Source organism: Grus americana, chromosome 1 (assembly GCF_028858705.1).
Source record: "Grus americana isolate bGruAme1 chromosome 1, bGruAme1.mat, whole genome shotgun sequence".
NCBI lineage: Eukaryota > Metazoa > Chordata > Aves > Gruiformes > Gruidae > Grus > Grus americana.
Window position 1 is genome coordinate 21,936,337 of NC_072852.1, and position 60,948 is coordinate 21,997,284.

At 38.6% G+C, this 60,948-nt stretch overlaps 1 long non-coding RNA gene across 1 annotated transcript; it reads right to left on the bottom strand.

Annotated features, from left to right (window-relative positions):
* Positions 1 to 46,242: 46,242 nt before the first annotated feature.
* On the bottom strand, positions 46,243 to 57,682 carry LOC129197411 (uncharacterized). Its single transcript, XR_008574314.1, has 3 exons — positions 57,446 to 57,682; positions 47,820 to 47,995; positions 46,243 to 47,243 (listed from the first exon to the last, which is right to left on the bottom strand). It is a non-coding gene; the product is annotated as an uncharacterized LOC129197411 (long non-coding RNA).
* Between the last annotated feature and the right edge of the window lie 3,266 nt (positions 57,683 to 60,948).

Consider the following 60,948-nt stretch of genomic DNA (forward strand, 5'->3'; position numbering starts at 1 on the left):
AGTCCTGAGGAGAAGGACTTGGGGATACTGATAAATGAACAATTGGACATGAGCCATAAATGTGTGCTCCTAGCCCAGAAGGCCAACCATATTTTGGGCTGCATAAGAAGCAGCATGACCAGCAGGTCAAGGGAGGTTATTCTCCCTTTCTGCTTCATTCTCATGAGACTCCACCTGGAGCACTGCATCCAGTTCTGGAGTCTCCAGTACAAGAAAAGCATGGACCTGTTAGAGAGGCTCCACAGGAGGGCCAGGAAAATCATCAGGTGTCTGGAACACCTCTTCTGTGAAGAAAGGTCGAGAGAGTTGGGGTTGTTCAGCCTGGAGAAGAGAAGGTGGCTCTAGGTAGACCTTATTGTGGCCTTTCAATGTATAAAGGAGGCTTATAAGAAAGATGGAGAGAGAATTTTTACCAAGGACTGTAGTGACAGGACAAGGGACAATGGTTTTAAACTGAAAGAGGATAGATTTAGATTGCATATTAGAAAGAAATACTTCACTAGGAAGGTGGTGAGACACTGGAACAGGTTGCCCAGAGAAGTTGTGGACGCCCCATCGCTGGAAGTGTTCAAGGCTAGGTTGGGCAGGGCTTTGAGCAACCTGATCAAGTGAAAGATGCCCGTGCCCATGGCAGGGGTGTTGGACTAGATGATTTTTAAAGGTCCCTTTCAATCCAAACAATTCTATGATTCTGTTTCTATGACTAAGAGCAGCATTGTCTGTGTAGAACAAAAAGGCTGTAGTGGCATTCTTTTAGTGTCCTTGACTCCAGGGATTTCAGAGACTCAACCAGTAGGAATAGTAATGACCCTACAAATCAGATATCATAATCCTCATATAGCCAAAATCCACATAGCTTGACCAGTAAAGGTCAGAAGGAGCAATAAGAGTAATTCAGAGGTAGATGATGACAAGGCTGACCTGAGCATGCAGGTGGTCCTAGGAAGGGGTGGTGACCTGGCCTTGGCTGGTCCAGCTCTTCCTTCACAGCCAAGGTCAGTGACTGCCCAGCAGTAACACATGCCAGCATAGCACCAAAATAAAATGTGATGCCACTCCATGAAATTTTCACTCCCTGGGACAATCCTTCCAAGCATGAGCTTTAGTTGGCTGGGACGGGTTCTCTGGTCCACAATGGTTCCCTAAGGAGAGGTGGCCAAAGACATCTTATGACAAAGGAGTGGTTGCTAAACTACTTCTGTATTAGTCTTCCTTAAAAGCAACAATGAAAATAGATACTGGAAAGCTTCTAAAGAATAGGAAGATAAACATAGCCAATATCATTCCCAGTAGATATATCTGAAGATTGCCTAAAACAGAGACATTGTTTTCAGATTTTCTACTTGGTTAGAAAGGAGGTATTAATACTCAGCCATGATGCAAGATCATGCTCAGCATTGTTAAGCAAGTTAACAAACTTCAGCTGTTTTCTATTTTTTGAAAATTGTGTTTTTGTTTTTAAACTCAAATCCATCTCCCAACTAGAACTTGTGTTAGCTATTCTGTTCTTCCTGGGTCAGTTGTCGTAAAAAATATAATTCCTGAGAACTTGCTTTTTGCTTTGGCATTAATTTGTGCTGACTCACCTCAGCAGAGAAAGACAGCCTGGCAGCAATGGTAGAAGGACCTGGAAATTACTTGGCAGCTTAAATGAAAGTCCTCTACAAGTCACACTTGGCTATCAACTGTCTGTCTGAAACTGGTGATACAGGTCTAGACAAAGTTATTATGTGCTGACATTCCAAATCTGAGGTCATAACATCTGTCCTCCTTATACTGGACATATTGCCCAATAAGATTAGTCTAAAACTGATTCTTAAACAAACCTCTGTGTTTATGCCAGGAAATCATACTTTGGGACTCAGTAAAACATATCTTTGAGGATGACTATGGAAAATAATGGAAAATACACCTTCACAATGTTATTTGTATTTTTATAAAGTGAGACAGGCTAATCACTTTATTGCTTTTAAAACTGTGGGCCATTGTGCAGATTTCCAAGGAAAACCACAATGCACTCAGTGAGCCACACTGAAAGTGAATTAGTGTTCACTTTGGAGAAGAATGAGCTGAATCCCTTCTACTGGGGAAAAAAAAAATATTTGGGAAAGTTGTATGTAATACCCTTTATGTGACTTATGTTGCAACAGAATAAATTTAGAGTAACTCCCTTAACATCACTGAAGATCTACCTAAAAGCTAGACTGTGAGTGATCAAGATATCTATGGTGCAGTAGTGACCGGAAAAAACTTTGAGTATGATCACATTGAATGTTTCCACAGGACCTGAACCATTTTTATCTCCCATGGTAGTGTCCAAGACATTACACTGTCTGGTTTTATATCACAGTGGGATTTCACTATGAGTTAGATTCCTAACCCAATGCACAGCTATCTCTGATTGTACAGGCCATTCTTTTCCCCTTCAGCACAAAGCAAACTAAGTTAAATTGCCTGTTAGAAGTTGCCAAATTTCCTTTCCAGCTCACAGACAAACTACATACACCCTAGAGACTGGGTTACACCCTCACAGGAGTCCAGATCAGAGGGATTCATTAGTTAATATTTTTTTAGTTAGCATCATTAATTCCATTTGAACTCAGATTAGCTAAAATTTAAACTAATATGCTTGTATGGTTTTCTGACTTTATCTTTACATATTACTTTTCCCTTAATAGCATGTATATATTTTGATTTGCTCGTGTTCAAAAATGCTTAACAGAGGGTTATTTCTGTCTCCAGATAGCCTTTGCAAACATCAAGTTAATCAAAACCAAAAACATACTTTCAGTAATTTTCTGTTCTTATAATTCTCCCTTTTAAGGCATTGAAACAATCAAACTACCATTCCATTTGAGCAAAACCAGTTACGTTTTCAAATAGGTATGTGAAGATTTAAATACTTTACTCCTACTGACTTAAACAGAGCTAAAGTAGCTAGAACTGAATGTTGTGTTTTAAATATGTATCCCTTTTAGCTTGAGGAAACTTCTACACTGATTTAATAATGAAGGGTACTAGGTGTACTAAGAAACATCATTAAAACCTCCTAGAACTTTCCAATGAACATATGAGTACTCTTTATATTATTTTTTTGTAGTTGGGGGGGGGGAGAAAACGTGAAACAGCTGTAAGAAAACCAAATTACTTCTTTTCAATGGAAAGTAGGAAGAAATTTATTGGTGGTTGTTTGAACTGCAATCGATGTTTCGAGTCAGCTGAAACGAGGGCTACCACAACTGTTTGTCTATATAAAGAAATGCCTCAACACACTTCATACCAACTTAAGGTAGCAAAAGAGGGGTTTATGACACCTAAACTATCCATTTCCCCAGTGTGTCTGCACTCCCTTTGTTTTTTAACTGTCAAACTGTGCTTTTGGTGGGTTTTTGAGTCTTTAAAACATACTAGAAGTATTTCTGCACAGAGAAAAATATTCTGGCAATGGCAGTTGCCATCACATAGCAAAGCCTGGTAGGTTGCAATGCAGGTACTGACACAAATCTGTGAAGAACACTTCTGTAAACTCATATCCATGATGCAAAAGCATTCTGGAAAAAAAAAAAAAAACAAAACAAAACAAAACAAAACAACAAAGGTTTACAGAGCTGGATATTACTGCTGAAAGTTACGAAAAGGGAGGGGAAAGTGGGGAGAGTTTCTGAACATCTGAAAATGACCTTTCTCCAGCTACAAAGAGCTCCAGAACAGGGAGTCTATCTGAAGAACACAAACACATGAAGCTCTGTTTAGCATTTCATCTGGCTACATTTATTCATTTCATATGGGCTGGTGTGCTCAGTCAGATGAGTGTATCTTGCATTAAACTCAAGTCCCTGAAGAACAGAACTGTAAGGTTTTGGGAAAAGGTACGTTTAAGGTAGCAGGAAAATGGAACAGACAGCCTTAATTATGAAGTCCAGAGCAGCTGGACTGTGATGTCCTATTTCTGGGAAGAAATCATAAACGGACAACCTGAGGCCAGGAAATGTATTGGATGGGCACAGAACAGGGAGGGAGGGACGTCTCAGAGTACCTGGCTCAGTAGACTTGGAAGCAGCACAGCAATCTAGCAGATGGTGTGCAGAGGGAGAGTAAACGGGCTCACAAAGCTTCTCTTTCATTTTCCTTCTGGCTTGGCCAGGTTTTATCCCTAGCTCTATGTTACCAAAAAAAGATTGGCCTAGTTAGGCATTTTTAAAACTCAGCTGAGTATCAGTTAGATGACTTTGGAAGCTTCAGAGCTCATTATTTCTGAATACTTGGTGGCCTTTCAACATTAATGCATTCCATGTTATTAAGAGAAGGAGAGCTAAATTAGGCTTTTGAGGAAGCTTGAGAAGTCCTTAATATTTCTGTGAACGTAATGCAAACACAATGATTTTTCTGCTATTTGGTTTGTGGTACTGAACAATGAAGAGTAAATTTATTTTAGCAACCAGAATTATGCCCTCCCCTCATCTTCACTTTCTCACCCATTCAGCAACAAAAGCATTTACTCTTCTTTAGCGTAGCAAAACTTTTCTGACAGATACTGTTGGCAAATATTTCCCTTGTTGTCTGGATGATTGACAATATATTAAAAAACATATTAATTATATAATTAATTATATAATATTAATCCTTGGAAGTGTTTAAGGCCAGGTTGGATGAGGCTTTGGGCAGCGTGGTCTAGTGGAGGGTGTCCCTGCCCATGGCAGGGGGGTTGGAACTAGATGATCTCTAAGGTCCCTTCCAACCCAAACCATTCTATGATTCTATGATTCTATGATATATGACATAAAACATATAATATATGATAAAATAATATATATGTAATATTTCTGAAAATAGAAACTTTCAAAATTTGACATGAAAAGTAAACAAGTTTCGATCACAATAAACAATGTTTACATTTTGTCTATTGTGGTGCATAGTTGATTCTTTTTGTGGTTTTGATATTCTGCTAACTTTTCTCAGAGTATTATTTTGTCACTTCACTGGAGTAAATGGCTTGTCAATGATTCCAGTATAAACATATATTTTCAATGTTTTCTAGCTCTGTCATTAAAGTTGGCTATGGGATGAAACTTGGTATCCTAGGTCTGTCTACAGTAGAAACAAATTTATTTTCATTAAGTTTCCTTTAAATTTTATATTTTCAAGTTATGGAAAAGATATAACAAGAGATGTTTGTGGTTTAAGATTTTTACTTTATAGGAAACAAAAAAGTTCCATGTTTAAGAAAGAGATAAATAATTTCATAAAAGAAAATAATTATTTCTCCTGGAACCCTAACAGTTGTTGCTAATAGTTGACTTGTTTTTTAAAAGCTCCCCGAAATATTTCATTGTTAATAGTTCTGACTTTCTGGATCATTCTCTTTTCCATACAAATGTCTTTCTGCTTGCTTATTTCTTCCCAAAGTGCAAGCATTAAGAACAATGAATCCTACAGTCTAAGTAGACAAAGTATGTGATAGAAAAGGTTTCTTTTTCCTAGTTTTGTTTTGTGCCTTCCTGTCTATGAAATAGTTCCTCCTAGTGAAGACAGTATTAAGTCTTTTCCAAGTGTTATTTCCTGAATGGCACTCCTTCCTCACCAACTTTGCTTGTTCATGAACAATTAAAAAAAAAAAAAAAAAAGAATACTGTCTTCTTGGGAATAAAACACTGAAGGGACATACATAATTTATGCTTTTCTTGACAACAGTCACAGAAGAATTAAAATCACTTACATTGGCATAGCTAGAAAAGCTACAGTGAAAATTCAGTTTTAAACTGGACATTGAAACTTAATTCTTAGTGACTTTACCATTAGGACACCATGCCAGCTTCCTGGAGTTTCTATAGCTTTCTGTTATGAGACCTGTAAATATATAGTATCACTGGAGAACTGAGGCAAAATGTAGATCTTTTTTGCAAACACTCCATCATCCTAAGGGACATTTGGTAACAGGACATGTACTTCAAAGATTGAGGTCAGACTCACAAACTGGTTCATGTATACATGGATGTACACACACCTACTCAAGTGAAAGAATGATCTTTGTGTCCAGAAAAAAAATAAAATACTTCTTTATCTGTCAATTATATTTTTGCTGTTTAATTAACACAGTTTTACTCTTTACTGCAGGCTACGCAAGCATGTCCTTAATAGTCTTTCCTCCAGACACAGTGATTTTGTCTTTTCTCTGTTTCATGACAGTACTGCAAACTCCAAGATCGTCACAAGACATAAATTACTGGTGGGAAATAGACTTTGTAGCATTAAAGCTCTTAAGTACTTTGAAAAAGAGTTCTTCCACCGTAGGCTTATTGAACTGTTTCTTTGACAGTGTGGCTGTTAGCAGCTGGAGAACAGAAAGTGTGGAGCACTGCTGGCAAGCCCACAACCAGGCGTGCCTGACTGTGGTACCAATACATGACAGAAGAGAAATGGCCGTAGACACGGCTGCAGATTAGCAGAGAGTAGCGATGGTGCATCAGGAGGGAGGCAGGAAAGCTCTGGAGCTGCCAAGAGTGATTCATTCATGGAGCCTGAATTACTGTGAATCACACTTCAGCTTTGCTCCTGCCACGAGTGCAAGCCAAACGCACCCATCAGGAGACCAGCAGCATCCAGGCCTTGTTTTTGGAAACCTGTAACAGGAAGCACCAGCCTAGTACTTTTTTTGTGGGCCTTTTGAAGCTATTGTTTTAGCAGGCCTGTTGCTCTGATGAAGAAATCTATTGAAGGCTCAATTATTTTGATTTTCTTGACTCATCTAGTACTTTTATAGATTTTTTTTCCCAATCATGCTATTCAGAATAGACTGTATGATAGGATTTAGTTCACAAAATCATTCAGCTATTACAAATTGTTTGCTTTTGCTCACTTGCAAATGCTATTGTGCCGTTTTTTTCACAGAAAACCAGTTATACATTGAAAGCATCAAAAGGTCTGGCACAGTCCATCAAGGTTGCACAAGCAAACTGGGTTTTTCCGTCAGTTCACTCTAAGGCTGTTAGGTCTCCTTCACCAAGTCTCAGCTTTGAATTGGATTTTGCTCACCATCTCTAACTGCTTTTTTCCTACAAAGCCTTGAACTTGGGCTGTATAAAAAAGTTGTCTAATACACTGGTTTTAATCAAAAAACCTTCATCATTACTTGATATCACCTGTCGTAAATAAAAATGAGAATCATGAATTTTATTGAATTGCTAGGTTACCAAGACACTTACAGACAATGAAGCTTTGCATTTCAAGAAGATTTTTATTTTGTCTAACTCATATCCCTATATCACTGACTGATATGCATTTATACAAATCAAGGATATGCTACAAAGATATTCCTTACATTACAAGAGGCTGTCAGGCATTCATATTGCAGCTAATGTTGTTATTTCTATACAAAATTACAGCTGTACTTCATAAAAATTTCCTTCCTCTCGATCATTAAATCTTCTCAATTATAAATCACAATTATCTGAAATATTAAAAAGAAATAAATTCTCCACTGTTTCAATCTCCATTTTTTCTTTGTATAAACCCCAATTTGTTTTCTAATTCACAGCAATTAGGTAAAATTACTTATTCAGTTCAAAATTATAGCAACATCAAGTTTTTAACAACCAATTTAGAGCACATTAAAAATAATATGGTGGAACTTGTTTTGATGAGTAATCACTGCAATATCTAATGAACTAGGATGTCAAATGAGACTTCAGATTTGAAGAGTCATTTCCTACTTACCTTTAGAAAAAAAAAAGAAAAAAGAAAAAAGAAAAAAAAGAAAAAAAAAAGAAAAAAAAGTCCTCGACATTTTTCTTTACGTTACAGATTGCATAACTTGCCTGCACAGTTCTCCTGCACAAGCCGTCATAGAGATCAAGACGTTAATACAACTCAAAACAAGTTTGACAGTTTTACTGAGTCCCAAGAATATCTAAATAAGATAAAAAAAAATATGGGACATTCTTTCTTCTGATTCAGAGCATCTCTCTTATGTCTTCCTAAGTACTGGAAATAAAAGAAAAAGTGTTTTTTACTGGAGCAAATTATCTTTCAAATGTGTATTTGGTAGTTTCTTATGTCTTCCTCTGGGGCCTATAGCAAAAGCCACTGGAAAAGATCAGGTAGTATACCAAGATGAATCACTGGTCCAGCATCCTGTAGAAACTCCTATTCTCCAAGCAACTGCTGAAGTTATAGATTGAATGTCCAGATACCAAATGATACAAAAATCTTAAAGACTATTTAGAGATTATCAGCTGCCATCATTCTATTTTATGGCATTTCTAAAACGAATATTCTTTAGGAAGTGTTACTGAGAACTCAGTATAATATAAGAGTTATTATGGAACTGGTTACATTAAAATGCATAGGCAGTGGGGGGGAAAAAACCCATCTTTCAATTTAAGAACAAAACATTAATGCACCATTTTATTGTGAATTACTTTGATGATTTGCAATGCCTTTGCATCTCCAATACACTAAAATAGTGCTTTTCTAGTTTATGGGGAAATTTGCCCTTCTTTCTTGCTTTTTGTTTGTGTTTCTTTGCATCTTTTATATAAAAGAGAAACAGAATATAACCAACCTCTTAAAATGCAATTCTACTGTACTTCAGCTTCCCTTAACTACAAATCCCCCAGATTCAGCACAAGTGCTTACAGAAGATGTACGTTTTTTCCACCACACGGATGTCAGCGGTACAGAGGAATCTGAGAGTTACATCTGGATCCATCTTGCTGGATAATGGATTTTTTCCTTGAGGAATAATCTGAGTACGATAGAAGTGCAAAGGTTTGCTGTACCCTGCAGAATGTCTATTATCAGGAAAGTAGCATTAGGGAAGAAGAGTAATTGGCAAACTAAGCACATCCAATGGAGGATTCATTCAGAATATGGATCTCACTTGCTATTTTACTATCTCTGTTCAGGGTAAATAACATAGCATTAGCAAATGCTGAATCTTCTTACATTTGGTGCATGGTACAAACCAAGATATTGGAAATACCCCATTCTTTTTTGTTGAGCCTACTATCTTTAACAATGTTTCCTGAGAGCTTTGAGTCTACAGTTCTCCAATACGTCTGTCACTGAGGCATATGTGCAACACATCTGCCCTTATATGTCATGCACGTCTTAGTAGAGAATTTGCTTATGTTTTTGATAGGCAAAATCTAGGAAAATGTAAATAACCAAACCAAACATATTCTTTCTCCTAACTATTTCAGAAGTGTTATATTTTAAACAGTAGATTATTCCATAATGTAAGTGGGGTGCCTTGTAGAAGGTCTTTCGTTTACACTCGTGTTCTAAATCCAAGTGTACCCTTCTCACTCCCCCAAAAGCACTGCAGAATCCAAAATTAAACTGTCCTCCTCACCTGTAGCTGAGCAAGTCCCAATCTGTGGGGATTTTACACTAGAAGGATGATCTTGGAAAGGTTATTTAAGCCTGTATATTGCTAGAAGCTCTCAGATATTGAATCTTCTCCTGGACATAGGTTTCTGTGTTTGTCACAGAGGAGAACTAACTGGTATTAGAGGTTGACTGACATGTTTAGATGACCACTTGCAGACTCTGAGGAGTCTACGTGTGAGTGACAGCAAAGAGGGGCCTCTCTTGAAATTTAACATATGCAGCATTTTAGGGTTTGATATTGCTGGGTTCGTTAATCACTCATTTGTGTTTGACTTCTTTGTCTGTTCCTTCTTTCCCACTTTTAGAACTGGGCTATGTAATGCAGGAGTAAGGAAGTTTTCATAATTACTTGTTCTGTTCTTGATTTTCCTTTTAGTATATTAGAGGCCACAAAACAGGTTACTAGTATATGCATCCCAGCCCCTGGCAGAGGCATTGTGCCTAAGCACCATCCATGTTCAGGAGAAACTTTTGGCTCATCACGAAAAAAATAATAGAGGTCTTTTAGCATTCCTAGGGTTCGAGACAAACAGTAGCCAAGCTTTTAGTTTAGAAGGATTTCCTCCTTGGTTGCTTTATTTCATATTGGTGATTCTAATGACCAATTAGTAGCCCAATTCTAAAAACTGTAATGAATACAAGTGAAAATTTCCATAATACTTTGGCTGAACATGTAGCTATTTAATATAAAAGTTTCTAAGTCATATTATTTTTGGAGAACAGAAAAATCTTTCTTTCCATATTCTATTCATTTCTTGAAAAATTGGACAGATAATCTGATCACGTACTAACTCTCCCCAAAAATAAAAAAATAAAAAAAAAACCCAAACAAAAAATCTTACTGCTCTATTCCACATCATTAATAAAAATTCATCTTTCCAAAGCATCTGGTAAACATAATTTTGCTCTTTCAAGATATTGTTTGTAGAAGGATTCCAAAGAAATGTGAGGCTGCAAAAGGCTCTCTGGTCTCAAATCAGCCTACTGGAAACAATTATCCATCCATCATATGTAACAGGCAGTAAAAAACCACAAACAATGGACTCTTTAAATTTAAAATAACACATTATTTTAACAAAGAGATTTATTGTTCAGGCTGTAAAAAGAAAACCCTTTAATGTTCTTATTAAACTCTGAGGAGGAGATAAAAATGGCCTATATAAACAAAATAACAATAATCAAGTGATTAAAAATCAAAGACACCACAAAGATCGAAATAATTTTTTTTATTTTAGATATATAGCTAATTTATGGACCTCTATGAAAGAAAATCAGACACTGCTACAAGGAAAAACAGGAACCTGAGGAATGATCATGAAGGTTTTTAGCCTATTCCTTTCGGCTCTGTAACTTCCTATAATAATCTAGAACACAGGGGCAAAGTATTTCCAAATGACATAGCAAATGTGTTTGTAAATAGTCTGGTGTCACTAAGTGGGATGGGTTTTGGTTTCTCGTTTGGTTTTCTGGTTTGGCTTGGATTTTTTGCAAGAATTTCTAAGCCTTCACTACTTCACATTTTGCTACTGGCAATGTAGAAAAGTTAAAGAGAACTAAGGTCCTCTCTTTCCCACCTTTTATCATGTTTTAGGTGATGTTTTACACAGAAGAGGAAACTTTAATATAATAAATATCTGTACTTACTTCCTAGAGGGTCATAAAAAGTTTCACACTTGAAATTTAACACCAGTAAATATGTTTTAGAATCTCTGAAACACATCTGAGAAAAAATGTTTAATTAAAAATGGTAGTTACTGGCCTTTTGACAGACAGAACCATCACTCTAAAAAGAGATTAACAACAGGAATTATGGGGGAGTTGCAGAGCTCTCAGCAATTTTGTTATCTTGGCTCAATCCTCACTGACTTAATTCATAAAGATAAACTTTCAATATATCTATTTAAAAATCATGATTCTGCACAGCTCTGCTCATCCTAAGGTGAATTGTTTGCTGCACCCTGTTACAATTGTGTCTGTTGTGACCACCACAGCTCGGAACTAGGAAATGCAGCCTGTCGTGCTTGCTATGGCAAACTGAACGTGTCTGTTCAACATAAAGTAAAACTCACAAGGTACAAAGGAAGTTTGTGCTTTATGCACGAAACTTTTCTATCAGAGATCTAATATATTACATGTATGCAGATTCTATGTTTCTCCTCAAAGATAAATCGCTGAGGAGGAATAATTATCTGACGAATGAAAACTTCAGCCAAATCTGAATATATTTTTTAAAAAATCCTTTCTTTCATGGAATTATTTCACTGTGTGATGAGAATGAATATTACACATTCTGTTAACAAAACAAAGCAAAGCAAAACAAAACAAAAGCCCTCTACCCTAATACACAAGAACAATAGTGTTTTCCAAATAATTCTAAAGGAATACATTGCTAACTCTTACTGGTTTGAAATAATATGACCTAAGAGTTCAAACCTTTGCTTTAATCTAACGATAAAAGAAAAAGTCATACATTTATGATTTTGTAATGCATGGTGTTCTTCCATGCTGCTTTTATATTTTATGCGTATACTCTGCTAATCCATCTGTCCCTCCATAGCTGTAGTGTGACACCAGCAGAATTATCTCTGAAAAGAATGTAAATTCCATAACGCAGCTGCAAGCACAAAGGCACATGACTACTGTCAGACAAAATGACAAATGTTCGCATTTTATGGCTCTAATTTCTGCGTAAGTAGTTCTTACCTTTCATGTGGCCTGAAGAATGGGAGTGACTGTCTATCATTGCAAGCCTCCATGATTTGGGTATCTGAGGGGGAAGGAAATACTGAAGTTCCATGCCCTTCTTTTAAATGCAGGTGTAGTCATTGACACACTTTTTTTCTTTTTTTCTTTTTTTTTTTTTTTTGCTTTGTAATAGATTTGGCTATGTGAAACTTTCCTTTCCATGAAGACAGATGACAGCAGCGTCATTAAAAACATCTGTAAAGATTGATCTTATTTTAAAGAATAAAAAATGTTAGACAAGGTGAAAGCAAAGTTTTAAAATATTTACTGCTCATCCACGGACAAATCAAAATCTCAGTAATTAGATTTCCTAGTTGGTGGAGGGAGGTATAGGCAATTGCTGTTTCTGATTAAAAGACTTAGTTTTTCCATATGCTGATGGAAAAATTTGCAGACATTACTATGAATGTTTTTACTCTTATGTATGTATCTTTAACCTGAGTACAGCAGACTCTATTGCTTATTTGTTAGGAAACTCTTTCAGAAGAAAGTGAAGTCCAGATCCCTGTCTATATTCTAAATCAGCCAGAGGAAGATGCTGAACTTAGCCTCCAGCACTTAGGTAAGTATCTTTATAACTAAGGTCTGAGATGCAGCATGACTAACACATACAGTTGTGCCCATAACTGTGTCTCCCATGCCTGCAAAACAAGAGGGGAAGGGCAATCAAGCCACCTTAAAGCAAGTGTTTAAGGACGTGATCCAGTTGCCTAAAGACAGATATCTATTGGCATTTGAAATATCATGTGGTATCTGAAACACGCTGGTGGGGCTGGGCAATATGATGCAGGACCTATGGGAGGTCTGTGTCATAATGGACAGGTATTTGGAGAACAGAAAGGATATCCTAGGGCAAATGAAATTGCATTGGATGCCTGTCCGTATGCAACTGAATCACGCCAGGCCAATAGCCTGAAGCCTTTCCAATACAATGGAAGCCACCTATACTGCTTCTTCACAAGTGACTAAGATGTTACATTAGCTAGAATTTTAGTTAGACCCAGCAGTACACGTTTGAAGAAAAATCTCTCAGTCATCCCCACTGACTGTGCATTGGTTGCATGGCACAGCAGACTTCAAGAGTGGATTCCATGTGGATGAAACCAGGACAAATGACACACTCCTGGAGTGAACCTAGTGCAACCCAAACACTAATGAGCATCGAGTCTGGAGCCAGAGTAGAGATAAGCTTAAGTAAAAGATCCTAAAACACAGAGGGATGGAAGTTGGGACCTCAGCATTACCTGTTTCATTCTACAGATACAATTTCTTTGAGTGGTACTATTTCCTAAAGCCGATATAACCTACCTATAGCCTGTTCCCAGTGACTTTATAGAGAAGCAATATAACATCTGCATACTAGTCTAACCAGTCTAACTGTTTCTATCAAAGACATGTAAGGATTTCCAGGAGGGGAGAGATTCTCCATCCCCACTACTGAAGCTGGCCTCACTGCAGCCAGAGCTGTGAGTGGAACAGGTTCTTATGTACCAAGCGTCAAGGATGGGAATCCAGATGTTACCACAGCTCATATACTGGACTGTATATGTATTCATCCATGAAACACTCCAAGAAAGAGAATGTCCATTTCCTCTGCCCAGGGTCCCCAAGGTCTACAAATTATCTAGGCTTCTGCAGATGAGTAATCTGACTGCAGTCTGGGCATGGTTTCTCATTTCCAGTTCTCCAACTGCTCCCATAACCTGTTAGTAGATGCAGAGAGGTCTTTAAATGGCTTCAACAAAAGCATTAAGAAAGATTCAAAAGGAATGAAAACTGCTTTGACCTAGAATATACCACAGGGATAAAGAAACTCTGAAGACTCTATAATCTAGTTCTCTTCCATACTCAGTGCGTGCCCTAATTAAAGAGGTTGTAGAAAAGGTAGGCAGCAGGTACATAATGCTACATTTTTTCAAGGTAATTAAGCAGACTTCAGCCAATATCGTACTTCAAACTGTATCATTGCAAAGGTATATGGAACACAGGAAGCTGTCTTCCTGCAGTAGAGTGATTCTGAGCGTGTGTGGGCACCTAAATTTAAGCATTTAGGAAAATTGTTGAAACGTCTTTGAGAGTTGGGCAAATCTGAAAGCAAGTCGGTCTGTACTGTTGTCTGATATTTTGTGGATTATAAACTTTTGTGGGATTTAGGAGGAGTAGATCCTCCTAGGACACAGCTACCATAAGGTTTTCTGACTTGACCTTGCTAATGTTTGTTAGAAACTGTTATTGTGAAGAAACTTCCACATTTGATAAAATTTTGTGTAATTTTTATCAGTTTTGCTAAAACGCCACAAACAGCAATGCATGTAACACAAACACACAAACAAACTTTGAGAGCTAAGGAAATAGGTGTAGTTCATGGGTATGCTGAGAAATGCTTCCAGTACGTCTTAGTCTTGAACCATATCAGTGTCAATGAGAGCCTGCAGCGCATTTACGCAGGGCACTGGATCTAACCTCAGCCTGTTTTAAGCAGATGTGTACACTATTGCATATAGAAACATATGATAATTATATACAGATTCCACAGAGATTCCGAAGAATGAGGTGATTTTGTCTGTAACCCTTGAACCCAAGTATCCGAAGCACAAAGGATAATTTCATTGGCATGTGTAATTGCTCTCTATATCTGTCCTAATGTATCTTTTATCACAGACTCCAGTGCCAGGCTGTTCTTTTGCTTCTCTGCTGTGGGAGAGGCTCAAATGGCAGGCTGTGACTCATGTTCCATTAAGCTCTGAACGGAGCCGCAGCTACTTGGAAAGGTTTACAGCTGCTGTTTGATCCGACCCCAAAACCTGCATTTGTGCTACACTGCATTTGCTCATCAAATTAAATGCTCTTATGAAAAAAATCATTATTGTGTTATGAATGGCATATGTTTCCAATTATTTTAAAACACAGATGTTACTGTTCTAAATGTATGTGTAGGTCTTAATGATATATTAAAGTCATGAGAAATTGTATATAACTCAGAAACTTTTTTTTTTTGTCATCCAACAGTTCATTACAACATTTTTCAAGGGTCTGGACACAAGACTTACTGAAAACTTGCATAAATGTATTGCAATACTGATACAAAGTTCAATGTTTGGACACCCTCTTGTTTTATGCTCCACAGATCTTGCTTTCCCAATGTATACTATTCATTAATTTTGAATAAACTATTCCATATTTTGACCCTTATAAACTGAATGGATTAGATTTCCCAGATTGCTAATTTCTATCCAAGCACCTCTGAGTGGTTTTATAACTCTTTGACTACTAAGATAAAATAAAATTTAGGAGATAACAGGCTAAGATATGCAAATCAAAGTGAAGTATCAATACTCACTTATGATTAGAGATGAAATTATGTGGGTTCACAGAATCACAGAATGGTAGGGGTTGGAAGGGACCTCTGCAGATCATCTAGTCCAACCCCCCTGCTAAAGCAGGATCACCTACAGCAGGTTGCACAGGATTGCATCCAGGCGGGTTTTAAATATCTCCAGAGAAGGAGACTCCATAACCTCTCTGGGCAGCCTGTTCCAGAGTCACCCTCAGAGTAAAGTTTTTCCTCATGTTCAGACAGAACTTCCTGTGGTCCAGTGTGTGCCCGTTGCCCCTTGTCCTGTCGCTGGGCACCACTGAAAAGAATCTGGCTCCTTCCTCTTGACATCCACCCCTTAGATATTTATAAGCGTTGATCAGATCCCCTCTCAGTCTTCTCTTCTCCAGGCTGAACAGACCCGGCTCTCTCAGCCTTTCCTCATACAAGAGATGCTCCAGTCCCCTCATCATCCTCATAGCCCTCCCCTGGACTCTCTCCAGTAGTTCCCTGTCTTTCTTGAACTGGGGAGCCCAGAACTGGACACAGAACTCCAGATGTGGCCTCACCAGGGCAGAGTCGAGGGGGAGGATAACCTCCGTCAACCTGCTGGCCACACTCTTCTTAATGTACCCCAGGATACCATGGGCCTTCTTGGCCACGAGGGCACATTGCTGGCTCATGGAGAGCTCGTTGTCCACCAGGACTCCCGGGTCCTTCTCCGCAGTGCTGCTTCCCAGCAGGTCAACCCCTAACCTCTACTGGTGCCTGGGGTTATTCCTCCCCAGGTGCAGGACCCTACACTTGCCCTTGCTGAACTTCATTAGGTCCTTCTTCACCCAATTCTCTAGCCTGTCCAGGTCTTGCTGAATGGCAGCACAGCCTTCTGGTGTGTCGGCCACTCCTCCCAGTTTTGTATTGTCAGCAAATTTGGTGAGGGCACATCTGTCCCCTCATCCAGGTCATTGATGAATCTGTTGAATAAGACCGGACCCAGCACTGACCCTTGGGGCACACCACTAGATACTGGCCTCCAACTAGACTCTGCACTGCTTATCACAACCCTCTGGACTCTGCCATTCAGCCAGTTCTCAATTCAACTCAATGTCCACTCTTCCAACCCACACTTCCTAAGCTTGCAAACAAGGGTGTTATGAGACACAGTGTCAAGAGCCTTGCTGAAGTCAAGGTAGATAACATCTACTGCTCTCCCTTCATCCACTCAGCTGGTCATGCCATCAGAGAAGGCTATCAGATTGGTCAGGCATGATTTCCCCCTGGTGAATCCATGTTGAGCACTCCCAATAACCTTCTTCTCCTCCACATGATTATTGATAACCCCCAGAATAAGCTGTTCCATCACCTTTCCAGGGATGGAGGTGAGGCTGACTGGCCTCTAGTTTCCTGGGTCCTCCTTCTTGCCCTTTTTTCTAGTGCTTGGGGTTTTTTTAAGCAAACATTTTAAAACACATATTGAGCATGGCACCCCTGATTTCCTCTCCAGAGGAAATAGAATCCATTCAAGTGTTTATCACCCACTTCTGCTTGCTGTGTTTTGGAAAGAGGTTTCAGAACCTCAGTATGACTATCTGGAAGTATGTAAGCAGCTGAGATAGATAGTGCAAACATCTCTAAAACCTTGCTGAGAACATGTCCAGCCTGGAAAACCACAAAGTAAAGAGCCAAGAGATGCATTCCTTCAAAGGTCTTGCACAGCTGAAAAAAAAAGTTTCCTAGAGCAAATCAGGTTTCATTAATCTTTTGAGGATTGATGTCCATGCCTAGGCACTGGCAGCAGGACCTGCAACACAGCCTCTGTGAGGAGGGCCAGGGCTGTCCCGTGCCAGACACAGCTGGTTCCAGTCAGTTCCAGATGGTTCCACCACAAACCTACTGCAGGAGACAGCTGAGCCCCTCAGCCAAGATGACAGCACCTGAGGGAAAGTGTATTTAAGAAAGGGTTAAAAAAAAAAAATGTTGCATAGGGATTGTGAGAGAGAGGAGTTAGGAAAAAAGTGTGACAAACACCCCTGCAAACATCAAGGTGAGAGAAGAAGGGAGTGGATGAGTGAAGTTGAACCTGGGAAGAAGGATGGGGGGAGGTGTTTTCATTTTTGCCTTTATTTCTCACTATCCAAATCTATTTTAATTGGTGATAAATTAAATTAATTTCCCCAAAATTGAGTCTGTTTTGTTCATGACAGTAACCTGTATGTGATCTCCCTATGTTTATCTCAGCCCATGAGCTTTTTCATCATATTCGTCCTGTCCTGTTGAGGAGGGGGAGTGAGAGAGCAGCTGGCCAAAGTCAACCCACCACAGTGTACATTGAACCGTGAATATTCAGGTTAAAGACATCTTGCAATGTCTTCCCAACATTTCTAACATAATTCAGCGTCTTAATTAGAAGGTAAACATTGTTTAACTTTAGCAATATAATGTTAAAGGTGGATTCCAGCAAATAATATAGGAGCTAAGGACACTGACAATCGTTATGCTCAGTGATGGCCTGCCTAATTCTGACAGGTAAAGAGATGATGAGAATGAGGACAAATCTTAAAAGCTCAGAGGGAAGTCTGTCTGTTAAACCTGCTAGAACTGTCTTCTACTCTTTGACACAACTGGTTGAGACTCACTCTTTGTTTTTAGAAAGAAGGGAAAATGCAAACAAATTTAAAAGGATAACAGGGTGCTAACTATTCTGTCAGGCTAGCAATGTCATATCACAAAAACATGTATCCTAATGCTACTCTACCAGTCAGTAAATCCCTCATTCCATTACATCTGGTTATATATGCTCACAAACTCTCAGCATTTTAAAGATGTAAATTTAAACACTCTAGTTCCTATTTATGTCTAAGCAACCAAAAAAAACTACATAAAAAAAGTGTCACTCCCCTCTCCAATAGGTGAGACAGTTTACTACCTGTCTTTTAACAGCCCATATCTACAATATTTAAGAAGAGTGAGAGTAGCATACTCACAGAATGGTAGCACTATACTATAAAAATGTACATTAGAACTCTTTTATGAGAGGTAAAAGCGTGCATTGCCCTTAGTTGTACCCTGGCAATTATTCAGAAAGTAAAAGATTTGATGGAAATATAAATAAATGTAGAGCAGCGGCAAACATTGATTCATTTGTCTGTCAGTTGACTATAATCTTGTCTATTTTACAACCCTCTTGAAATTTCTTCTTTCATTTTTAAACAATATGTATATATTTCTATATGTGTATAACATATATGCTGGACCATAGTACAATGAGCTAAACTAAACTGCTGGTCCTGAAGAGTGCCTATTCCACTATTGATTAGTGTCTTGAAGCAGCCTCATAAATTGCTGAATACCGACAAGAAAGCAAATTGCACTTTAGCTTGCACAAACACAGCTCAATGATTCTAAATCAGTGTTGAAATAATTTGCCTTTCTCATGATGTATATGTCTCCTAGTCTTACCAGTTTGAAAGAGAATGTATCCAAATAGTGTTATGAATACATCAGTTCATTCTAACAAACAGAAATAACCTCCATTTATTGACTACTGTATCTGGTTTTATGAAAAAAAAAAAAAAAGTCTAGAGAAAAATCCGTGAACAATCCAGGCTGCAGTGCTTGGAACCATAGTTGATAAAACTTTGTGGTGCTGATGCGCATTTTTTGCTGGAGTCCTACATGCCAGCCTACATTGCCTGTGTCTCAACAGCTAGGGCAGGCATCTGCTCAGGGTGTAGGAACTATAGGTGCAATTTGTCTCAGGCCAAGCTCAGATAAGAACTTCACTCTATCCAGCAGAATGGAATAGTTATGGAGGATGGCGAGGGAGCTGTGGGAATGATACAGTCACCATCATCTTAAAAGCTCACAGAAGAGCTTGAGAACTATCAGACAGAGCTTTTCAAACACCTGTGAAACCCAGCTGGTGAAGTGTACATGTCTATAATGCAGATACATGTAAGCTAGTTGTCTAAAGTCTTTTCATAACAACTGTCACTTTTAGGATGCAATTCATTTGTCTCAGGAGATACCTAAAATAGTGAAGTCAGGCCCTGCAAGTCTCTGTTTCTCCTCATTGACTGTGCAAAGAGCTTAAAATCACCAGCTTGGACATTGTCCTCAAGCATGGGAATTAGCTCGTAACTGAAACACCAAAGACATTAAGCTATCCCATGGGGCATTCAGCTTATGCCATAGAGGCATGGATCTGCTGTACACCCTGTGTCAAATCTCCCAGCCTCAGGTAGATGTCTCATATCCTAGGATATCTCAAAAGGCACTAGCAATTTATATGAGCAGCTAAGTAGTCCTTAGCTGCGGTCAGCCAAATAGCTTTCTATGCTTTAGATTTCCTCATTGACTCATAGACATCCTTTGACTGTAACTATTGGCCAATAACACCTATCCAGCTCACAGGCTGACGCTAGCATCAGTGTTGATCTCAGACTGAACATTAACAATACAGTGTCCACATTTTGGGCTTGACCTAGCTACCTGAATAGAAGCAACCAATGCTATCTGAGAGTTGATAGGATGTCTAAGCCTCATTGGCCTCTTTGGCACACGGGAAAAATCCATGTCCTTCTCAAGTGGCAGGTAGAGGCCAGGTAGGACACCCTATGGCACAGTAAATAGCACTACATGCCCATCTTTAGGAAATTAGGGGAGCGTGGGAGTATTCAGTTGTTTAAATATATGGTTCTAGGACCATGTTAGAGAATGTGAGGTCTCCTAGCTGATTTTCATCTGCTGCTTCAGAGAGTGCAAATCACCCATAAGATCTCAACAAGATCTAGTGTCTACACATTATTATACACAAAAGTACGTAGTGTCATTTCGTATGTTGTGCAACATCCTTATTTGTTTCCTTACACTGTTCGAGAAAGGCAGAAGTGTCCCCAAAGTACTGTGTGGATACCTTGAATACCTCAGGACACTTCAAATGACACTAGATATACATGAGCCAGTTATGTGAGGATGAATCCAGTCTATCCTTTCCACCAAGGCTCAGGTATGAACTAGTACTGCAAGATTTAGGTTATTCCATGCCTGTATGAAAATGCAATATTAAGTGCTGAGGAAATTAAAGAAGGAGGATCATCACAGCAAAAGGACAACAGAGCAAGAAATTTTAGAACTATGATTCTGATTGTAGCAACCCATGCACAGTTTCTGCATCACATTAGACCTGTACTGGCCTTTAATGTGCATTGCCATCAGTACTGACTAAACTGTATTTAAGCCCTTAGTTTTCATTTTTATTTAAAATTAAAATAGACTTAAAGTACAGAACTGGGGGGGGGGAGGGGGCGGACAAGGCATACAGACAAATCACTCTATTGTTTAAAAGACATGTTAATATTTATTCCTGAAAAAATTAATAAAGTGACTTCCTAATTTCCCCCTTTTGCATATAAATAAGAATATAGGTAAGTTAATGTTGTAAATTTCAAATTACGTGTCAAAGTAGATGCAAGTTCTTGGGTTTAGTGTCACTTCAGTTTCTTTTTTTGCCTTCTTCAAACCTGCACTCCATTTTATCTTAATAAAATATAAAATTGTGTGAACAATGTAAACTTTACATATACAAAACATATCTGAGTGCTGTAGGATTATAATGATTACAGTCTCCATTTGTATTCTAGGTTGTTGGACATAACTGATACACATTTAGGTATACTGACATGCTTGAATACTGCAAGCTATTATTTTTTCCAGAATGGCTTTCAAATGCCCCAATTTTGAGAATTTTTAAGGCCAACAGAAACACTAAAGGGGATAACCAATAAATTCATTTATGCAATTAACTGAATAAGGCTGTTGCCATTATAGCAAATCAGCATTGCAAATCTCAGTTTTCACCAGGTCAGCAAATTGATCTCAGCTAGGATCTTTTAATTCCTGTTGATGGGATGCTTTAACATTATTCAGCTAAATACCAGGGTCATCCTGATCTCAAATTATGTGGTTATTTCCAAAGTACAAGCTGTTTCAAGGGAAGCCTAGCCTGTTTATTTCCTGATGCATGTCCAGATGTGCTTTTCAGACTTTAAAGAACTGAATCAGAAGCAATTCAGATAAGTTCTACATGAATAATTTATCTTGTTCTTACATATTTTTAAGAGGAGAAGGGACTTTGTATGTTAGCATTTTGCCAATGCAATAAAAAACATTGCTAACTGGGACTTGTGTCATAAGTGTTTTGGTCACTGGGCTTGTCATGCTTGCACAATAGGTGTTTCATTATTCAAAGGTATGCCAGATTGTCAAAACCTACTGAGGAGGTCACGAAATCTGGATACCTGCTGATTTGTGAGTGCCATCAGTGATTTCCTTTCCCAGCCACTGCTGGCTTTGGAGCAGCCTGACATTTTCAGTACAGATGAAAATGCTCCAAATATCGGCTGTTCCTCTGTTGTGAGATGACACATTTAGAAGATGGTTTATTTCTTTTGTGAGCTCATATGCTGAACACATAAATATTGGCACGTCCAAATTCACGATGTGAGACAGGCCCTAAGGCTCCACATATAGTTTCAAGCACTCCCTTGTTAATGCCACACAGAAGGCTGGGGAGCCAAAGTCTGATTAGTTTCACCTAGTATTATGCAATGTCTGTAAGAAACTGTAAGCCACTGTTCAAGCAGGAAGAGATTGGCTGTCTGAGGAGGTAGCATGTGTCATCCCGTACTGCTGAAAGCTTCCCAGGAACACACAGAGCAGCGCCCAGTCCTGGCTACTTGTTCAGGAAGAATGAATGAATGGGGCAGGTACCAAAATAAGCAGCTAGCATAAAGAAGGGAATGAAGAACATTTCTTCTGAGAGGAGTATGTAAGAGCCTGTTTTCTCCAGCCTAACAAAATGAAAGCTGAAAGAAGCATGACTGCTGCCTAAAAATACACCAAGCAGGTAAACACCAGGGAGGGACAAGAGTCACTTAAGTTTAAAAACTACGTTGGCACAAAAACAGAACACAAAAAACATAAATAAATTCAGGCTACAAATTAGAAAGATATTTCTAACTATTAAAGCAGGGATGTTCCAGAATAGCCTTTTAATAGGAGCATTAGCACCTTTTCAGGTAGAACCTGATAAGCTTATGGAGATTGACATATTCATGATGTGCCTGAGTAGGGATTAGCTAACAAAATACTTGACCACCAGCTATAGCTCTTTTTCTTACCATGTATATTCAGAAAAGGATACTGCTTATAGATTTATTCAAGTTATAAAGAACCTCAGGAAGTCCAACCTCCAGTTAGGTCCTGAAGACCCTTAAGGATGGAGGGACATTGCATCATCTCTCTGAGTAACTTCTTCCAATGTTTGACTGTCCTCATGGGAAAAAAGTTTCTCCTTACATCCATCTGCATCTCTCTGTTTTCAATTTATGCCCTTTTTGTGTCATTCTCTACTATACACTGCTGGAAAAACCTGGCTTCACCTTCTTAATAGCCTCCCCATAGGTACTGGGTGCTGCAGTTCAGTTCCCCCAAAGTCATCTGTTCTCTGGGATGGACAACCCTTCTCCCTCAGCCTCTCCTCACAGGGCAAGTGCTTCAGCCCTGAGCCATCTTCATGGCCATCTGCTGAACTAACTCCAAATACTGTTGAATGTCTTGTGCTGAGGGGGGTAAAACTGGATACAGTACTCTAGATGTAGTCTGATGAGAGCCAAGTAAAAAGGATAATCCCTTCCTTCCGTGTACTGGTTTTAATCCTGTTAATGCAGCCCAAGAGGCTTTTGTGCCTCTTTCCTACCAGGGCACTGCTGGCTCATGCCCAGCTTGCTGTCCAGCAGACTCTGACGTCCCTTTCCATAGATCTGCTCCCCAGCCTGTATCATTGCAAGGGGTTCTTTCTCCCCAGGTGCAGGAATTTGCGTGTGTCCTCTATGAATTTCATAAGATTTTTGTTAGTCCTCTCTGGAGGGCAGCCCTGCCCTTGAGCATCTCAACTGGTCCTCCACAGTTTGGTGTCATCTACAGACTTCATAAGAGTGCACTCTGAGGCATCCTCCAGGTCACTGATAAAGACTATAATAAGACAGGTCCCAGGACAGACTGCTACCATACTCCACTCATTACTGACCTCCATGTAGACAATGACCCATTAATCACTGTCCTCAGAGCCCAATCATGGAATCAGGTTTTTACCCATATGGTTGTCCACCCATCCAGACTGTAACATCCTAACTTGATATAACATCCTGACTTGATTTTTGGTTCTACCTTCCTAGTTCTCATTCCAATTCTCTCATTCAACACTGACTATTTGTAATTTCTTGTGACTTGTAGAGAAACATTTTAAGGAATGATGGGTCTAGGAATCAGAGCTGGTTCCAGTTTCAGAGTTGAAAATTAATTTATTTAGTGGGCAAAAATGAAAAGACAACCTTACTGATAAGGTAATTTGAGTAGACGAGAGTCCCAAGGTATGAGTTTCTCTCACCTCGTGCTAGATTTTTAAGAAGCAGCCAGTCATCCTGGACTCCCATTACAATCAATGGAGAGAAATAGGTTTCACTAGAGGGTGATACACTTTATCTGTTTTAGACTTAGGAAGAAATGAATGATTCACCGGATACCTTTATTTCTCTTCATAGACCATAGAGAGTTCTTTAAATGCCTGAATTAGAATGGATTAATCTACTTCCCCATTACCCATATCACCCAGGAGTTCCTGACAGATGATGCCAATATTCTGTCCCTCACTTATGATCTATACATGCGCATAATGTGTATAAAGGGCCCAAGCCATGGTAGAGAGCCATCATTTAACCATGGTGAATAGAATCTAAAAAGTTTGAAATTATATAAACTGGTTGTAGAAGCAAAGATGCATTTTCACCTTTTGAAGAGAAAAGTCTGGACTGAAGGAGTGGGAATATAAATAAAGTGAACCTTACTCATAATTGTTCTTTATTCGGCTGCGTGTTAGAATGATAAGTTGCCACACACAGTCTTTTTTTCCCCCACTGCATGCGGTATAACTTGTTCATGTATGTTCAGCTGAAGTTTTGGCAGAGTAATTCATAAAGCTACTCTGTTTCATTATTACTTTTATAAATATTGCTGTTAGCAATATTTTGATCAAAATTAATGGTTGCCCTTCCTGAGGGTTCCTAGGTGATGCTGGTTTAGATGGATTGTTTATATTGTTAAAGAGGATTTACTAATTAAGAAATGCAGTAGAAAACAAGTTGCTGACTTCGTGAAAATATTCTGCAATATTTATGTAGCAGGGAGAATGTTATCAATATCACTGTCATCTAAAGATCAGTGTAATCTATACATTGATTTCTGAACGCAGAACTTTCTTGGACTATTCCAAAGTGCCAAGTTTTGTATTTACATCTTTGACTTTGCTTAGTCTTATTCAGAGTTCCCTACTGCCTGGTTATCTCAGGAGATTCTTTTCACAGAAGTTCTTCAGCATGTTTCATTTATATCTTGTTTTGATTTGGGTTTCAGCCAGAAATAAAGCTATTGTTACCTTACAGAATTAAGCCCATTACCTTCTCATGAAGAAAAGATAAGATGCATAAATACAACTTCTGTACAGCAGATCAATTATTCCAGTGTACAGAGCACACAGTGTACTAGCAAAACATTAGTAGTCCAGGCATAATGTCTATATGCATACCCTTGTGTTGGATTTTGGTATGTTATATTGTATAGAGCTTTTGAAAGGGAATTTGAGTAGAAGTATGTGGCACAACTGTCTAACGGTGGAAATTGGGAATGAAAGACCTGCCAGCACAAAGAAATTCCCAGACACTGGCAATAACTACAGGGAGCACATCTGAGGCATGTCTTGCAAAGAGAAAGCTGTTAATCTCTCTTTGTCATTGATGCCCCAGAATAACCAACAGAAGAAATGTTCACACTCTGATTATTTCTCTTTAGTGTGAAGCTCAATATATAACAGAAAAAAATACATAACTCTCATTTTTAATATTTTCTGGGTTCTTTCTTGCTACTGAGCTGGCACAGCCTAACCTAGACATTTGTCTTTTTCCTGGCTATGAGCACAAAATGCTTTAGCTGTGACACCAAACGTACAGTGGAATAGAGATTCTATTACCATTACAGATTATACCACATGAAACCTTGAGGGAGCCATATGTACTTCATACCAACACTTTTTAATATCTCACAGTAATGTCATCCGAGTTACCATTCCTTTAATGACAAAATTTGTGCATGCAGTGAAATTATGCTCTAAAAGTAGTTTTGGAAGCCATAACTACCTCATAAAGTGACGTGCTCACTAGCTTGCTGATTGAGTCAGAAGAAAACAGAATAAATCTCCAGCATTTTTATTTCAAAAAATATTATGAAATATAGAAAAAAAGTTTGCTACAGAAAGTATGGCTAAACTTAATTATCGCATTGCTTAATCACTGGCAAGAACTCCATTTTGCAGACTACCACTGAAGATCATAAGCAGAATAAAAATTTACATTTGGATCTTTTTCTAGTCCTTATCTCCTCATTATGGCTAAACATTGGAGGGTCTTTCCTATCCTTTCATAGAACTAAACATGTCAAACTCTGTCCCTTATTTTGTAGCTTGATTACTCTGTCACTGATACATGCAATCTTACCATACACACAGCCATCCATAAAGCAGCTATCAAAAACATTCTTCGAGCCCTCAGTTTAGACTGCAAGTCTATTGCCAATTCTCCAAATCTTCTCTGCTGCATTGATATTTGTTTCTACTCTTACAGTCTTTGCAGTGTCTCCTGTCCTTGCTGCCATTCATTCATTTTGTGGGAGCCTGCAATCATCTCATTTTGCCTGTCTTATTTGTAAACTTTTGAGCTTTATTCCATGGTCCCTGTCAGCCTCCACAAATATTCTTTTTTTTCCCCCCTCTTAAAAGCTTTCTATAACTGTAATACATATAAAATACTTATAGTTGCTGAACTCCCAATATGCCAAGGACAATACTGGATCACTGTTTACTCTGCTTCTCTGTTAACCTGTATTTGTCTTTCTTTTTCTGTTTCAGGCAATAGGCTGTAAAGGTAGGGACCCTGAAAGAGCTGTAGAGACCATCTATTTGTTCTGTGTTTCTGCACTGACAAGCACCAAAGGGTTATAATGTGCCTAGGGTTCTGAACAGTGTTGTGATCATAAAAATTGCAGCCAGCAACAGTGTTAGGAATTAAATGCAAACCAGTCTCAGTTTAAGTAACATTAAACCTAAAGACAAACAAATCATGGTAAGTAATAGGAAAATTAACCCCTAATCTATCCCTTCTGATTTTTCCCTACACATCAAGGGAATTTTACCTATCTAGCAAAATCTTGCCTATGAGGCAAAATACCTGTACAATGTAATATCTCCATATAATAGAAAGGATTGTGAGAGTTGTTTGTTTTTCTTTGCTTACAAACCTGAATTTCTATATGTTCTTGCAAGAATAAAAGGGAAAGCTCCAGAGCTTTATGAAGGTACAAAGCAATAGGAATTAGCAGAGAAATCAATGGAGAATAAGAACAATTTCTGCTACTGAGTGCATTGAGGAGGTGTGTCTAATTGCCCAGACAGCAGGATGAAAGTGTTTCCCTTCTATACATATTAGAGATTAAACATCGTAATATTTATAGCAGCCTTTTTTTACATTCCAGACTGCAGGCTTCCAGAAATAGTCTTTCAACAAGGAATATTATTAAACCTTTAATTTTTTTTCCCTGCAACTATAATATTCTTCCCACAGAGGGAAATCTCTTTCTTCTCTGATACAGTGTGGCTAATCATTAGTTACTTTCCTTTTCAAAGCTGCAGACTCATTATAAAAACGTGAGTAGCTAGCACTTAGACTTCTAACTGAAAGCCACTTAAAGCCATTAGATCTATGAACCCTGAACTCCTCTGTGCATTCTTACCATTGTTAAGGTGTAAAGAAACTGTCTTATGGTGTTGGTAAGTATATCCACAAAGCTTCTTTGTGCCACACAGCACCCATTTTATATATAATTACATGTTATGAGAGACAGAGAACATGAAATACTTGTAGAGAATGGAGCATCCAATATTTGCAAATTCTAAAAATGCAAGTGATAAAATTTTGCCCAGCAAACTGTAATGGCTTAAATGCCAATAATAATAAGTGCTTCTTTCTGTAGTCAATAAAGATTGACAGCAAGAATAAAATAAACCAATACAAAAGTGAAAGAAAGCAAAATTGTCAGTATGAATTATATTGGTGAAGTTGAGAGTGAACATGTCATTATCTAGGTTTGCTTAGGAAAAAAAAAATTAGCCAAGTGAAACTGGGAGGCAAGAATTTTATAGTCCATTATGCCAGGATACTGGTTAATTCTGCTGAATTTACAGAATTTTGGCAGAGTGGAGGATATTAAGTGGGAAGTGTAGGGAACCAGCCTTTAACAACTAAACCCAATTAACATCAAGATAAGATTTTGCATTGAGATTCTTTTTTCATTTAGAGGAAATAAATAAAATCTGTCTTGTATTCAAGTGTAACAGATACAATCACTGCATTTTACAAGCATTTCATTCTGTCAAGTGCTTGGTTTCTATTATGGTTACTTCCCTCTTAGACACTCTGGATAAACCACTTGTAATCACTCCCTAGAATATTTCAGTCCAAATCATCTAGGGATTACATGAAACTAAATGTTAGCCAGTTTAAGTTATCCCATTGCATTTGAATAGAAATATGCCATGGATGATTTGATGCTCAATGCAGAATTTGTTTTAAGCAGTTACAAGTAGGGCAGACAGAAATGCTTTTGCGTTCTGGAAGAACTGAGCAAAAAATGTCATGATGAACAGATTGAAGTAACAAGGCAATGCAATGGTGCTGATCACGCAAAGGATTCTTTTTGGGTAGAACCCCAATCCTCTTTGTTACAAATTTGTTGTCTTCTGTTGAAGGCCAGACACAGCAAGGCTCGTGCAGCTATGTCTCCAGGCATGGCCAGAGAGCATGAACTCCCTCCCACTTTCATCTGCCATTGTGGTGGATGAAGTGCTGTTGCCTTAAGTGTTTCACCATCCCATGGCCTTACTGGACATTATCATCCCTCCTCAGCAGTTTGTATGTGGATTTTAGATGTTACGGTGGTCAAAAGGAAGTCTTTGTGTTAGTGCTGTAACAGGCGTGTCCTTTTTATGGTGAGGTTCTGCTTAGATTTTGAGAGCCGAGGTAACGTTAAGGCTTAAAAACCATTCCCTCATGATAATCCAATGAGTAGGATGATTCCACTGTAAAGTAGGAAGTTAGTGATTGCAAATATGGAAGACCAAATAATGAGTGCTGCATACGATATTCCACACAAAAAGCTCAATGTAGGAAAGAATTGCATCAGATGTTTACATTGCAGAAGTGAGATCTAAGAAGAATAAAAGAAGGTATGTACTTTAATTCCTTCCATTGACCTAAAAAAAATATATTTTTTTCTTCACAAGAAACAAGGCTCAGTGAGAACAAGCACTCTCTAAGAAATGTGATGGATCCCAGCACAAAATGAATTTTATTCACTGGGCATCCAACACAAAATTTCTCATAATTTTCCCCATTTCTGATACATTTATTCTATAATACATGAAACGGATTCTCTATCTGCAGGCTGCTGTCAATGACCCAGCCTTATCTCTCTCTGTCAAGGTCTTGCAAGCAGTGGAAGTAGGAATCAATGCTGTTACCAATGCTGTTCTGTTGAGTTATAAAACTTCATTTTGGACACACCCTAAATGCAGAATTCTATTTCAAAAAGAAAATTCTTCATATCATGCATTGTTTCTCCTCTCCAATGGTATTTCATACTGTAGTTATTTCTATCTCAATGTCCCATTTGTAGCTTATATTTCAAATAATTTCTCTGTTTTTTAAATCCTGCTATTGCTTTGCTGTGCACATTTCCATTTTTATCCTGTCACTGAGTTTATATTTATTTCAATTATAATTCCATGGACTATGAAAAACCTCCATATTTAATTTTCTAAGTGTGTAGTTTCCCAATTTTTTCTCTGTGACCCACATGCAGATATAAGCACCATTTCATGCAACTTAATTTCTATCAAGCAAATGACTATACTTGGAAGACCTTTGATTTACATACAGCTGATCTAAACCTGTCATGTCACCCATTAAGAGATGTTTCTGTTACATAAACTTTGGATATAGAAAGTGGAGTTTTTCAGAAATGTTTAGGTTACTTCCAAAACCACTCCCTATCAGAAGACATAGGGGGTTGTCCTTCTTATCGTCTTGGTGTTTTTGACAACTTTGCTGCTTGGTTGCTTTGTTTTGAGCTTCATATAGTATCACATATTATAAACTATAAACAAAACACAAAGAAATTTTGTCCTGTCCTTTATGAATTCAGTAATGTGACATTCAATAACTAATAGAGCTGCTTCCATACTATTTACTTTCCTCCCTCCCGAAAAAGTCATTATGATCATTCCTGGTTATTCTGACAAACAAATCATTTAAATACTTCGTGGAAATAGGTGAAAGGGTATAATCCTTCTTTGCAAAGAGAAATCTCACTATTGCACCTCCACAAGATGCTTCTGGCCTTTTTCATTGTTAACATTACCTTCAGCTCAATCTTTTCCTGACCGGTGCAATGGTGAGTGCACGTGTAATGGCCAGTGCTGCTGAAGCCTGTCGATTAGAATTTACCTGCGCAGCCCAAAAGAATGCAGAGCAGAGAACATTTTTCTGCTGAGCTACGCAGGAACACTTTGCAGTTCCAGTTAGTTCTTCCTGCTGATTGCTGCGTAAATGCTAACCAGCTGGAGAGCAAACCAGACTCCACAAGGACAGACAGCAGAGACTTGCACCTATGGCGTGTGGATGCCTGCAACAGTCACCCTTCCAAGCACTCTTTTGAACATGCTGATCTGCTGCTTAAGGAAAGGAGTTTGCTTTCTCCTGACTTTTTCTCATTAAAGAAGCAGTTCAGCACAGGATTGCGTTGGTTTTTATTTTGGTCCATAGAGTTCCAGATAATGGTTCTGCATTCACAGTTCATTCATGTACTCTCTTCTGGTTCCCAGACTGGGTCTGGTCAAAATGTGCAGTATCTATCAATAATAAGAAAGACAAACTTTTATTGTTTGCATTTTTCAGAGGAAGGGACATAATTAGGCTCATTAAGATAAACTTGGCTCCTTCCCTACCACCACCTCAAAAGCAGACTTGTGCCTACCTACGTTGTAGAGTAAATGGTTATTACTTCTGCAGATGGTTCTAAAATTAGAAGAGTAGTAAACACAAAAGAAAGTCAAGCCAAACTGATGGTGACCTGAGACATGAGAGCAGTCAGTTAACCAGGGGATAAGCATGGTATGGAGCCAGATAAGTAAATTAGATGGAACAAAAGCTGGGTCAGACAGCACAGAGAGAAATTAAAGAACATAAATTAGCAGCCTTCCCCACTGGACTGAATAATCCAAAAGTCTTGTGACTATATTGGTGAATGGTCATGCAATATTAAGGTTGCTTTGTAATACAGAAGTGCACAGGGATAGAATTTAAGTAGTGACATTCTTCTGTTTCAGGAATTACATTTTTTAATTTTCATGGGGTTTTTAATGTGGCAGGATTTGTTTGGAGATTTTGTGTATAATTTATATGAGTCTCGGTAACTTATCAATTTATAATCTTGGTGCAGAGAGTTCAGAATAATAAACTGCAAATCATTTCCAAACTAGTGCCAAAAGCACTCATCCATTTTTCTTCCAAATCCCTCCTCAGACGTCACTTCTCCCATAGAAATCAGAGATACTAACTTATTTAGCTATTTTTTTCAAAGAATAAATTCTGTACAACTAATACGATGAGTGAGTTATAACTGGTTTTTGTCTTGATACATGCTGATATATATTCAAAAATACATTAAAATTTGGTATACAAATATATCTGCAATTGTTATCCATTCAGGTGAAATTTTTGCAGAGTGTGAATCTGTTGGCTGGATCTTGGAAAGTTGAGTTTAACAGTTCTGTGGTTTTAGATCCATTGATGTAGGCTGAAACTACAAAATAATCTATTATTAGACATCTCGCTAATGTTTAGTGATATTCCTTATCAGCCTGGAAAATTAATCTGGAAATATTACCAAAGAATACAATCTATTATATCCTGATATCTTCCTGGTACATTTTGTTCATGCAGGCCTGAAGATGTCAATCCATTTTACAGCAACAACATTTTCATTCCAAGATATAGGATCAAATAATAAGGTCCCCAAATAATAAGTAATTAAAAACAAAGCAACCCCCAAACTAACTGCTATAAACATAAAATAAATGACTTTAAGGTTGGAAGGTTTGAGCGATTTCTTGATTTGCTTCCATCAGTTTACCTGCTTCTAATTGCAAACTTCACTTAAGAGTGCAAAACATCGGTCACTCATGAATGAGCAATAACTCTTAAAAAGGAAAAAGTAGGCATAAAATCAGTTGCAAGCTGGACTTCAAGATTCAGCAAATTCCCTTTCTCCCATAATACTGCACCCTCACAGTAATCCATAGAGTGTAAAGGGGAAGCTTTGACTCTCAGCAATATTTTTTCCAGAATAAAAGGTATTCAGCATCCAATCAGAACAGTGCCTATTTTAGATTAAGAAAAGAGCAAGAAGAAAAGTTAAGTTTTGTTGCATGTCTCTCTCCTGGTAGGATTTCCTGACAATAAAATAGGCTTTGCAATCCTGCAGACACTATGGAGATCTTAATATTAAATGGATCCTCTAGGGATCTCTGAATTCTGTAGCAACAACGTTTTAAAAAGTAGATCCAGAAGAGAATAGTGTATAATAGAGGTGACTCCAGAATCCAGTCCAATTTTCTCTCCATTCTTGCAGGGAGTCTCAGGAATTAAACAACAACAACAACAACAAAAACCCCACCAAAAAAACCACCCCAAAAACCAAACTGACTGATGCTCTTGAAATACATAATAGCAATTAGTGGAAGGACTATAATTAAGATTTTTTTTTATTGCAATATCTTTGAGTCATCACTCTAATAAAGCAACATGAGAGACATTTTGGAATACTTAAATCATATCAAGTTAATATGTTAATCTTTACATTTTATTAATTTTTTTTGCTTTGCAATAATATATCTTGCAGAGACACTGTTGTGTGGCTACTCTCTTTTAATGCTTTTATCTGTGTTATAACACAGCTTTTATTCATAGTGAAAGGCACCATGCAATCTGAAGAGTCCTCAACATTTGCATTGAAACAGAAAGAAGAAAGATGTGTTCAGAAGCAATCTCACTGATTCACTGGCCACTTGAGACTGAAATAATTAGCCAACTGAAATATATTCTGTAATTTTATCTAGAGAAGATATTTGTTCTATATCAGCATTTGCTTGGCTGCCCTTATAAAGATGAAAACTAGTTGGAGAGAATCAAATTGAGGGAACCAAAAATGATCAGAGGTCAATGAACCCATAATACACAATGAAAGACTGAATGAACAAGAGTTATTCAGCATAAATTTAAATAAATAAATAAATAAGTAAATGAAGCCACAAGGTGCCTTCGTACATTTCTGGCTTTCTATTCTTTCAGCTATTACGCTCATCATTTAGGCTACCTGAAGTCCCTCTCTGGTAAGCATCTAGTTAATAGTTCCAATATGCTTTTAACGTATTTGGATTTCTGAAGTGGAGATATCAAGCTTAACATAAACTTATACATAATATTATACATATTATGTACCTGGACCTATATAAGGAGGAATTTATTAGTTTTCAAGTACTTAAAACATGATCTCAAGATTTTAGCAATGTAGCAGAGATCTTCAGTATTCACTAGGTAATCATTAATAAAGCCCTCTAACATTTTATCAAAATTAAAATTCTTAACACTTCTGAAGCATGGACAATTTATGGATTTCAAAATACTTCAAACATAATTAAGCAATGTAGCTTCCCATGAGTAAAGGAACATTATTCTCTCTATTTTACAAATGAGAAAGATTAGATGGATTGATTAAGAAGAAATCCTACAAGAAAATGCTGGGTTGATTTCTATTCTCTTGGCTAATTGCTAGACAAGAGAGGGAAGGTTGTTACAGAGATATTTCAAGAAAAAGGGAAGATGAAAACACATGCTAAAGGTCATATATGAAATTCATAGCAAAATTGGGACAGAAAGGAAAAATATAAGGGCATCTGAATTTTCCAAAGTTGGAGGTAATATGTAGGGTTTTGTTCAGCAACATACTTTGGAAAATGCTTCACTTTAAGCACACAAAATATTTGTGTGGTAACAATAAACTAAGCATGTGGGTAAGTATATTACTTAAACTGCAAAATTTTAAAAAAGTAGAACTGAACCTAGTGCTGTAAAGAGAAAACTATGAAAGACAAACAAAAAAGGAGCAAAAGATCTTTTCAAATTTCAAGACCTTCTTGTATCTGCAGAAAACCAAAGTCACTAGTCCTCCAAATATATGTTTGTATAATACATATAAGTTTATGTGTGCTCCTCCAAATATATGATACAAAACTGGGAGGAGTGGCCGACACACCAGAAGGCTGTGCTGCCATTCAGCAAGACCTGGACAGGCTAGAGAACTGGGTGAAGAAGGACCTAATGAAGTTCAACAAGGGCAAGTGTAGGGTCCTGCACCTAGGGAGGAATAACCCCAGGCACCAGTAGAGGTTAGGGGTTGACCTGCTGGGAAGCAGCACTGCGGAGAAGGACCCGGGAGTCCTGGTGGACAACGAGCTCTCCATGAGCCAGCAATGTGCCCTCGTGGCCAAGAAGGCCCATGGTATCCTGGGGTACATTAAGAAGAGTGTGGCCAGCAGGTCGAGGGAGGTTATCCTCCCCCTCTACTCGGCCCTGGTGAGGCCACATCTGGAGTTCTGTGTCCAGTTCTGGGCTCCCCAGTTCAAGAAAGACAGGGAACTACTGGAGAGAGTCCAGGGGAGGGCTATGAGGATGATGAGGGGACTGGAGCATCTCTCGTATGAGGAAAGGCTGAGAGAGCTGGGTCTGTTTAGCCTGGAGAAGAGAAGACTGAGAGGGGATCTGATCAACGCTTATAAATATCTAAGGGGTGGATGTCAAGAGGAAGGGGCCAGATTCTTTTCAGTGGTGCCCAGCGACAGGACAAGGGGCAATGGGCACACACTGGAATACAGGAAGTTCCATCTGAATATGACGAAAAACGTCTTCACTGTGACAGTGACTGAGCACTGGAACAGGCTTCCCAGAGAGGTTGTGGAGTCTCCTTCTCCAGAGATATTCAAAACCCACCTGAATGCGATCCTGTGCAACCTGCTGTAGGTGATCCTGCGCAACCTGCTGTAGGTGATCCTGCTTTAGCAGGGGGGTTGGACTAGATGATCTGCAGAGGTCCCCTCCAACCTCTACCATTCTGTCATTCTATCATTCTGTGGTTTATGTCCACTGTGGTAAAACCAGTGCTGAAGATATCACATACTGTAGCGCACCGATAAGAATTTGGGATATGATAAAACACTGTAGCAAACTTCTCTGTTGCTTCACACTGTCTGCACTCAACTGCACTGACATCCACCAGGGGTAAACTCAAATTCACCTGATACTTTACAGATATGCACTGGAGTAATTAAATCAGTGTGCATAAAGTGAAAAGCAATGCCAAAAGGAACAGGGCACAGCTTGCTTTGACCTCATGTCATACTCCCCCTTCCCTTTAACACCAGCTGAGATTCACTTCTTTCCTGTCAATTTTGCACAACCATGGTGCTGTACTGATCCTTGTAAATTCAATCATAAATTGGGGCCTTGGATAAATAAGTGGAACAGCCTTTGGCATACAACATTTATTTTTTTTTAGTAAAATGTTTCCTTTTTTATTTTTTTATTTCTTGGTAGTAATCTAAAGGTCCTTCTTTCAATTACCATGTAGAATCGATGAAGCACAGCTAGTGTTTCATTTATAATCAGTGGGAAAATAGGTGGCTAACATGTATGAATAAAGGCAAAAAAATTATTTTTGAATAAAGAGATTTCTTGATGATCTTGTTATGACAAAAAAACCCAACCCATATGAACTCAACCAAGGATAATGTGAGAGGGGGAAGCTTCATTACAGTGATGCTAGTGTCTCTGCTACGTTTCAGTCCTTGTATAGAAGTATTTCTACCTAGTCACTCGCTATTTTAAGAATCTGCTACATTCATCATATCATTTCCTTTCCCTTCATTTTTTAGAACTTTCATAAATGCCTTTACTGCTGATTCTTTTCCTTTTGACTCCGGAGTTTTATTGTGAATTTCACAGAGCATCCCTAGTCAGGAATAATAAATATTTTAATATGTGTTTACTTAGATATCACAGTTGAATCTTTAATAGAATCAGTCAAAAGCACTTACATGAAGCAAATTGTGTGAGTATTCTGTTTCTACTGCTGGCTGTTATAATACGTCTTCCACATAAATACATGCCAGTGATTTTTTTTCCCCAGCTCAAAGAGTCAATATATTTTTTCTCATCTTCTTTCTCTGTTTCTGAGCCAAAACTCTGAGGAGGTTCATTCCACAGATAACTTGGTCAAAGCCACTACCAGCAAGACTGGGCACAACTTCCTACTCTTTAATACAGATACAACCAATCATGAATTGTACCACTGAACTTGGGCCAAAAGTACACTTATTTCCAAAAACAATAATGAATTTCATGGGTTCATATTACAGAAGGAGTATAGTTAGTTCCAAAATAACATCATAACTTACTTAAGAGAGAGCTTTCATGATTAACGACCTACTGAGATCTACATTTTGTGCTTCCTTCCATTCATATGATGTGTGGTCATGAATATAAGGCATTGCTCTCATATCAGTGTAGGGTTTTTTCACATTCCTTCAGAGGAATGTGAAAGTTTGCCCATCTTTCTGTCTGGTGAACTGTATTTCTATTTTCTTTTTTCATGCCTGCCAAGTTATACATTTTTAAGCATCACCACAGAACTGGTAAGAGCGTTGTATCATGAACTCACACATACCATTTGAAAACATCCAGTCTCAGACTAGACAGATATTGACTGAACCACATTAGTTCAAAATGAAGAAAAACTAAAAAAACTCATTCAACTAAAAGCAAGCAACCTTCTCAAATATACCTGTAACAGCAGTCAATCATCTAAAATTCAAAAGGAAACTCAGGACTGAGGGACAAACAAACCCTAAAGTTTTTACAGTCAGATACCAACTACCTTCCCATCAAAAGATTTTGAAGTGAGATCTTCACAGAGTTGTATTTATACTTGGGCCTCTTTCCTGGGACCTGCAGACTGAATAAGCTCTTATAGCTTGCATTTAATTTTTATTCATGTCCTTCCAGTTGCTGCTGCTGACACAGATTGGAGCAAAATGTTCATATCATGTGATTTCATAAAAAATGCTTTTTGCGAGACACAGGCTTGTTTCAATATACAAAAGGTTTACACTATATCTCTGTATTCTTTTTTTAATTATCCTTTCTCACTTCCATCAGAACTGCCTCACTTTCTTCCTATTTTTCTCTGTCCAAACATTCCTGCGTACCAACTATTTAATGTACAGAATAGCTGAACGCTGATGTACCAGTGAGGATGGAGCAACAGTGGATAAAGTTCTACGCAGCATGTATTTTCTGTTAACGGTTTGGGAACTAAATATAAAGTTCTCTAAATTCAGCAGCTCTTCATAGCACACAGAGTTAAAGGCTCTGTGCATATGCAATGTCAGTGATGAACCAGGATCTATGAATGCTTTCTTTGTGCTAGCCATAAATCTGCTATATAGGCTGCTGCAAAGTGTAGTTAAGACAAAATACTCTTTTAAGAGCTGAAACTTGTCTGTCCTCCCCCTCCCCCAATTTTAATCTGACAAGAAAACTTGTAATGTTTATGATGTACATCTGAGATCATTGAGTGATTACTGCCATCTAGTTAATTCTCCATGCAATGAGTTATATACAATTAGTAGAAATGAAGGACCAGCTCCTCAGTTGAGGTATCTGACAGGAGACAATAAAAAATGGTTAGGACATCCAGTCCCTTTTCCCTTAGGGAAAACTTACTTTCTGCCATACATTTTTTTGGTGTTTATCTAATCTTCTTTTAAAGGCCTCAGAAGGCACATTGCCAATGACGGTTATCCCTCCAATCAACATACCCTCTTGCCTAAGATATACTCACATCTATACTGAGCTTTCCCTCTGTATTGCAAGCCAGTGGTACACCACTTTTCAAAGCCTTTTGCCTCCATGTTATATGTACAGTGTCTGAATTCATGAATAAAAGAAAGGAAATATTCCTCCGTTGCATGCTGAGGATAGGGATGGGTTGCACCTGTGCTGCCCACATGCCAAAGGAAATCATTAGCCATTCCTTGTAAGACAAGGATATCCTGTGATAACAGTGTGAGCCTCTCTGTGACTTTATACTCTTGATTAGAGCAAAAGCAAAACCTTTTGGCATTAGTATCAACATCTCACCACTGATAACTTACTTTCTGATACTCACATGCTTTTTTCTACCCCAATTTTTTACCAAGCCCAGGGCACACTTCCTTCTGAGAAGCCGCAGCAGTAAGAGAAGAGAGCAAGCCTGTGGTGCGTCTGTCCCCCCCTTTTTGCCTCTTTCAGTTTTGCAATGTCTCTCCTGACAGTAAACTGAATTTCCTTGGAAAAGAGACCAGTCTGTGAACTCTGCTTCTCTCTATTGCAGAACTATAGCCCGCAGCAGCTGACAGGGACCAAGTATTATTTGGCCAAGGCCCTAAACATCTGAAGGCTCAAGTATTTTACAGAGTACTTTGGGTACAGAGCATAACTGGGGAGGAACACCCTCTTTCTCACCAGGATCCAGATCCTTTGGAACAGTGCCTGCTTTATCCCATTAAAAATAAATAAACTATGCAGACTCTCTGCCTTGCCCCCAGACCTTATAATCAGGCCAAAAGCTGCTTGTGTACGACCGGTTTTACTTTGTCAGTCCAGGAAAGGAGAGAAAGGTCTCAGAAGGACTGATGAGAACTCTGTATGCTAATTGCCTTTCTGACTGGAGAAAAATATAGCAAAAAACTGATTATAAAGGAGGACAATGAAAAATTAGTTGCTTTGTCTAAATGCTTCCAGTTGTTGATAAATGCTCACTGTTTAGTCTCACCAATTTTTTTCAGCCTGCAGCTGCGGAGCCAGTGTTCCTCGTGCCTCGCCATGACTGACGATCTGACTGTGTGCCAGATAATCACCAATTCCTGCTCTGCTGTCTGCTTCAGTTATTTTTTTAAGAGCATTTTTTTCTCCTTTTCTTGAACCTGATGATCTCACACCGGAAATTCAGCTTTTCTCCCGAAGAAGAGGGTCTTTTGTGATGGCAACAGAGCACTCTTACAATCAGCTGGGAGTTTTCCTTACTTAGGCAAGAAAAAAAAATAAGGTCAAGAATTGACAGAGTTCCAGCAGTGCTTAAACTCTAGCAGCACAAAAAAGCTATTTAAGGAGCAACAAAAACCTAAAGACACATTTACTCTGAGGTAATGGTGACATAATTTTTTGGAGAATAATTCCCAGTTATTTTAACCTATTTTTTCTTGCTGCATTCAGGACCAAAATGTGAATAGGATATAGATGTAAACTTTACATGGAGACAGTGTGTCTCACAAATCAGCGTAGAAACGTCCAGCACAGAAATGGCTCTTTACCTTGACAATAAAGGCCAGTTTGATAGTTTATTTTCTTTATTCCTACAATGAGTCTATTGAAAAACCTTCATCATTTTTATTCTGCTTCAATGCCTTACAGTTTTCTATCCCTTGTAAAGGAAATAAAGTTAGTGAAGGCAATTTGGAGACTCTGAATGAGATCTTGTTTTGAAGTTTCATAATGATTTCATGAATTTATTTTGTACTGCAAATTACAGTCTCTTGATTGCTAACATGAGACTTTTAGGTTTTTATTAGCATGTCTGTGGCCAAGAGACGGGTCAAATTTACTTTAGCCTTGATTCAGGCTTCAGCAGTGCCCTTACTTTATAAGTAAAAGATCCCTTTGTGATCAGAATATCTTTACCCTGCTAATCTAATTTCTGTACTCCCATTTTTCATTTCCCAGTTGACTACTCCATGTCCTCCTGCACAGACATTCCTAGAGAGGAGCTAGTATTTATTTCCTTTCCCATATGATATTACGGGAAAGCAAATCTGCTTTTCACCGCCATTTTGCCCTTTAGAAAGTCTTCTCAATGCAGTTCCTAGAAACCGAGTGTTGCATGAAGCGGTGGAAATGGTCCAGTTTCTCCAGCATGTCACTCCCTGTGCTATTATATGTCTGAAAGAGTATACGACCTTTTTTCCAGATGGCACAGAGAAAAGGCAAACCAAGGCTTCCAAACTGCTGTACCAGGATTTCTGAATTCCCATTTCAACCCATTTTTTGCTATAGTGATCTCAAATTATCTTATGTAGAAGGCAGGATATGGGAATGAGGCTCAGATTTATCTCAAGTAGCTTTAACTTTCCGAAAGGTTTTTGTATCATCTAATTCAATTATAGAGATGATAAAGGTAGAGGTAGAGGTAGAGGTAGAGGTAGAGGTAGAGGTAGAGGTAGAGGTAGAGGTAGAGGTAGAGGTCCCCTGCTGGTGCCTGTATCTTTAGGGATTATAGTGTCAGCCAGAATGACTCGTTTTAGATGTCTGACATATGGACAGAGCAAGTTACGTGACACGTATCGCATCACAAGATCCTGCACATGGGCAGTTATCACAGAGCAAAGAAACTGGGGATAATCTGTTCTGTGAGAAAGCAGCTCTGTGAACCCATCACGCTGTGCAAGCTATGCAGCCCCCTGCCAGGATCTGCTCTGCCAGTGAGAACATAAGGACAGGAGCCTTGGGGAGCTGGGGGCAGGGGGATGCTAGTGGGTTTGTTGCAATGCAATATGAGGGTAAATAAAGGCCAGTTGCACAGGACTTTAGATGTGATCGAGCTCTTAGATCACTATTTAAAACTGCCCATTGAAGAGCCTGGCCAACTCAGTTCTTCAGTGGTGAAAGCATTTAACTTATAAAGAAAGGTTTGTCAAGAATGAACCTCTCCTACACAGGTTCAGGATCAGCTACTGATCGCACATGTCAAATTCCACACCTTGTTTCTGGATTTGTTCTCCTGGGTCTCCCTGCCCTGTTCACACCTTTGAGAGATAAAGTGTATATGAACAGAAATGTCTCTTTTCCACACTGCTGCTTTCCTTCCTTTCACCTGAAAAATAAGTGAAGTCTTGCATGGAGAAACATGTGTGCTGCTCTTCAAAAATATCAAAGCAAGCCCTACAGTTTTTCAGTGAACATAGTACTTTAAAAGGATAATTGGCAACATCTCTGTCTTGTTTAAACAAACACAATGACTCCAGACATTCTCAGTTACAGCACACTCTGATTTGAATTGTAACAATTAGAAATGTCCACTGGGTAGATCATCTCGTCCTTTCTGCTAATACAGTATTGTTTCCTCTGATACTTTCCTCGGTGCTTGATCCAGTCTAGTTTTGCCACTCTTCTCGACAGAATATTTCTTTGCCAAATAGGTCTGTTGCTAGTAAATATGACATTGTACTCAGTCCTCATTTTCCTGTGTTCTGTGGAATCCCATTTTTTCCAAAAGCAGTTATATTTCACAATGCCACTTCCATTAAATGCCTTCCTCCCCTCAGGAAACCAACAGCATTTTATATATTTTTTAGAACTTCAGACCAATAAGTGTCGGTTTGGCAAATTCAGGCTGGAACTGTCATGCAATGTTCTTGTAAAAGCTCAGGCTTGAATACCAATCACATATAATCCCCTCGTTATTTTAGCACATTTGGTCCTGAGATAAATTCCAGACATTCAAAAAAGAATGAAAATGAAAGAACTGAAGAAAATATTTGTTCCATATTTTGGGCAAAGGTTCACATTTATTTTTAAATAATAAGCAGAAAACTGAGCTGAAAAACTGCTCTTTTCATTCTTGGTTACTTAACTGTTCATGATACAGTTAAGCCATTGTCTCTACAAAATAATTTTTTTTTAGTTCTTTCATAATTTTTTCAGTAATCATGAGTTAATTAGACTCTAGTGTTTTGTATAATATAACAGCTGGATTTGAATCACCCCGGATATTAGTTTGCAAAACCAAAACCACATTGATCTCCCAGTGCATGAATAAGATGAAACCAAACTCTTCCATGAGAATAATAATCACCACACATTTGTGATTCACATTTGCAAAATCAAAACAAGAAATAAATTGTGAAAATGCCAAAATAAACGAAGATCTGTTAAATCTATTTTCTGCTATGTTTTCCTAAAGAAATAGTCTTGATGTGATTGTGTTGTTTGGGCAGACATCCGTCCAATTGTCTACAATGACTTTTGAGCAATTTTAGTCAAGTTTGACTTGATCTTTTGTTGCTGCTGTTTCTTTTTTCCTTCATTTACCAGTGCATTCTGCTAATAAAGCAGTGAGAGATGGGCATCAGAGTTCAGATTCCTACCTAAGGTATACCTAAAAGTTCTATGAATGTGATCTTTGATCTAACCAGCTGAGAACTGCCCTTAGTATAGTCCTCTTATTTTCAGTGCTTCCAATAACACAGAATCAAGATTCTAACATTAAGCAGATGAAAAGTGACTTTTTAAATTTAGAATAAGTAGCCAATATTAGACAAAAATACATGCATAACTTGCTAATGGTGATCCTACAAATACTAACTTAATTTTCATTCATTATTATAATGGACAATAGGAAAAGAAGTCTGTGAGCCAGAAGACTGGCTGTCTTATTCATGGCTTGTGCCACTGATTTGTTTTGTAATCATGAACAATTCATTTTACCTTTGCTTCCCATTCTAGACTTTGTCAATCTTGCGTGCTTATGAACGCTGCTAAAAACAGAAACACTCTTCTGCTAAACATTTGGACACAACATGCTTTCAAGAATAAGGCTTTTGGCTCTGTTGTAATACTATTAATGATATTTTAGTTACTATTATTACACAACAAATGCAATTACTGTAAAGAATTTCCTACAGCTTTATTTTGCTGCCTTGTAATATATATATATATAGGAAAGTCCCTTCTGATGCAAAACTGCCATTGACTTCTACCTCTTCTGTCTTCCATATTACAGAAAAACAGTGACAGAGTTTGGTGTCTTTTTACACAGATGGAAGACCCTTTCATTTTAGATCTAATCCACCTCCCACTGGGACAAATTTCTTTTGGCAGGGGAACCCTGCTAATAGGAGCTCTTCTTGACAAAGCTATTCAAGACTGAACATTGCATGATTATACTCATATAGGAATCTAAGAAACTCTAAAAATCATAGAAATTACTGAAACACATAGATTCTGATTTGTAGCTGATATAACTGACTATAATTTGCAACATCATTCATTGTGAAAATTTGTCAAAATCAGTGGTCCCAATCAATCAGTGGTCTTGAATCCTTTGCCATTTAAGTTTAACTTTTTTACCAATTTGGCCTGCTCAATAATTATATTAAAGATCTATAACAGCCATTAGCTGGAAATATTGAAGTCATGTACACATATTCCTTCAAAATAAAACATTTCACTGTTTTGGATGAATATCACTCTTGCGCAAAGAATGCACATGAGCATAGTGGATTGGTTGGTAAATGTTCTTCCCCTAAGGCTTTTATTTTTTATTATATGGGTCTCAAAGTTCAAAACTAAACTTAAGTACAATGTTGCTGAAGTGAGTTAGGCACTTCTTTGCAAGATTTTCAAAGACCTTTGGGAGGTGATCCACAAAGGGACTTTGTGCACCATGCTAGCACTTCAGAACGTAACCCCAAATTTTAAATCCACAGGCCACTGCTCAGATGCTGCTTAAACTTGGAAGGCGTTTCATTTTCACAGCTGTTTAGAAGCCAGGTGCTGCCTCATTCCCCTGAGCCCCAGACACAGCTACATCCTCAGGCCTAGTGCTACCAAACTTTGTCCTGCCCACAAAAAAAAGTGGGAAAAGAGCCAGCATCTCTCCAAACTGGCCTCCCAATGGGCTCGCAGTGACTTGCCAGAGTCCATCCAGCCCTAACCTCTGTCACACCATGCCCAAGCATGGAGTTCAGACACCTAGGTGTTCTTCCTAATGTGGCCACCCCAAACAATGTACATGGTTTGAAAATCATGCTGCTGTTTATGGTAAGAAGATATACCAAGCCGCCTTTGAAAGTCTTGCCCTAAGTGAGTTCACTTGCTCTGCCCTTTCTCCCTCTCGTTCTCTCTCAGTTACGCTACTTCTTTCCTATTATTTTTCACTTTGTCACAACCATTCAGCACCTTTTTTTTCCTGATTTCAGAGGCCTTTCTGAATCTTCCAACTTGCCCTGGTAACCAATAAGCCAAACAATATCCAGACAGCAGTTGCCAGTGAAGATGAAGTGAAACATCCACTTAGTGGTGTCTTCTGGGCTTCACTATCAAAACTGAAGGTAGTTAAACTGAGATCTAAAATGGCATGATGCCATTGACTTCAATAGAGTTATATTTATTTAAACCAGCTGAAGATATACCTCAAAGTTTAATGACTCATTACCAGTTCAAAGGACCCATGACACAAAGGCGCATTTTAGGTTTTAAAATTATTTGACACTTTTTTAAAAGTAGCTGATCAATGATTTGAAACAATGGCGTTAATTGCTCTCATTCTTTTCATTTATGTGAGCACCAAACAATTTGTGCTATTGATCCAAGCATAGTGTTACAGTAATTTCTTCAGTGATTTGTTAGATTATGTACTCTGGTGGTTGTCTATACCGGTGATTATTGTTAGCACAGCCTTTTTCCCTGCTGTTCATTTCATACTACAATGATTATAGTTATTATCATTACTATAATTATTGTTATGAGTGTCAGATTGGTTAACAGGTTCTATAAACACAAACATGTTTTTTAAAAAATATTTGTCAAATGAAGCAATATAAAATCACACTTTTTTCTATTCAAACTATTCTTATGTTTTATTAGTTGTAGTCTTATTCATTCTCTTTCATAAAAAAGCATCCTACACACTGAGGAGCTTATTTAGCTAAAGCCTTGGCTTTTGGCTGCTGGAAAGAGAAACATTTAGCAGTACATACGTCTGTTCTTGTGAAACAAAGTAAGATGCACAGTTAAATAGAGTAGAATAGGCAGAATGGAGGTTTACTGAAAGGCAGGGAACTACGATGACTTTCACCAGCTGTTAAGCTCCAGCCTAAGCAAAGCAAACAAGAAGTCTGTCACAAAACTGGAGGTTTAACATTTGGTATATACCCCATCTTCTCCTCTGCTGGCCAAAATTAACCCTCAGGCTGCAAGCAGACCTGGTCCTCCTGCTGTGAACCAGTGTGTCTGCAAGGCTGGCTACAGTGCGGCAGGGCAGGCCCTGGGGACACACGGGACCACATGCCTGAGTGCACCCAGGGAGCAGGCAGACCTCGGACGCATCCCCCAGGGTGGCTGGGCAGTCAGCCGGCCACCCCAGGGCCCAGCGGGCAGGTGACTGCCCAGCATGTCTGGTGCTCGGAGCGGCTTTTGCAATCGCACATCAGCTGCTGTGGAGCCAGAGGCACTGAGTCACTGTCAGCTTACTCCTTCTGTCCCGCTGTGAGGACATCTATGATGGGCGCTGCTGGAGATATCCCATCGGTGGGGCAGCACAGAAGGCCACACCACCTGCCAGACCCACTTGCAGGGACCTTCTTACCGTGCAAAAAGCAGAATGAGTGCAGTTGCACACTGCTTACAGCTGTTTTCCCCAGCTGATACAGCACTGGAATTATTCATAGAAAAATATAATTTTGTCTCAAATAAAAGATAATAATTAGTTATTCAAGTACTGTCCTGAATGGTGATGGCATGGGTAGGGAGTAGGCTACTTACTGTAGTCCGATGCTGTCTAGGAAACAGGTTCTTTCGTTAGGAAGAAACCAAAGAAACATTTCTTTTCCCATAAGTTTTTTCAAGAATTGTGATTCTAGTAGTGAAAGTACCATGGGAGATTTTTAATGCTTTCGCTGGGTCTGTTGACCTTCCCCAAGCCCTGAGAATTCTGATTCACCTGCAGTACGTTTTCATGGCTGGGTTTACTCTGAGCTTCCAGATCTGCAGGAAATTTAATAAACTGCTTTGTGTATGTTTATACTTTCAAATATGCTTAAGTAACAATGACATCCATGTAATTGAGGTATGTAATAACTTCTTCACTGCATTGATCTTGAAGGTCAAAGAGCCACTGGTGGCAGTGGAAGCTATTGTACTCTGATTCAGCCTGAGTTTTAGGGTTGTGTACAGATCAGGTTTTATTTTATCTCATCCAATTCACCTACTATCCCTGCTGAAGGTACAATTTCAGTAAGACAGGACTGTCTTTACTGATCAAAGATAGCCAGAAGGAAACCAGAGAATCAGGGAATGGAAACTACAGGAAAGAATAGACTCTTCTCGCTGCTACAATTAAATAGAAGACAGTTTGTTGAACCATTTAATGTGTCTCACCTCTCTGCATGAGAAAGCCATAAATAATGTAAGGAGAGGGACTACTTTCCTTCACAGTGCCTGCACAATGGTATGTGTTGAAAATGACATGCACAAGTCCCCATCTGTGAATAAATGTTTAGTTAGATCTTAAGTTCATGCACAAAGAGCAATAAAAAATTAAATAGAGAAAGAAAGAAAAAAAAGAATAGTAAACAGAGCTCAAATCTCTATGGGTTTATTAAAAAACACAGAGAAACAGGAGACAATATTGGTAGCTTTAATATTTTTAATACAAAATATTAATGATGGCATTTCTGGAGTAATGTATTGGAATTTAATATCCAGCTCCCAATCTCTTGGATTCCTCTGAACAGTGTTCTTTCCAAGCTGTATTGACATATGTTCAGTGTGAGCCAGAACTGGATGGCTGGTGCTGCAAAGTTCTTCTGCACAGTCACTTTTTCATCAAAACTTTAAAAAAAATTCTTTTGAAAACACATCCAGAACATTACATACTCAAAAATAAGTTCATGCAAAAACAGAGTTTTTAAAGTTTCTCTTAAACACTCGTACACAATATATTACCACAAAAATGTCCCTCCCAAGGCGATGATGCTAAGCATACTCCATCATCTCCATTTCAGACCCAGCAATGTAGGACACAGGTCCCACTCCTGCTCCAGTAAACTGAATCAAATCGCAATTACTGCAGTGTAGTTGTGGAGGCAGTGGGAAGGTTTCTGCAGCACAGCATACCTATGGGTAGGGGACACCAAAGAGAAGCTGTCCCAGCATTTCTGAAACTTACACAGCCCTCTACAGTCACAGCCTCCTACTCCTTACGTGCACAGCCCTGGGAAGGGACTGAGGCTCTGGGAATCCTAGCAGAATTCTCCCTTACTAATACCCCTGTAACATCAGGATTTCGTTACATCTTATAATCATGCATTATCCACAAGCATATCCGAATGGCATTCCTAACCCATTTACACTTTAAAATGGGCAGATCTTACCAAGGAAGAAGATAATTTGTCCATCAGTCTAATCACCACTCTATAAAATAAAAACCCAGGAAAATATGCTAGCACCCATCCACCACATCCTAGATGAGAACTGAAGACAGTATGGATGGTTTTCTGTGCATGAAGTGAGTGTCATCTCCCTTCATTCATAGTGAGACCCCTCTGATCTTTATCATCCATATGCTCTTCTTCACTCTGTGGTCCAAACATTTCAGATCTCAAACTTGAATCACTTCACAGACTTCTGTGGACAGCTTTCTGCTAGAGAAGGGAGAAAAGAGTAAGAAGAGCAGATGTTTTTTATTAGAACCTGCTATATACAGAGAGGCAAGAGCAGGACCTGCGGGGCCTGTGGTTGCTCTCTGAGATTTGTGTGCCGTTAGTATGTGAAGAGGCTAATTAGAAGCTGCTGACTGGCTAGGTGTTGCCACATGATGCTTGTGATGAAAAGAAAGTTCAAATCCCAGAGGAGTCAGATGACTGTATTGGTTGACAAATCAGGGTATCTTCTAAATGTGCTGGAAAAGGGGCACCTGACCTTGCAGACACCCACTACATTCGTTCTGCAAGTCTGCTGGCAGCCAGTATGGCAGCAACATTGCCACAAATTAGCTAATATTTGCAATATCTATTGACCTCCCGCAGCACCATGAGAATGCTTGGAATAGAATTTATCCAGGATCTTTATAAACTCTTAATCCTTCAGGTCCATAAGAAACCTATTAAACCACTCTGTGCATTCCCAAATTTTCCCCCAGCACCATGGAGTGGATGATGCTAGTCAAGATGCTAGCAAACAGTAAGCATGACACTGGAGCTCAAGGAGATACTGACCTCTGTAATACTCACAGTGGTACTGCCAGAGAATCCCTTCACTATGTTGTCATCTTTTAAAGATTTCTAACTCTTTTTTTTTCAGTGTGTGAAGTGCTTCCACAAGACTGACATATGATTCTGGGAAAATAGAAACTCAATCTGCGCTGAGTTACACAATCAAGACAATGGAATCCCTGTAAAAAGAAAATATTGGTATTTTAGTACTAGCACTGCTGGATGTTACTTGAAAAAATATTTTCCAAGGGATACCTAATGGTTTCATCTGACAATAGTCATTTTTAAAAAGCCTGAACTGTATTAAAAGGCCTCATGTACCAAAGCTCTCTTTTTCTTGCTAAATAATGGCTAATTCTCTTGTATGTTTTATTCTCCCCTCAACACAGTCGGTGTTGAAAAGCATTTAAAGAACGTTTAAAGAAACACTGTCAGTATTTCTGATAATTTCAACACCATTTGAATGTGTGAAACAGCCTACCAATTATTTCAGTTAATTTCTTCTAAATATCCTCCTGATTCTTAATAAAGTCAGAATAATAAAAAGGATACTAATTATCAAGATCCCCCTGTTCTCCAGATGGCCACTAGCTCATTTTCCGCTCTACCTTTCATCACTTTTTTCAGTCTTTCCGAGCTCAGTTCCTATTCTTTTCTAGCATATCTCAAGGATATACTTCTAATGACTGAAGGATGGAGAGGTTGATGCTGCTTTTCGTATATGGGGGGAAATCATCAGGCAAAGGGTTACAGGGTTTTTAGCTCCTATAAGAATTATTGTCAGAAGCTCTGTTAGAGATCAGCCAAGTCTTGAAATGAAGTGGAAAGTCCTGAGATACAACCTGTTGTGTACAGGGCCTAGAAATGGAAGAACATTGCCAAGAATGTCTGCTCTGATTTGTGAGATCTGATTTGTGGGACACTTTGGGATTGCAATTGGATTTTATGAACTGGCTGTCTCTTTTCTCAATCACAACAGCTTTTAGTGTATTCTTTGCTCATTTTTCCTGTCTGAGGAACCAGAAGGTCACACTTCTATATCTGGAAGAAAGAGTGACATACATGCTAGATCCATCTGTTTGATACAGTGGATATGGTTTGTGGTCTAACAGTAAGAAGGTGGTGAAATCAAGAAAATTACTTTGACCAGCGTTACATATATATACAGAGGATAAAGCAAATTGCCAGAGTGAAAACCAAGGAGCTTATGCGTGAAATAAGGGCTTAAAATGTAAAAGCAAACTTCAGGCAAAAGAAGGAAGTGAAGGCACAGTCTTTAGACAGTAAGAAGATTTATATGTTTTTTTTACTGTTCCAAATCATTCAAGATTCCAGGACGCTGTTAAGGTGGTACACCACAGAGTTACCATTTGGCATGGACAAGCAAATCCTTGCCTAAGAAGTGAATCTGAAAGGAAACAGACCTGAACCCTACAGGTACCCCTAATGTGCTCCTCTCCAGAGGAAACGAAGGCAGGGAGCCTTGTGCAAGCTCCAGGGACAGGCGTTCTTAGGCTGATAACGTACCCACTGGAAACAGGACAAGCGCGCTGACCCTGCTCAGCTTCCTCCCACAGAAAGGTGGCAAGCTGAAACTGTGGAGCTTGCTAGAGAGACAATGCTGGAGCTCACTTTGACAAGGAGACCTGAAGAGTTGTTGGGCTTGTCACGGGGGACTCTGCCTGTATGGGGGTCCTGCTGGAGTAATTTCATTCGGAGTCTGTATGCAGGGGAGAAAAAAGCCATCCTGAGGTTAGAAGGACTTCTACCCTCCTCCAACAAGCAACACAGTGCTCAGACTGAACTACAACAACTTGTGCTGATATTACAAAAGTTTGACCAACCCAATAACCAAAGCACTAGAGCCAGGATTTCTGGGAAGCTGGAGGGGAGAGAGGGTTGTGATAGTGTGCAAGGGAAAGAACCCTGGATATGAAAGCCACAGAAATGAAAGCAGTCACTGATAACATGAATCGGCTACAGGTAGCAAAGGAAGACTGCAAGCTGTGGGCATGGAAGTGAGAAACTGCAAGCTTTCTTCAAGGATTGCTTGTGGGAATTACTAAATTTGATGAACTGGGGAGACAGCAAAAGGTGTCCCTTTTCCTGAGGGCACATAACTGGTGACACCTCAGAGACAGGGACCATGACTGCTTGCTGAGCTCTGTCTTAATACATCTTGAACCAGTTGCCAGAAGGAAACAAGAAAAGCTGCTGTACTGGATCAGTCCTAAAGGAAGTCAAAGCCCAAGCACTGAGACCAGGGGAAAGAGAGGAGTCTAACTGTCTGACTTTGCAGGCAATTTACCAAATCAGAACCTATAACAGGCTAATTCTGACATAATCACATCCATAAACATATCCTCCCGAGCAGCTGACAGATGCCTCACTGATGCTTTTGTTCATCTAAGACATTATTCATGCGGTGCAATTTGATACCTGTTTGGGCGAGCAGCATGCCCAAAGATACTTGTAAAATCAGGGAAGGTAAAGACTCAGTATAATGTATAATTAAGGAATATGCTGGGCAATGATGTAATTTGAAGTATATTTACATGTGCTTGTGTACTTTTGTAAGGTGTGTTGTTTTTCCTTAACTCTGTGATGATATCTATGAAGAGCAATGTACTTCATTACCCTGCTATGCAGCACAGTGACCTGAAGATTTGTTCAATATGAGATTTACCCATTTTAAGGCCAAATTAAACCACAGTAATTATGTAGCCTGATTTCTTGTATGACTGCAGAAATGGAAGAATCAGGGCCAACAAGAGTTGTTCTTGGCCCAGGTCAGACAAAACATTCAATTTCTGATATTGACCTTACCCTGGCATCCCTGTTCTTTTCCATTGACTTATTTTATCCCTTTTTTGAGTCTTCTCACCTCCCATGTAAAAATAAAATAACTCAACATAGAAGCCACGCAGAGGGAGCCAACATGATTGCAAAGGGAGAGAGTGGAAAAGGGCAGTGTAAAGAGCGGGGGATACTAAAGAAAAGAGCTCAAAGGGACTTTAGTACCTCAAGTAAACAACCTCTGTTATTACTGTCTCTCTTCATCCCTGCGGTTCTTTCTCACAATGTAGGTGATTGCTACCAAGCCTGAGGAAGCATCAGTTATGATTTATCTTTTGTAATTTCGATAGTAGTAACTAAAAAAATTTCATTTGTTTATTTTCAGAGCTGAGCCCCCTTTCTTGGAAGAATATCCCTGTCTTCAGTAAAACCGCTGTCACTAAAAGCCTCCCTTAAGACTGTTTCCAACCTAATATTAAGTCCCTTTCACCCTTTAGCACACCACAGGAAGAGACAGAAAAAATGTTCACTACAATTCAAGAAATCAAAGGATGGGATGCTGAAATCTAACCTGTGAACAACCTTTCCACTTTCACAGCTAAATGTTACAACTACCTTTTATTTCTTGACAGTCTGCATTCTTGGGTCCCAGGTGTAAATACTTTGGAAATCTGAGATGCAAGGCTTTCAACTGTATGCTGAAAGCTGTAAATATCAGGCACAATTTCCTTTTATTTTAATGAGTGGGTTGTCATGGAAACTTTGCAGTGGACTCTGGGCTTCATACTCAAAACTCTTGAGATTTCTGGCAGTTCCCTGATGGGCCCTGTCAACTGCTCTTTCACAGGAAGTGATAATAAAAATTCACTTTCCTGTTCAGTGAACCTTGAATGAACTGAAGGAGAACAACCTCAAATCCACTTGCTTCCTCTCACTCCAAATTTCATAAGCATGACTGATAGCATCTTACTTAACCCTTTCAATAACTTTGTAAACAGCTGAGATCAGTAACAGTTAAAAACTCTCTATTGTTACATGATCTTGAAAGTCATTTGATTTTTACACGAAACAGGTATAAAAAGCTGCCTTCTTACAAATTTATAAATGCTGACCTCTAAGTGAGGTTGGAGAGTTAAAAGGTAAAAGGACAAAGCCTCAACATTTTTAATCAGAATACTTTTTTTCTTCCCAAATTTATTTCCTGAGCTTAAAACATTTCAAAGCAGTGGCAGAATGAGGTTAATTTCCTGTTTTCTGATTTTTAATATATTTTACTTTGTAAATGTCTTGCATAGATATGTCACATTAGTAAGTGAAAGACAATAAAAAAACCCTAAGCATCCTTTTCCAGTCCACAATGAGTTATTTTTCAGCAAGGTTTATATATTCAGAAAGTTCTCCTGCTGTACAATACCTCACTGTTATGAAACCATCTTTTGAGAACTATTCCCTCAAGGCTTCTGCTTTCAGTGCTGAGGAAAGATTCCTGAAATTTGTCCTGAACATGATCACCAAAATGCCTGGAGATAATCAGGCATCTATGCTGCTGTTCAACCCTTTTCTCTTGTTTTTCATATTTCTCAATTTCACAGCTGTCACATTTCAACACATTGACCAAAATACTGTATATTAAGATAACTTGTCCCTCCCACAGCTGACTTCAGATGTGTCTGCAAGGGAAAGCAAAGAACTGCTTGAAACAGGTGCTATTGAGTGTTTGCTGGCTTGCGTTACTGAGTTTCAGTAACAACTTCAGGAAGATTTTGCAAGTCTAGCAGCTCTGGAATGTGTCCAGCCTCCCTGGGAGGTGAGTGACTCCAGCACGCAGCATGTTAGGTGCTGTGCTCTCATCGCTACCAGCCAGATCTCCACTTTGCTGCACAGACAGCTTCTGAAGCTTACCATCTTACCCTCACATCAGGTTCATTGAGAGGAACCTCAAAAACATGCAAGAAAACAAACAAAATCCCCCAACTGTCCTAGCTGCCTATCCACCAATATAACAAACAGGAGAGAAAGTAAAATTGCTCACTCATTGCTGTAAATTCACATAATGCTACTTAATCCTTCTGGGAAGCTTTGCATGATTAAAAAGTTAGAAACCTCTGCTTCAGCTGCTTAGAAAGGATCAGATGGCAAGAGGAGGGAGGAAAACTAAGAGGTATTACCTATCACTGACAACTTGTAAGCAATACTTACAGGTCATGTTGAAACAGGTAAAACACTAAATGGGCTCAGATTTAGTGGTTCCTTTCACCCATCCATTTACATGAGAAAACAGTATGACCACGCCCATATACACTTATATGAAGTACATGTAAAAAGGAAATATATGTATATATACACACATTATTTTAAGGAACTCTGTTGTCAGAGAGATACACCAGATTTCCTACCTGAAACATTGCTGCCTTGACTATTCATAAAATTTCTACAAGGGGTATTGTTACTTCCATATGAAACTCATTGTGATAGCTGAACGGGACCTGCCTGAAAAACTAAAGCATACTGCCTAAATGAGCAACACTGACCATGACTTGAGCAGACTAAAACCACAAAAGTGTGAGTTATAACAGCCTGGTGTGGAGGTGCAGTGGAAGCCTCTAAGCTGAGTGAAGGCCACTGTTCAGAGGACTAAACAGCAATGGGTGTTACAAGATCCAGTGGAGGGAAGCTTAAGTAAGATGCAATCAACAGAAAGAAGTTACCAATATTTGATATGAAGAATTCACCAGTGGATGTGGTGCATTTTCCTCTACTAGAATTTTAAAAGTGAAGATTGCCTGCGATTCCAAAAGGTGTTTGCTAGATAATCCATAGCTACTCTTCTTGAAGGCAGACCCAGAAGAAATACTATGGTCACGTATGGGCAGCACGACTAGATGATGAAATGGTCTCTTCTGATGTTAAAGTCCAAGAAAGTGACTATCATGTGAACTGCAAAACCTTCATATCCCTTCTCCAATCCCACAGCACCACCACGAAGATAAAAGTTCATGTGAAGTGGCCCATGTTAGTAAACTGCTGGATTAAATTTCACTGTTATCACCCTCCTTGAGGAAGTGCAATGTCTCCACATTCAGATATTGTGACAGTGTCACTATGTTTTTGTCTGTACTCTTGGCTCAAAAGTTACTGATGCCCAACTGACTTCAGTTCAGGTGCAGTGACACCCAGGGCACTGTGTTTCTCTAGGTGGATGTAGACCTTTCCTAGACCAATAGCACAAATTGCCCCAGTGCCTCACTTTGCCTAGGAAGAGTATAATAATCTTCCTACAAGAATCTAACTGGAAAATGCCCAAAAGTGCAAAAACAAATTTATTCACATATTTCACATGATAAATATGCATACAATTTAACATTCCTACTTAGGATTTCCATTCTGACCATTGGCTGAGATTCTTTTAACTTGTAATAATTATTAACATAATGATCAACGTCAGTGAGAGAGTAGTTTCTGGTTTCAAATACTCTCTCTCCAGGACACTAGCATTTTAGTCTTTGTGTTTTCCATCTGGCGCTGCACTCCCTTCTTCGTGTTAAACTACTTTGTGATGGACCAAGAATTTGCACTTTGTCTTTACACACTGTGAGTATTCCCATTGACTTCATCACAGTGTCAGTCAGACCTTTAGACAGCAACCATCCCGTCTAGCTACTTCTACAGAGGAATTCAGCCATTTACATGCTGCATTTTTGAACCCACAGATCCCATACTCTCAGGCAGAGGTTTGAAGAAGGATGAGGGCTGAAACTAAACCATTATATGTGTCATTAGGGCCCGCTGTGAAATTCAGCCTGCTTTTTGTTTCTTCTATGCACAGCACTTTAATGAAGATATTAGGGACAGTAGGATCAGTAGTGTAATAAAACAGCATAGAAAGTGTAGGAAGCATGAATCCTTACTTATTTCCAATCATACATCTCAGACACTTGTCCTTCAAACAGTGTTTATATGGTAGTTTATAATCTCATCATACTTCTATTACGTGCATGAAAACAAAACAATTGCTATGGCAACATGCTGAGACGGTATTTATAGTGTTTCACACAAGCAAACAGGTTGGCAAACAACAGGGAGAAAATGGACATTAAATTACCTCAACTGAAGAAAAAGCCAAACACATAATGAAATGAAAAAAACTGTATCGCTAAAGTTTGCTCGATGCTACACATGTCTCTGCCACTTGTCACTGAAGTGGCTCTATTTTGTACATAAATAAATGCAATATGCATGGTTTAAAAAATTGTTTCAAACCTCCAATTTTATTTTTAATATTTACAGCATAATTGAAATAAGGATAGGTGGCTGAATTCACATTCGGTAAGACAAATCTATTTCATTACGGAAAATGGCACCATAATAGTAATATATAAAAATCAAGACAGAGGCAGAAGACTAGTTATAATAAATCAGTCTGACACTGTAGTTAACATCACTCTGAAGAATTATGTGATGAAGCCTGGTGAAATAAAAGAAAATGTATATTTATGCTAATTGACATATAAGTGTTTTGAGCAAGCGAAAAGAAAAAAAAATCTGAGAGCAATTCAATGGGCGATTGGAGTATTGTAAACTGGTGGCTACGAAGTGGCTTCTTAAGTTAAGCCACCTACTAGATGAATCCTTTACCTCTTTGGTTAGATGACAGGAGGGAATAAAAACCTATCTTGCCACACATACATGTTAAACATGCATTAGCAGGTAATCTGATTAGGTGGAATTAGTACAGCGTCTTTTGGACAAAGATTTTACATTGTTGAAATCTGAAAAAGAATTCAAAAATCTGCCTAACTGGAAAATACATTAAATAAAATGCAGATGCTTTGAAATAGGGATGAATAGCTTGGATACGGTCCAACATGAATTCTGATTCTGGGTTTTTACATTTTGAAACCTACACTGTCTTCTTACAAACTAGCAAAAATAGACAGAAAATGGGCAGAAATGCATTACGTGATACATGTACACTGGCCTATGTACAAAACATATTTTAGGGTAGGTTTTAGACAAACACGAATAACTACTTTAGCGAAACTAAGGACTTTTGCTTTTACAGCTACATAGAAATTTAGAAAGACATGGAATCAGACCTTAAGTTCTTTATGTGTGCGTTTTAAGCTACATTTATTCAGTGTTCCCAAGTTCACACACCGCACTTAGAATTTACACTGCATGACACTGCTAACTTAGAAGAATGGCTGAGGATGTTGCCTGAGATGCTTTATATGGCCTGAATGATTTAAATAACACAGATGATTAATGGAAAGACTCATGCTGCTGCTTTGCTGTGTCACAGCTGAACTCAAACCTCCATATTTTGCATCCAGGCACGGCAGCTCATCTGCAATAGTAATTTGAACACTAATTCTCCTCCCAGAAATTGAGGCAAATCCTGCTCTGAAATGTGTGTAGCTGGCATTTTTCTTGTTGCTGGCTCATAACTGACTTATCACGAAGACTCACACTGCTTTAACGTTGCCAGTTTTGCAGTACCCAGATCGGAAGAGCAAGAAGCTCCCGGCGTGCCTCCCTGTCCCAGCTGCTCGTGTGTGTGCCCTCACACCACCTCCAGGCACAGCTGAGCCGACACAACTCTTTGCGGGGCTGCACTGTCGCTAAGATCACTGAACTTGTCTGGCTTGAAAATAAGGGGGTTTTTCCTTTGCAGAATTTTTGACCTGCATTGGTTCATCGTTTCAGCCAAGAGCCCAACCTCATGAAATCTCGTGTTGGCACAGCTGAGGGGATGAAGGGGTTGGGAATGCTTTAAACTGTCATCGTCACTGAAGCTGACATGTTGTGAAGCTACAGCTTGGGGAGAGCAGCACATGGTATTTTCCCATATGAAACCAATATAGTACCACATTAATGATTCTGTAGTGCCAACAATACTACGTATTTGGCCGTTGTAGTTAGTGGGCATTGGATTTGCACTGCCCACAGCAAACATTTGGTAATAATCTACAAAACAACAAAACCCCACTAATTTAAAAAAGTTAACTGAAATGCATTGAAGAGCTTGTTTTACAAGGAAAATAAAACTGTTAATATAAATTCTATTTTTTTTCCAGTGTTTCTTTTAAAAACTTATATTTCAAAAGAGCAGTTTATGACTGAAAGTGTCAATCATCCCATGTTTCTTTATGACTGATGAGCATCAAAATTATACCATGCATTCTAAAAAATAAACAGGGATTTAATCTTAATTTAAAGTACATAATTCTAATTTAAGGTATTTTATTATATTCTAAAAGAGTAATGGAAAAACTGGTGTGGGAATCAACTAAGAAAACCCCTGAAAGATAAGGATTTACTTAAGGTCAGTCAGAAAGGTTATTTGAAAAGTATATCTTGTCAAACCAGCATGATTTCTCAGGTGTTCTTTTTAGGCAAAGTACCCGACAAAGATATTTTTCATTCATTTTTTTTATTTCCATCTGCCTCTGAATTGCATAACATAAGCTGCCAGAAGCATTGGGGTTTAACTTTGCACTGCATAACACCTTTTTTGTTTGTTTTAAACAGCTCTATATGATATCATCAAGATGCATGTTGAACAGATTACAAATTAGTTATAGGTAGATCTCAATATGGGATCCCAGTTTAATGATGATCAGTACTGTATGTTATTCAGCACTTTTGTCATTGATCAAGAATAAAGCGCAATATTGATTCTAACGTATTGTGCAAGTCATTCAGAAAGAACACGGATAATTAGTGGACCAAGAGATTACATAAAGCATTCCTGTATTGCTTGGTAAATTCACAGAATGCGTTTAAACCCCGCTAAATGCAAAGTGAAAAATCAAGATGCAGGCTATACTTACAGAATGAAGGACTATATCCTGGAAAGCTGAGATTCAGCTGGGTAGTGCTGGATGAGCAATTTGACATGCATTCTCCGTGGTTTGCGTAACATTCTTCTGCGATGGCAAAAAAAGGCATATTTATAAGACCGCATAGTCAGTTGAGACTGGTACTGAAACATGGCATGACATTTTCTTATTGCTATTTTTTAAAAATGACATTGACAAATCATCCAGAAAACAAGACATAAAGATATTTAAGGTGGAAGGAAATGCCTCACTGTGAGAGACTGTAACAAGTCCATCTGTTTACTTTATAAAAAAAAAGCAGACTGAAAGGGTATTTGAATGTATTGTATAAAACCTTCTTGTGGAGAAATACACTGAAGAGTATGTAATCCTGTGGTGAAAAACTGAAACCAGGCAAACTCAAATGAGAAATTAAGAGCACGCTTCTAACACTGGCAGTGATAAGTCAGTGAAGGAAACTACCAAGGGAAAAGGTGCATTCTGTAACTGTTGATGTCTCTGGATGATAAGTTTGACTCAAAACCCAAGATATGGTTTAGCAACACCCCTGATTCACCTCAGAGCATGCCCTGCTGGGTGGAATCTCTCAATCTGTCGTATTGAGGTAAAATACATGATCTAGTGTCTCCTTTTTGCTTTAAACTGTAAAAATGTCTGATTTCAGGTCCTGAGGGCTTTTACATGCCATCACACAACTACAAGAAAATCTATTGTCCAGTGGTAACTGAACTGTTATTCTTAACATTGTTTTCAGTGTTATTCTTAACAAGGTACAGGTCTTAAATCATTTCTCACTAAGAAGAAACATCTGCACCCTCCTACACTGGAGATCAGAGGTTGTTGGTAGACAAAAGAAAGGCACTGCTCCATTCTCAGTCTTGTATTTTCATTATTTTTCTCTGATTTAGAAGACATCTTTATATTATTCTTAACAGTGATGAAATTACAACCTCCTTTTGTCGTTAATAAAACTCCAGAGTTTCAAACATTGGCATGATTTTCTCATGTATTTTTCTAGAACAGAATCTTCTTGCCTTAGTGGAGGGGATTTTGCATACGTATATGTTTATCTCTACTCTGTCCCTCCATAATATTGATACATTTTCTAACGATTAGGATTTTCCTAAAAAGACATTATTTCTAGAAAATAATAATATGTGTCATATACTCTAAATAGTACAAATACACAAATGCGTATTTTAAAACAGCTATATTGCAAGCTGAGACCTTTAACTCTTTTGTTCTAGAAACCAACTGTCATTAAAATACTAGTCAAACAGTGCTCAAATTAATCTCAGAAAAACTTTGGGCCACAAAGTGACTCAAGGCCTTGGGTGTTTCCATGGCTGGATTTGGGTTCGTGCCTCTGGAACTCACCCCAGAGAGCCTGTACAACATACGTCATGAAGGCTGGGATGGGACATGAGCTGGGAACAGGACCGCGACAGCCAGCGTAAAGAGTGGAGCAGAGGTATAAGCTGGTCAGAAAAAAATATTAGAGAATATGAATAATGAAATTCTGCCCTTCCCCCTGACTTTTGCATACATACAAGACCGGGCTTTCCATCTGACTGCTGTTTCTGAACATACGAGTCCAAGCCCTTCCTCAGGCAGAGATGACCAGCTCCCTTCTCTCCGACAGCTATCCAAAGAGGAGCTGGTGGAGGTGGCACTGCTTGCCTTTCAAACTGCAAGATTCAATGCCACCCGCCACTCCACATGAAATTGTTTCACTGCAGAGAGAAATACAAGATTTCAGATAGGAGTCAGGAGCACAAAGAAGGATGACTGACACCTCCTAATGCAGAATCCACCAGCCAGGGAAAGACCTCGGTCAAGAGGGCTCAACTAGAAAAACATATGTCTAGAAATACAAATGCTGGCATGAAATACAAGATATTTTGGGCAGGCACTACAGTAAAATCTTACTTCTGGTTTCTTATGACTTCTCAACCCTTACAGCACTAAATTGGAGACTGCATACATCTTGAATTTATGTATTGTTATTGTACCTGTGTCCCAACTAGCCACTTTACTTTTTTAGGTGTATTGCTTAGTTCCAGCCACTTTACTTTTTTTAGGTGTATTGCTTAGTTCCAGCTGCAGCCTAAGCCTGAGCTCTTTCCAAAATCTAGTCAAACCTCTCCACATTGTTCCAGTATGAATTCATGCTGTCTGGGTAATGCACATTGACAGAAAAGATTTCTGGCATTCTTGCTCACCTCATACTGTCAAAAAGGCAACTGAGATACATGAGAATGGCCGGTACATGCCAAGGTCCATTCACACTTCACATAAGCATACCACAGAGTGTCTGCAATGTCCCCAAGGCCCTCCCTTCCCTCCCTCTTTTTTTCTCTTTGATAGCGATGAGGAAATCAGATTTTGAAAATACCTGGAAGCATGAATTCACACACTGGATAAACGTTTTTATAACCCTTTACACAAAGAAGATTGACAGCTTACTCAAAAAGAAGCACTTCTAAACACAATGCTTCATTAACCACCTAAATGATAACTTCTTTCCACAAATAAAGTGGTATCTCCTTGAGAATTATATTCTAGAAAATTGCTGCAGCTGACATTATGCCGAAGTGACAAAATATTTTGCTTTGACAAAACCTTGAGAACATTTCATTTTATGTTTCAGAGATTTATACTCATGGATTCATACTTTCAAGGCCAAAATGCCCCATTAGATGCCTTGCATAACACACATCTTTGAATTACAGCTTCTTATTCTTGTACAGTTTTCAACAATTTCTGTTCTACCTAACACTTATCTTCCATAGAGGCATCAAGTCTTGAGCTGCAGAACAACTAGGGGTGTTATTTCATTTCTTTTATGTTTTCCATTTGCTTTGAAAAACTTGCAACCAATTTATTACCTTGTAACTTCAGTCATTTTTATGGAAATTTGGAATATTCAAAATACTTGAAAACAGACTGCACAGATTGCACACTTACTGAAATAGCAGCTAATTTTTGAATTCTGGAGGGTTAGTGGCAAAGATGAAAACAGGAAAAAGTTACCTGTAAAGTAAAAAGTGTGTGGATATATTTGGAGAGTAGCTTTTACTTGGATTAAAGCCATTTGCACTGTCCATTCAGGTTTGAGGGTTTTTTCCTTCACTTTTTTGTAGATATTTAGATAAATACTGATAATTCATGAAACATTTTGTCAGCCAGACCCAGCTTAATTCTGTGGATGTGCAAAATTATCTAGCCCTTCAGATTCCCAGTTGCTTGTACACACTGAAATCTATCACATGCCTGCCTTGCAGATATTTCAAACTAGTCCGAGGTGACACTACAAATTAGATCTCCTAATTGCTTAAAGAACATTAAAGCTGTGGGTGCAGACATTGAGTTTGTTTCCTTCAAATTTGCACCTTTACATAGGAAATTAGTCAAGGTTTTATGTACATGCTTGTCTTTGCCAAATGGGCATAAAACTTTATGTACATAAAACAAGGATGGGAGGTGAATAGCAA